The sequence below is a fragment of the Lampetra fluviatilis genome, chromosome 34 (genome assembly GCF_964198595.1).
Source record: "Lampetra fluviatilis chromosome 34, kcLamFluv1.1, whole genome shotgun sequence".
Lineage (NCBI taxonomy): Eukaryota > Metazoa > Chordata > Hyperoartia > Petromyzontiformes > Petromyzontidae > Lampetra > Lampetra fluviatilis.
In genome coordinates, this window is record NC_136308.1 from 17,838 (window position 1) to 89,421 (window position 71,584).

The 71,584-nt window shown below is 51.3% G+C and overlaps 3 protein-coding genes across 3 annotated transcripts in view; 1 reads left to right on the forward strand and 2 right to left on the reverse strand.

Moving 5' to 3' along the window:
- The first annotated feature begins 7,709 nt into the window (after nt 1-7,709).
- Nucleotides 7,710-21,061, forward strand: LOC144944417 (sialate O-acetylesterase-like). Its single transcript, XM_078872557.1, has 11 exons — nt 7,710-7,774; nt 9,358-9,479; nt 9,717-9,908; nt 12,226-12,416; nt 13,246-13,384; nt 13,908-14,094; nt 14,574-14,659; nt 15,508-15,641; nt 16,073-16,227; nt 20,203-20,398; nt 20,678-21,061. Exons 1-11 carry the CDS (start codon nt 7,710-7,712, stop codon nt 21,059-21,061), a joined length of 1,851 nt encoding a protein of 616 aa, XP_078728683.1.
- Nucleotides 21,062-25,168: 4,107 nt separating this feature from the next.
- On the reverse strand, nt 25,169-47,161 carry LOC144944418 (FYN-binding protein 1-like). The gene is made up of 19 exons (XM_078872558.1): nt 46,319-47,161; nt 45,415-45,577; nt 37,617-37,686; nt 37,239-37,366; nt 36,338-36,390; nt 35,873-35,913; nt 35,540-35,630; nt 34,750-34,912; nt 34,456-34,537; nt 34,268-34,281; nt 33,937-33,985; nt 33,435-33,521; nt 32,706-32,731; nt 32,361-32,409; nt 29,670-29,748; nt 27,898-28,054; nt 27,255-27,297; nt 26,341-26,372; nt 25,169-26,028 (listed from the first exon to the last, which is right to left on the reverse strand). Exons 1-19 carry the CDS (start codon nt 47,069-47,071, stop codon nt 26,021-26,023), a joined length of 2,088 nt encoding a protein of 695 aa, XP_078728684.1. The 5' UTR covers nt 47,072-47,161; the 3' UTR covers nt 25,169-26,020.
- A 20,540-nt stretch (nt 47,162-67,701) lies between these two features.
- Nucleotides 67,702-71,584, reverse strand: part of LOC144944401 (cyclic nucleotide-gated channel alpha-3-like) — a 4,534-nt gene continuing 651 nt past the window's right edge. Inside the window, exons 2-3 of the mRNA XM_078872539.1 lie at nt 70,745-70,851; nt 67,702-69,098 (exon numbers count right to left, since the gene is read on the reverse strand). Of these exons, the coding sequence (XP_078728665.1) occupies nt 67,702-69,098; nt 70,745-70,851 (1,504 nt within the window). The remainder of the gene's footprint in view (nt 69,099-70,744; nt 70,852-71,584) is intronic.

Genomic DNA, 71,584 nt, shown 5'->3' on the forward strand with positions numbered 1-71,584 from the left:
AACTTCGCCCCCGACAAGGCATCGAGAGAGTCGTCCATACGCGGCAGGGGATACGCATCTGCCACCGACACCTTATTTAGTTTACGAAAGTCTACACAAAATCGCAATTTGCCATCTTTTTTCTTGACCAAAACAAAAGGTGCGCCCCATGGGCTGTTAGATGGAGATATTATGTCCGCAGCCAACATGTCATCCACTGCCCCTCGAACATGCTCCCGCTCAGCCGGACTCATCCGATGCGAGTTCAACCGAATAGGGGCAGCGTCCCCTGTGTCAATATGATGGTAAAGTAACGAGGTGCGTCCTAAGTCCAAATCATCGGAGCTAAACACATCAGAATAGCTCGATAATAATTTACGAATCGCACAACGTTGTTCCCCGGAAAGAGCTGAATTCTCCCCACACAATTCAGCAATCCAGCGGTCATCTACAGCTCCGGGGCCCGAAACACCTCCAACAAACCCCCGGCCGGACAGATCAGCATGAGCTGTAAACGCAGTAGTGGCATGTGCCACAACGGTACCCGCCGGCACACACACGCTTTCGGCACTCGCGTTAAGCACCTGCAAAAACGGCTGCTGGTCTGGCCGAACAATAGTTTGTGCCCCAACCAGCGCCGATCCACCCGTGATGGTGGCGGACGGCGACAACAAAACCCCAATCGCTCCTTGACGACCAGGTACAGGCTTCCGATAACGCAACGGAATGAGAATCTGTGAGCCAGGTGGAATATCAACAGACACTTCGGACAACGCCTGCACCTGGGCGACAGGAGCAGGTCGCCCCCAGGGCGACGGCAAAAAGGCAATTTTACGGCCTTCCGGTAATTGAATGCAGTTCTCATTAATTCTAATTAGAATGGGCATTTTGGCCAGAAAATCGGTCCCTAATAAACAAGGAACCGCAAGAGACCTCGAAATTAACACAATTCCCGAGGCCGACACTCCCCCGATAGCGATTGTAGCGTACACCTGGCCCACAATGCCCATGCTACCCCCGTTCGCGGCGACGCAGGAAGCGTAAGCCGGACTCACGGCCTCTGGTGGGATGTTCAAGAGATGGAATATTACATCCGAAATAATGGTCGCGGACGCTCCGGAATCTACCAAAATCCATACGTCCACCCCTTGTATCGACCCAGGTACGGTGGACGAACCGGTAGCGGCCGCGACGACCCGCCGAGCCAACTTACGCCACTGTGTTACCGAACGACAAGGCGCAGTCAATGGTCTCCCGTTATTAAAAACACCCGGATCGCATGACAACGGTGATGAGTGAGGTGTCAAGCCTTGCCGGGTGTCTGGTGCGCACCGACTTGCCTGTGCTGGCGAATCCTTCCTTGGAGCGGCCGCTGTCGAGGCCTCCTGCTGGGGCGGACCCGGGACGCGGGCCCAGCAGTCCCTGGCATAATGGCCCTTACGCCCGCAGCGGAAACAGTCGATGTTGTTGCGCCTTGCTGCGGGCGCCCCGTCCCGACGCGGCCGTGTCGGCGGCGCAGCCCGCGGCTCCGGCCACGGAGCAGCGGCAGCCGACAGCTCCTGCGGGCTCCTGTCGTCCGGCACATAAACTGCTTTCTTGGGGTCCCAACCCATGGCTCCCCCTTCGACGATGGGCCCACCCGTCCACACCGTAACTTGCTTCCACCGGCGCAGGTTGAACTGTTGAACTGGGCGTCCAGACACTTAGCCACAGCCCGGGATGTGAGCTTCTCGTGACCGCACACCGGCATGGGAATGCCGAGATCCCGGGACAACTCCAACATTTTCCCCAGGATGAGAAGTTCCAACAGGTCAGGCTCCATCTCCGGGTATGCGGCCATTGCCAGCTCCAGTACCGCGCCCCTATACGCCACCGGAGACTCCTCGGGTGCGCGTTGTCGTTGCACAAACCGGCGATGAGCATCATCCGGCGGCTCATAAGCGTCTGCCATTTCGTCGAACACACCACGCAATGTTTTCTTCTTCGCGGCTTTTATAGAGCGAAAGAATCTAACGGACTCGTCATCAAGGAGAGTCGGAAGAACTTCTAATGCCTCGGCGTCAGTCCACCTTGCCGAGCGTACCGCTGCCAAAAATCTGCAGGCGAACGCACTCCAATCGCCCCCGATGGAGAATTCCTTGACAGTCGTTAGGTGACGACTGCGACGCCTTGGCGCGTTCCCTCCAGCCGCTGACTCTTCCGGTGGCATGTTCAACATGGCGTCGCAGCGTGGTGTCGACAAGATGGCGGCTTCCCGCCTTTCGTCGTGCGCCACGCCCAAGATGGCGTCTTCGTGCCGCGTGGCTGATGGCGTCGACATTGAAGACAAACCGGGCTCCTGCGGACCACCAACATCGCCTTCCGACGCCGTCCTCGGCGTAACGAGCTCACACAACTGTGCAAGTACGTTCTTGAGAGTTTCAAGTTGCTCCGCCATCTGACTCCATCTTAAATCCGCGTCCTTTGGTGCAGACTGGTCCGCCAACGCGGCGACATCTTGGACCCCTGGACCCGCACTCGTCCCAGCACGGATCTCCTCCTCTGCCGGAGTCGGGTCCACCGCAGGAGGAAGGTCATCGTCGTCGGAAGATGAAGCCGATGCCGGAGACGGAATATTCTTTTTTCTCAGTTGTTTAGCCATACCGTTACACTTCTGACACCAGTGTAATAAAAGACTCGGACGCTTCTCTCTGTCCTGTGTCCTTTATTTGGGTTCGATCTCTTTTCCCTCACGGTACTCCCCTATATACTCTCTGCTCTGCAGCCCCAGGCTGCTGTCGCTCACGTAGCCCAACTCCCTCCTAGCAGACCCGCTGCTGTCACATCGTGCAGACCCCTGCTGCCCGGCTCCTCCCTTGCAGACCCGCTGCTCTCTGCAGCCTCCTCGCTGCTCCTGCTGCCCGGGGGTCGGTCACCGTTGGCCGACGGTGCCGATCCTCGTGGCTCGGGTGTGTGGCGATCTCGCCACTCTCTCCTCACCCTTCGCCCTGCGTGGCCTCCCACTTTCCCAGTCCCCGATCACTCCCGACTGCTTCCGGTTACCCCCCTTATAGACCCTTACCCTCTCCCCCACGTGACGTAACTCCTCCCCCATGACGTCACTTCCGGGAGGTCGTTTACGCCCGCATTACACATATGTGTGAGTCGATATGTGTGTGTAACTCTACGTGTGTGTGTCAGTCGATTTGTGTGTGTAACTACATGTGTGTCTGCCTTTTTCGCCCGGGCAACGCCGGGTACTCACCGCTATTAAATTATATACTGTATTACTATACACCACCCTATTACCTTAGACTATACATTGTAATATTACACTATGTATTATTCTACCCACCCTACTGTATACCACACTGCTATATATTCACTATACAATTAGGATACTATATATTACCTTATACATTATATTAAACATTACACTTTTCTATTATATATTATTATACAATCTGCTATACACTATACCATTGCCCGTCGCGTGAAAGGTACTAAGAGGAAGCAACGAAATATGTCAATGGCAGAGTAGTGGTGTTCATTCAGACACTGTCTTTCCGACAGACCTGTTCTTCACCTGAGGACGGCTGCTTGCGTTGTGGCCGAAACGTCGTGAGAATTGTATTTTATGATATTTTATTTTTATTATTTTATTATTTCCCTTCTACGTGACTTTACCGAAAGACCCAAGAAGATCAACCATCATCAGGTAAGAATTATTGATAAAACACAGACACGAAAACAACATAGGCAGACACGTCTTTGTGTGTGTCTCTCTCTAAATGTTGTCTGCCTATGTTGATTCAGTGTCTGTGTTTTATCATTCATTCTTACCTGATGAAGGTTGCTTGTGTTGCAACCGAAACGTCGTATTTTATTATTTTATTTTATTTTCTACGTGACTTTACCGAGAGAACCAAAGAGTAATTCCTGCAGTCACGAAAGCTTCGAATCTAGTGATGTCATATAGGGCAGTCTGTGCACAAACGCCACCCTCTCTCAGCATTTTGCTTGGGAGATCATCTCTGCCCGGTGTCTTTCCTGGTCTCAGACTCCGGATCGCCTTCAGTACTTCCTCAACAGATGGCACCTCAGCCAGCCACTCACAGGGGGTGACCTCTTCCAATATTTGAGGCACCGCAGCCTCAGCAGGGTTATCCCCACTTTGTGCCATGATGTTTTCCTGGCTGAGGGATTTCCCCTCCCCCAGGACCTCACAGAAATGCTCAGCAAATCTGCAAACCTGTTCCTGGGGGTCGGAGATTGGATCACCGTTTTTTCCCCTAATGATGGTAATAGGTGTGGCGCTGCAGGTTACTTTTTTGATGGAGTTGAATAGTGTTTTGTGATCGCGGGCCACCGAGGCAGACTCTATCTCCTCAGCAACCCGCGACCACCACCCATCCTTGCAGCGCCTTACAGCTCTCCGGACCTCCGAGCAAAGGCTGCGGTAAACCTCATTCTCTCACGTGGGATGCTCTAGCCGATAAGAGTGGGCCTGTCGCTTTTTCTCAACTAACCTGAACACCTCCTCTGTCAGCCAGGGTTTCTGGGGAGGTCTGGACCGCGTACCCAAAGCAGCCATTGCAGCTGCATGAGGCACAGTCCTAAACCTCGCCCATTTACCCTCGACATCAGGAGGAGTGGGGGACGATGCCAACCCCAGCTGCAAGCGATGATGAAATTCTCGCTTGCAACTTTCATCAGCTGAGACCAGGCCACTTTTGGTTTGAATGGGGTCCTGGGTGTACACCCACCACCGGAGTAGAAGAATGGCAGGCGCAACTTACAGATGACTAGTCGATGGTCAGAGGGCAGATCAGCTCCACGGTAGGTCCTGGTGTCAAGGACATGGGCTCGCATCCGCTGGTCCGTCACTATGTAGTCCAGCAGATGTTCTTGCTTGGACCCGGCATGCATCCATGATGTTGTGTGGATGCGCCAATGCCGGAAGAGTGTGTTGGTAATTACAAGCCCATGGGCTGCACAAAAATCTAGCAGCCTCCTACCGTTGTTATTGAACTGATCTGGCCGATGCCTTCCAATCACTCCAGACCAGGTGCCAGCATCATGACCAACTCGGGCATTGAAGTCACCCAACAAGATGACTCTGTCCCGAGTGGCCACTTTAGCCAGCACCTGTCACAGGAGGTCATAGAAGGCATCTGACTCATAGGCATTTCCTGCATCCCTCCACGGATGTTCGTCTTCAGTGGGGGCATAAGTAACCACGACCACCACTCCTCGCCTCCGGTTGATGGGAAGGCGAGCCCAAAGTTTCCTGGGGCTTACATCTTCCCACAGCTCACCGCCACGCTCCCACGCCCCCTTCATTCTTTTGTTCAAAAGAAGAGCCACACCCTGTTGTTTGGCAGTCTCCTGCCCCGAGTAGAGGACTGTCCACCCCTCATGGTGGCAGGAGCCAGAACCGGTCCACCGGACCTCCTGAATGCCACAGAGATCCAGGCGGTACCGGTCCAGCTCCCGACAGAGGAGTGGCAGCCTCTCCTCCGCAGTGAGCGTTCGAACATTCCACGTGGCCATCCGTAATGGCTTTTCGTTGTTTCTGGAGGACCCTCACTAACACACACACACTAACACACACATTCATTAACACACACTCACTAACACACACACTCACTAACACACACACTCACTAACACACACTCACTAACACGCACACTCACTAACACGCGCTCACTAACGCGCACTCACTAACGCGCACTCACTACCGCGCACTCACTAACGCGCACTCACTAACGCGCACTCACTATCGCACACTCACTAACACACACTCACTATCGCACACTCACTAACGCACACTCACTAACACACACTGACTAACGCACACTCATTAACGCACTCTCACTAATGCACACTCACTAACATACACTCACTAACACACACTCACTAACACGCACACGCACACTCGCTAACACACACTCACTAACACGCACACTCACTAACACTCACACTCACTAACGCACACTCACTAACACACACTCACTAACACGTACACTCAGTAACAACAGAAAAAGACAAAGATCCCCCGTATAGCCTTAACAGACTGTAGGGCCAAGTGCTGTTAGCGAGCACCTATGAAGTCCAGAACGGTACACAAGGGGGTGGGTGGCCAGCACCACGCCCGACCGCCTTTGTTTCCATAGTGGCGATGTTTACACACCGCACCGGGTACTCATTTGAGGCTGAGTCGACCTAGGGGAGGCCCTGGACCGGTTCAGATAATTGTCACTGGTGGTGGCCGTGAGCGGGAATTGAACCATGGTCCCTAGGTCCGTAGCGCAGCGCGCTAACCGCTGCACTACCGCTCCCCACACACACTAACACGCACACTCACTAACACGCACACTCACTAACACACACTCACTAACACGCACACTCACTAACACACACTCACTAACACACACTCACTAACACACACTCACTAGGAAGCTCGTTCTTCACCAACTTCTCTAATCCAGCGCTCCTTCGTCCATTGCCTCACTCACCACCCCTCCTGGAAACATTCCACAAAAGCGCCGTCCCTTCTCCTCCTGGTTGCCCGCAGAATATCTTCTTTGGGTGTGGTCCCAAATAACCCCAGCGTCACCACCGTAACACCTGAACGAGGACAAAGATTCCCCATATAGCCTTAACAGACCGTTGGGGCAAGTGCTGTTAGCGAGCACCCATTAAGGCCGACACGGCACACGAGGTGGTGGAGTGGCCAGCACCACGGCCGATGGCTGCCGAGTGGCGATGTTTACAAATCACCACTCGATGATCATTTGAGACCACCTCGGGGAGGCCAAGGACCGATCCAGATAATCGCCACTGCTGTTGGCCGTGAGAGGGAATCGAACTCGGATCGCAGGGTTCGGAGCGCAGCGCGCTAACCGGTGCACCACCGCTCCCCGCGAGAGTAAGACCAAGTGCTGTGTGCTGTGTGCCCTGAACAGACTGCTGCTAGCAGAAGCGCCTGCGAAGAAGAGGCCGGAACGATCGACGAGCGCGTGGGTGCCTAGGACCACGCTCGACCGCCTTTGGGGCCATCCATAAATGACGTCACGCACCTGGGGGGGGGGTCAGACATTTGTGACGATGTGTGTCGAGGGGGGGTGTGAGAAATGTGACGTCACATCAAAATGCGCAACTTTAAATAAATATAGACAACATCAGAGTGCAGCGCCACATTAAATACGCACTGTAATAACAATAGTTTAAAGCGATTTGAAGCATGTTTCATTTTGGGGGGGGCAGAGCTTTGTGACGTTATATTTGAGGGTGCGTCTGACTTTATGACGCCGTGTGACGAATGGGGGGGGTCAAAAATCGGGTGACGTCATTTATGGACGGCCCCTAATTGTCTCCCTAATAGTGATGCTTATACGCCGCACCAGGCTGAGGTGATCTAGGGGAAGCCCAAGACCGTTTCACATATAATTGTCACTGGTCTTGGCCGTAGGTGGGAATCGAACTCGTGTGGCCAGGTTCGTAGGGCAGCGCGCTAACCGCTTCGCCACCGCTCCCCACGTCCCCACGTCCCCGTGTACCCGCCCACACCTGCATCCCCCCCCCCACCACCACCACATGCTGCACCTGCCTCCCATTCACACGTTCACTTTAACTCTCCCCGTGCCTCTCGCACTCTCCGTGAAGCTCTCTCCCCTCTATCTCGAGCCGGGTTTCTCTCTCCCTGTGTCTATCTACCCCCGCATCTCCCTAACCGTATCTCGCTCGGAATGGAAGACCTGTCCCCATCAAACGTCTTCGCTCCCGGTGTTTACGTCAGGATAAACCAAGAGAGGTGAGACACGAGGACACCCGGGAGACACGGGGGGTCACTCAGGGAGACACTCAAAGAGACGGGGATGTGCAGGGAGGCGCCGAGACACAGGGAGCGGCAGAGATATGGGGAAACATTCACACAGGGACACGGGGAGACAAGGTGATGTAGGTAGACGAGGTGATGTAGATAGACAGGGTGATGTAGGTAGACAAGGTGATGTAGGTAGACAAGGTGATGTAGGTAGACAGGGTGATGTAGGTAGACAAGGTGATGTAGGTAGACAGGGTGATGTAGGTAGACAAGGTGATGTAGGTAGACAAGGTGGTGTAGGTAGACAAGGTGATGTAGGTAGACAGGGTGATGTAGGTAGACAAGGTGATGTAGGTAGACAAGGTGATGTAGGTAGACAGGGTGATGTAGGTAGACAGGGTGATGTAGGTAGACAAGGTGATGTAGGTAGACAAGGTGATGTAGGTAGACGAGGTGGTGTAGGTAGACGAGGTGACGTGTGAATTCTAGATTTGAAGCTTTCGTGACTGCAATGATTCATATTCTTAGGTGTTTTCGGTAAAGTCACGTAGGTAAAACATCAAAATTAATTTAAAAAAATGACGTGTGAATGTTGTGCGTTTAAATACGGGGAGCGGTGGCGTTCAGGTTAGCGCGCTTCACTACGAATCCGGCGACCCGAGTTAGATTCGACTCAGGGCCAACACCAATGACGAGTAATGTGAGTTCACGGACATGGGCCTCCGCAAGGTCGACTCAGCCATATAAATGAGTAGTGTAGCTGGAACAGTGCATGAACATCTCTGCGGAGACAAAGGCAGCCAGGCTTGGTTCTTGCCACACCCACCCATTTGTGTACCGTCTCAGCCTTAATAGGTGCTCGCTAACATCACCTGCCCCAAGTATATTCAAGCCCATACAGGTACCAATGGGCCCATCCACACTTGGGGCGTTTCCCCCGAGCGAATCTTTGTTCGCGGAATCGAGTTTCGGCTCTCGCCTTGGCCGCGAAGAGAAGCCGCTTTTCCAGTTCTGTGAACGCGGCACGTGGCAGTGACGTCACGGGTGGAATCTGCGAGTCTCCGCGACTCCGATCATGCGGGTGGAGCGGTGTCAATTCAAGTCTTGACGTCGTACGACAATGGGCATTGAAAGCGATGTGTTTCTTAACACGAGACATTTTATCTCGAGTCTACTGATGTACTGAAATGTGGAACACATTTGGTGAAGAACAAGCTTTTCAATCCACACACTTTTTATTTGCACTCTAAAGTACAAAACCAATTACTTTGACCCCAGAATTAATCAAATTTGAAGTTCTGAATAAAAGTGGTGTCCTTTCGATATGTTTAATTTCCTTTTATTCAGTACTTCGAATGTGATTAATTCTGGGGTCAAAGTAATTATATTTTGTACTTTAGAGTGCAAATATAAGTGTGTGCATTGAAACTCGTGTTGTTTGCCTTGACGCACTTGCCAGTCATATGAAGCGCTTACGCACAAGTTCTAGAGGCGTTAACAGTGAACTGGAAGACGGCCTCGAGTCTTCTCTGTGAATCTATGCCCATGTCCCCCACCCTGCATGATGTCAGCAGGAAAAAACTCTGTGTGCCTGCGCTGGTGGTGCTGGTGGTGCTGGTCGTCGGGGTGACGACGGTGGCGTGCTTGGTGGTGCTGGTGGTGAATTGCACACGCGAGCCTCCTGACAACACCTGTGAGTGCTTGACACATGCCTGTACCTTCCAGTCACCTCCCCTCTGCCCTCCACTATCACCATCAGCTTCATCACCACCTTCACTACTACGGTACTATGACCACCACCACCAATACCTTCATCACTACCACCATCACCATCACCACTTATCACCACAACAATCATTTCCACAACCATCAGCACCAACATCACAACAATCACCACCGTCATAACCATTGGCACTCTGTACCTCCCCAGCCCCAGGTACCTCCACACGCTTGGTTGAAACGTTCCGCTTGGCCTCCTATTACGGGGACCACATGGTCCTGCAGAGGGGACCACGCGGCGCCTTCGTGTGGGGGTTCGGGAAAGCGGGAGCCAAGGTGGTCGTGAGACTCTACAACGCGGATGAGGACTTGCTACAGGAGCACGGGAGCAACGTGTCGGCAGGTCTCTGTCTCCGCCGAGCTGTTAACAGCTTTGTCCTGATTTGCTTTTTGCTTCATTGCTGGACCCCCCGCACCTACGACCTAATTGGTTCCTGGACGACGGTCGCAAGTGGAGCCGTCGTAAGCCGAATCCTCATCTCCCATAGGCGCAATGTTATACATTGGGGTTCCGTTCCTGGAAACCCATTACATACCATAAAATACCGAAATTGATCACGAAAATAAATAAAAATTACCCTAGCAAACATTTATTGAAACTTAACATTACTTTATATTCTTGGGTTTCTCGGTAAAGCCACGTAGATAACTTTTTTTTATTATTTATCGTATTATTATTTGATCTATCCACGTGGCTTTACCGAAAGACCCAAGCATATGAATTCCTGCAGTAACGAAAGCTTTAAGTCAAGATTTAACATTACTTTTACAAACATTTATTCAGAAATTACATTTAAAAATTCTGAAGTACTTTTCTGCACGTGCATCACATTTCCTCTTCTCAGACATAGCGAAAGGCGAACGTTTTTCAAAATTTGAAGAAAAGCATGAATGATAGACGATAGTCAAGAGTGATAATGGAGTGGCAGCCAAAGAATGGAACGTGTCCAAGAAGATGTTCATCGAACAGATGGACTAATTCAGCTCATGTGCAGGTGCTGGATGCATTGTTGCATTACAAGATCATGAGAGGTGGTGGTGGTGGTGGGGGCTTGGGATAGCCTTCATCCAGCAGTGGTGCGATCACGACTGATGGTGATGGTGATGATGAAAAAACAATTTATGTCAAGCGGCACATGTCCTGAGCAAAGTGGGTTATCAGTTCCCTCACGACTGGCCACAACCGGTTCTTTAGCCCACGAGTTGTCATAATTAAATCTTTGAGTTGATCAAAGGGCGAACCCTTTTTACAAAGCGACGAACGCAATAGCAGTGCTTCTTCATTCGTATGGCAACTGATGTAGATGCAGAGCAACAATTTCACACACACAGGTGGTCAAGCAGCAGAGTAGTGTATCACTTATGTCTCCTTCGTGTTTGTGGATTGGGCATTGCATCATTGTATGTTGCATTGTCTATTCTACATGGCCACAGCCGTACACTGGAGAGTTTTTAATTTTGCATTTGTGCATCCAATGTGAAATTAAATCCACAACAAACCAGCTGCCATGGTTTGTGTTGATGCGGTTTAGGGTGGACCATGAGCTTCGTGGAAGATCAATACAAGGGATCGTCTGCGTTGCGTCTTTCATAAGATGTTAGTTCTTTTGAACTCCAGCTTTCCAAGCAAGCGCCATCGGGGTTGAATTCGCATTGTTTCAGGTTAAATGCATGGGTCCAAATGGGCCTGCGGGACTTGAAGTGGTGACTAGGGGCGTTATTGAGGTCCTGATGAATGGGAAGGGGACTGTTTTCCTGGATTCCCAGGACTTCCCGGAGGGTTGCGGTGGATGGGTGGGAGAGAGATTTGTGACAGCATAGGCAGCCAGGGTGCTGGGGTTGACTTGAAGGTTCCAGTGATACACCGCATTGCATTGTTCAGTGAGACATCAACACGTTAAACAAGGGCAATGATTAATCAAGGACCCGAAGACTGTGTGTGTGTGTATGGTGAGAGGTTTTGTAGCAACGCACTGCAATACAAACCCGGCGAGTTAGATTCCCACTCACGGCCAACACCAGTGATAATGATCTCAACCAGTGTTGGGCCTTCCCTAGGTCGAATTAAGTCTCAAATGAGTATCTGGCGCGGTGTGTAAACAGCACTGGGAAGACAAACGCAACTGTGTGTGTGGTACTGGCCACTCACCCCCTCGTGTGCCGTGCTGGTGCTAGCTAAGAGAAATTGCCCAACTATCTCTTAAGTCTCGCCGGTTTGCTGTGCTGTATTGGCTCTGCAAGTAATCCAGCAGTGTGAATGGTTGGTGGATGACACAAATGTTGTGAAACGCCTTTCCCATGGGTGCTACTAAGATGCCGTACAGCAATTGTGTAGACTCCAGCTGTTCCGTCTGCATGAGGCAAAGTGTTTCCTCCTCCTCGCCCGTGTGCGTTTTCTCCAGGTGCTTCATTTTCCTGCAACTTGTAAGCGCTCGTTAATTGGCCGATCACACCTTCATATATAGAGGACCACGGAGCTTGGGCAATTGTTGGCTCCGGCTCATCACGTGGCTGCCTTCCTGGTTGTCGTTCCTCGTTCCCGAGTCGTTCTGTCTGTCTCTCTACACGAGTAGGCGAGTACTGTGTGGCGTGTTACTATTATTATAAGTTTATATGGTGGACATGTGTGTGTGTGCATGTGTGTGCATGTGTGTGTGTAGAGTCAACCAGGTGGTCCGTAACCCTAGACCCCATGGATGCTGGGGGGCCGTTCTCTCTCAATGCCACCCAGTGGAGCCCTGTCAGGAACGGCACTGGGGGGGAAGTGGCAGAGTTTGTGATCAGCGACGTCTGGTTCGGAGAAGTGTGGCTTTGCGGTGGGCAAAGCAACATGCAGATGACTGTAAAGCAGGTAAAGAGGTTTCGCTTCATCACAAACCACTTGTCCAGCACTTCCCCCCCAGCCAGGCCTCAGAACACGCTGCAGATAGAGCCCGCCCCAGCCACCATCACCCTTCATTCGCTGTGACAACATAATAGCTGTGTCTATTCTCCCCGTGTCTCTGTATCTGCATGTCCGCATGTCTCTGTGTCTGCGTGTCCTCATGTCTCTGTATCGGCGTGTCTCCGTGTCTGTGTCCCCATCTCCCTGTGTCTGCGTGTCCCCATGTCCCTGTGTCTGCGTGTCTCAGTGTCTCTGTGTCTGCGTGTTTCTGTGTTTCCGTGTCCCCATGTGTGTCCCCATCTCCCTGTGTCTGTGTGTCCGCATCTCCCTGTGTAACCCCGTGTCTGCGTGTCCCCATCTCCCTGTGTAACTCCGTGTCTCTGTGTCTGCGTGTCCCCATCTCCCTGTGTAACTCCGTGTCTCTGTGTAACTGCGTGTCCCCATCTCCCTGTGTAACTCCGTGTCTCTGTGTCTGCGTGTCCCCATCTCCCTGTGTAACTCCGTGTCTCTGTGTCTGCGTGTCCCCATCTCCCTGTGTAACTCCGTGTCTCTGTGTCTGCGTGTCCCCATCTCCCTGTGTAACTCCGTGTCTCTGTGTCTGCGTGTCCCCATCTCCCTGTGTAACTCCGTGTCTCTGTGTCTGCGTGTCCCCATCTCCCTGTGTAACTCCGTGTCTCTGTGTCTGCGTGTCCCCATCTCCCTGTGTAACTCCATGTCTCTGTGTCTGCGTGTCCCCATCTCCCTGTGTAACTGCGTGTCTCCGTGTCTCTGTGTAACTGCGTGTCCCCGTGTCCAGGTCGTGAATGCAAGTTGGGAGCTGGCTCAAGCCGCCAACTTTTCTCTCGTCCGCCTGTTCGCTGTCTCCTTGAATGGTTCGCTGCAGCCCCTAGCCGACTTCACGTCGGTCGCACTCCCTTGGAGTCTCCCCACAGCTGGTGAGCGCTCATCACCTCTCTGAGTTTGACACGGACAGTCCAATGATTGGCACGTGTGTGGCAAGAATTTTATTATATTGAGATATGGTACCAGTATTGTGTTGAAATCTATCGCTCAGTGGTGCGGACGGTGAACTTGTTCGTTGTGTCTATGGGACCCTTTGTGCCGATATCAAGGTGATAAAAACAAATCGAATACTTTACTTGAAGGCACATCCACTCACAGGCCATCAATTGTGCAACCAATTTGCTCTCAAAAATGTGCAATGCATTCGCACCAACAGCCAACGTTGGTCGTGAATACCTTTCCCAGGTAGACGAGCCCCAGAATGAGTGCTTGGGGCAGTGTACAAATGTCACTATGAGGCAAAGGCGTAGCTGAGTGTGGTACTGGCCAACCACATCATGTGCCGTGTCAGCCTTAATAGGTGCTCGCTAATGGCACTTGCACAACCAGTCTGTTAGAGGTTACACGGGGAATCTTTGTCTAAACCTGTGTGTGTCTGTCTCTCTGTGTTTCTAGACCGTCTGGGCATGGGAGAATACACCGTCTTCTCAGCCGTCTGTTGGTTCTTTGGTAGGAACCTACACCGCACTCTGGGGGTCCCCGTGGGGTTGGTGCAGTCCTGCTGGGGTGGCACCTTCATCGAATCCTGGTCCTCACCCCGAGCCCTCGCACACTGCGGACTCAACGCACAGCCTCAAAGCAAGTACGTGTAATGGGGAAATGCGTGGTCTCACACGGAAACCCATTGACTTGCACAGAGACCCATAGACCCTCATAGGGGACATACAGACCCACAAAGTCTATGGGTGATTGTTTAAAGGCTATTTGCCATGTCGCTCCAGAGCCAAGCCACGATACTCTGGCCTCACAACACATCTGCGTCCGACTCAGGGCCAAGCATCACCTCCACGTGTCTCCACTCATTCACTGCGTGTGACGTCGGCAATACAGCTCAGTTTTGCAGTGGAAAATAGTTATCAGAGGCAACTGAATCACTCGTGGCAACTTCAGTGCACTCACTATAAGCCTTTTCTAGTCTAATTATGTTTGTAATCTTATCAGCATGGCACTGGCAGACGCCACCTCATTGGATGCTGTAACGGCATTCATAGGAGCTCGCTGACAGCATTTATCCCAAAAGTCTGTGTAGGCTATACCAGGGATCTCTGTCTTTTAATGTAGTGATCGACTGGAACCAACAGTGCTGTGGAACGCAATGATTAACCCTCTGCTCAATATGAGCCTCAAAGGGGTCATCTGGTACCAAGGTCAGTGACATACATTAACACATAAACGTAAATTAAACAACAGCTGCCATTCGCCACTTAGTGGTGGTGAAGTCACCACGGCGCTTGTGCTAGGCCAGGTGCACTTTGAGGCTATCACAATAAGTGTAATGAGGCTCAGTGGCAGGAGGTCATTGGACAGACGCAGGTGCCATGGGTTGATTGAGATGACTGGCAGATGCACCACCTGTGCCCCCGAATGTGCCAACTCGCTGCATTTTATCCATCCAGTATTTTGCTCATTGTTGTGAGCATCACTTTTCCTCCCTCTGTTGTTGGAAGGTGACTGCATTCAACTACTCATGAGTATCATTGATAATCATGTGCAAAATATAAACTCACTACTCTACAGGACGTCTGGAAAAAATCTTAGCAAGATGCAGCACGTGTCGTGATGGGTACTGCAAGATCCGACCGTGTCCGCCCGCTACTCACCGAGCTGCATTTGTTTACGGTTGCTGAATACATTCCACAAATGAACCACAATACCTTGCTGATCTCAACAAGGGGCATAAACCATCATGCTAACTCCGGTCATCCTCGCAGTAACTTTTGGCTTGCCATCGAACAAAGATGGTTACCGCATCGCGTACTTCAGATGTGCTTCTGCGGTCGTCTGGACCGACCTTTCAATATTAGGAAGCCGCTGGAGCTATGATGCACTTTTAAATCTCGATTGGAAACAAATATTTTAGAACTGATTTTTGCGTTTAGTTTGTTGTCCTTCCCCACACCTCCGATGAGCATGGTTGGCTATGTACGGTGTGAAAGAAGTTCAACATACATGTGCCACTCTAGATGCACATCTCTCTTCCTTGTTCCTTGAGCAGGTGAAGCCAACACTGGGTACAACACTGACCTCTACAACTGCAGCTTCCCGGCCATGATTAACGACTGGCGTCAGGGATTCTCCATAGCCACCAATGGCAACACAGACCCGCTTCTGCCATTTGGATTTGCGCAGGTGAGAAGTTAAACCATCCAGCAGTGTATTCGTCATGGCTGCAAATAACAACCGGCATGACTGGGATGTCTGACTTAATTACCATGGCATGGCTGAAAAAGCTTATCCTTTTAGTGCTTGTTTTTTTTTACCAACTTTTGGGAAACTCTTTGATTAATGTGTTTAGATTTGTCAAGGGTGAGTCCCTAATAGCAATACAACTTTACACTAAAGTTTGTATCATATTGGACCATCTTTATCAGAATTATCTCTCTCTGCCCATGTTTATCTCCCATGTCTCATTCAACATCTTTCTCCCCTGGTCTCTCTCCTCGAATCTCTCCCTGTCTTTTCCTGTCTCTCGCCCCTATATCGCTCAACATCTCTCTCCTTTCTCTTTCTGCGTAACTCCTCGTATCTTTCTCCCGGCGTCTCTCTACCATTGTCTTTAGATCTCCACCAGTAACCCAGACGACAAGACAGACTCGTATCCACGCGTTCGCTGGCACCAGTCTGCAGACTACGGTTTCTCCCCTAACTTGCGAATGCCCAAAACCTTCATGGCCGTGACCATTGACTTGTGTGACCGCAACTCCAACTACGGGTGGTGAGTGGCTGACTTAAGCATCGTGCTCCCTGACTCCTCTCCCTTTACTCTCCCCTATCCAGTCAGTTGAATTACTTGGGCAGTTTCAATGCCCGTGTTATTTGATTTGGTTTTGGCATTCAATGCCCTGTTGATTTGTGCATCATTGTAACCGTTCATTTGAGGCGCTTCTTTAACGTGTTTAATTTCACTTCTCAGACTATCACCATCTGACACTTTCTTAGCGCGATGAATGAGCGTCTTGATAAGAGCAGATTTCTGTGCGGGGCGATGGTGTGACTCTGCATTCAGATAGGCGTCAGTGTGCATTTTCTTTCCGTAAATGCTGTGTTAAATCTTGACTTAAAGCTCTCGTGACTGCAGGAATTCATATTCTTTGGGTCTTTCGGTAAAGTCACGTAGACAGGTTCATTGAAATAACAAACCTCCTTTTCCTGATGACGACCGCTTGTGTTGCGATCGAAATGTCGCAGTTTTTTGTTATTTTTGTTATTCCTTTGAACTTATCTATGTGACTTCACCGAAAGACCCAAAGAATATGAAATGCTGTGTTATTTTGCCATTTCCACTACGTCCAAGCAGAATATCCAGAAATGGTAGAGTTCTGTCAGCTTCCACTTCCATGGTGAACTGGGTGGATGGGTTTTGCGAGTTGAGATGATTGAGAAGTTAGTTAAGTGCATCTTTGCCATGTGGCCAGATCACCAATGTGTCATCCACATATCTAAACCAAGTAGAGGGTTTTAGTGTGCTTGAAGCTATTGCTTTTGTTTCAAAATTTCCACGTACAAATTCGCTATCATAGGAGAGCCCATTGCTGCTCCTCCCTTTTGTTTTTAGAAGTCATCTTTCCAAAAGAATAGGTGTTCTTTAGACAGTGTTCAGCTAGTCTTGGTATATCTTTGGCTAAACCTATGTTTATTACCAAAGTGTCGAGTAATTTAATTTAATTATTGACCGGAACCCTCGTGAACAGAGAAGCCCCATCAAAACATATGTAGGGGTGTTACAGAGAGCCCGTTATGCATGGCAGCCTATGGTAAACAAGCACAGTGGGCGGGGCTACATGAGTGCACGGGCAGGTGCCCTCTACGACGTCCGCGCTTCGGACGTTACGATCCCCCGAGGCCCCACCCCTCAGGGAGGGGGGTGTATAAAAGGGGAATGTATCGGGGGGCTCGAGAGTGATGTGTTAGCTAAGAAGAGAAGACGGAAGACGTCCTAGATAGAGCCCTGGTCTCCCCCTGGTACGCCGTCCTTGTCAGGACCGCACAGGCTCGAGCCAGTGGCGTGGTACCAGAGCCAGAGCCAGTGCTGGTCTGGACTCTGAGTACCGGGCCCGACTGACCAGTGTCGGGCCAAGATAGCCTCCCCTAGTCCACGAGAGGAGGACTCTGAGGCAGGCTAGGGTTAGCTAGGAGGTGTGTCCTCAGATAGACGGGTTAGGGGGCCGATACCCCCTCAAGTGTGTATGTCACAACGTATGGTGTTAAATAAACCAGTGTGCCTCCAACTATCCGGTGTGAACGAGTCGTGAGAGTTACTACACATACGAGAATACCATTAGGATTAAGCTTAATATCTTTATACTCATACTCTTTGGTTCTTTTGGTAAAGTCACGTAGGTAGAAAATAATAGATCACAACGTTTCTATCGCAACAGAAGCGACCGTCACCATGTGAGACAATCACAGCAGGGAAACTGCTGAAGCAGGCGAGGGCGTTGCCGTGACACGAGGCTATATAGGGGAGGGTAAGGGGCGGGGCTAGAGGTGGGGGAGAGGGGGGCGGGGCTATATAGGTAGGGTAAATGGGTGGGACTAGAAGTGGGGGAGAGGGGGGCGGGGCTAGAGTTGGGAGAGGGGGGCGGGGCTAGAGGTGGGGGAGAGAGGGGGCGGGGCTAGAGATGGAAGAGAGGGGGCGGGGCTAGAGATGGGAGAGAGGGGGCGGGGCTAGAGATGGGGGAGATGGGGGCGGGGCTAGAGATGGGAGAGAGGGGGCGGGGCTAGAGGTGGGAGAGAGGGGGGCGGGGCTAGAGATGGGAGAGAGGGGGCGGGGCTAGAGATGGGAGAGAGGGGGGGCGGGGCTAGAGATGGGAGAGAGGGGGGGGGTCGGAGAGGTCGCCAGATAGAAAAATAATCAAAAAAATCACGACGTTTATCTTTAATTATGTTTACGAGATGATGAATGTATGTGGCAGAGTCTATTGTACTATGGGTCTTAATGGTACATCGGGTTTGTGAATTTTTGGTAGCCCATAAAGTCTTGGTGGTTTTACGCCCTTGATTTGATCAGGTATTGCTCTTCCTTGGGAATTGATGACTTGGCAATGATTGCTGTTGTTTTACGTTCCAAAGTGTTGGTTGGGTCTCGTCTAATTGTAAGGTGGGTACCTTCATCAAGTAAATCTTTGATTTATTATCGTAATCCTCACGGGGCATCACAACAGTTGATTGGCCCTTATAAGCAGCAAGAATTTGGATATCTGTATTTGCTCTCAATTCTCTTAAAGTTTTTGTCTCACTGAAACTAATATTTGTTCTTGTAAATGTACTGTTCTCAATCATTTTGGCAACCTCATGCCTAATAATCTCAGCTTGATTGTGGGAGCTGTCTAACTGCTGATTCCACTTCAGCAGTTATCTCTGATCGCGGAATTATCCGATCTCAAAAAATATCTTAAAATCTGCGATTTTTCTGCAGATAGTTTGATCTCTGTCCCCGCAGGCAACAGGAGTTGCCGAGAACTACGCCGTGTGCCATGTGAAATCCCGTTCACCCGCAAATTTGCTTGTGTTATTTGAAAGTGTCCATCATTTTTCAATTGCGTCAACACAAAATTTCGTAAACCAAACGTTAATAAATCTAGGGATACTTGAATATAATGTAGTGTATAGTAGTGTAGTATATAGTGTAGTGTAGTATATAGTGTAGTGCATAGTAGTGTAGTATATGGTGTAGTGTGTAGTAGTGTAGTATATAGTGTAGTATATGGTGTAGTGTATAGTAGTGTAGTGTATAGTGTAGTATATAATGTAGTGTATAGTAGTGTAGTATATAATGTAGTGTATAGTAGTGTAGTATATAATGAAGTGTATAGTAGTGTAGTATATAATGTAGTGTATAGTAGTGTAGTATACAATGTAGTGTAGTGTATGGCGCAGTGTATAGTAGAAGCAGTATATAGTGTAGTGTATAGTAGTGTAGTATATGGTGCAGTGTAGAGTAGTGCAGTATATAATCTAGTGTAGAGTAGTGCAGTATATGGTGCAGTGTAGAGTAGTGCAGAATATAATCTAGTGTAGAGTAGTGCAGTATATGGTGCAGTGTATAGTAGTGCAGTATATAATCTAGTGTAGAGTAGTGCAGTATATAGTGTAGTGTATAGTAGTGTAGTATATGGTGCAGTGTAGAGTAGTGTAGTATATAGTGTAGTGTAGAGTAGTGTAGTATATGGTGCAGTGTAGAGTAGTGTAGTATATGGTGCAGTGTAGAGTAGTGTAGTATACAATGTAGTGCTAGTAGTGTAGTATATGGTGCAGTGTATAGTAGAAGCAGTATATAGTGTAGTGTATAGTGGTGTAGTATATGGTGCAGTGTAGAGTAGTGCAGTATATAGTGTAGTGTATAGTAGTGCAGTATATAGTGTAGTGTATAGTAGTGCAGTATATAGTGTAGTGTAGAGTAGTGCAGTATATAATGTAGTGTATAGTAGTGCAGTATATGGTGCAGTGTAGAGTAGTGCAGTATATAATGTAGTGGAGTGTACAGTAATGTAGAATATAATGTCGTGCAGGATATAGTTGTGTAGTATAAAATATAGTGTAGTGTAGGAGATCATGTGTTGTTGTGTATTGTTATATAGAGTATAACGTAGTGTAGTATATAATATAGTTTACTGTACAGAAATGTAGAATATAATGTTGTGTAGTGTATAGTTGTGTAGAGTAGTGTATAATATATCTCTCTGTACAGGATCCACCCACGCTACAAGAAGGAGGTTGCCTCCCGTCTGCTGCTGGGTGCGATGGCCGTTGCCTACAATGACAGTTCCTCCATATTCCAGGGGCCCTTCCCAGAATTGGCCACTGTGAACCTCACAACCCAGATGCTTGTCATCAGATATGGACAGACGCTGAGCCACCGCAATGACGGACGGGGCGAATTTCAGGTCAGAGGTCATGTTCCATGATACCATACGATACAATATCAATTAACGCGTTATCAGTACTTTTCTCTACTTCCAGTACGAATACAGATTGTCTATTGTTCAACTGCAGTTCACTCCACATTATCCTGCTACACGTTTTCTCATCATTGTATAATCATAATCTCTCCTCTTTCTCTCTCCTCTACTCTCCCTCCTCCCATCTCCTCTCTGAACCACTACCCTCTTTTCCCCTCCCCTTCCCTCCTCTCCCCCTTCTCTGTCATCTCTTCTTCATCGCAGATCTGCTGTTCCCAAGTCCTCGGTCAGTGTCTCGACCCAGATTGGCACCAAGCCCCAATCCTCTCTGTACAAGCCCAGAATGTCTTCCTCAACATCTCCACCTGCATCACCACCAGCAGGGCCGTGACGTCCGTCCGTTACGCTTGGTCCAACTGGCCGTGCGAACTCCACGCTTGTGCTCTCTATGGAGTGGGGCCCACCGCACTACCAGCACCCCCCTTCATAAAGGCCGTGCCGTTGGAGGGGGTTTACATTGGCAGTACCGCGGGGGTTCCTAACGGCCGTGTTGATGGGGCCCATAATGGCCGTGTTGGGGGGATAATAATGGCCGCGTTGGTGGGGTTCACAATGGTCATGTCGGTGGGTTTGTGCCATGGCCTCTAAGCTGTCCCTCCTCATGTGGAGTTTGCGGGACCTTGGCTTGGGTCACCACCTTTCTCAGAGACCAAGACTGTAATATATATTGCGAGGTCAACACTACAGAGTATACCACAATTAAATTCCACATAATACCTGGACCAAATGTCAGTTTAAATAAATTCTTGTCACGCGAACACAGATGCCAATATCCAGACATGTGGCAACTCTGTTAGGTGCATGAGTGGGCAAGCAGTTTGTGGTGTACTGATTTGCTAAATACAGTGAGGGAAAAAAGTATTTGATCCCCTGCTGATTTTGTACGTTTGGCCACTGACAAAGAAATGATCAGTCTATAATTTTAATGGTAGGTTTATTTGAACAGTGAGAGACAGAATAACAACAAAAAAATCCAGAAAAACGAATGTCAAAAATGTTATAAATTGATTTGACCCCTCTGCAAAACATGACTTAGTACTTGGTGGCAAAACCCTTGTTGGCAATCACAGAGGTCAGACGTTTCTTGTAGTTGGCCACCAACCTAAAGATGATCCAAATAACTACCGACCTATCTCAATTTTGTCCCCGTTGATGAAAATTTGTGAAAAAATTATTGAACAACCAAATTAGCAGTTTCCTGTCCGACAACAATCTATTACATCGAAAACAATCTGGGTTCCGAAAAAATACAGCACCACATCTGCTGCATTAGACTCTCTGAATCACATTTACAGTAGCCTTGATAATAAGCAGTACTGCGCCAGTCTTTTTCTTGACTTGTCCAAAGCCTTTGATACAGTCGACCGCAACACCCTGCTTAGTAAACTAAGTTGCCTCCGTTTCTCCAAACACAGTAGAATGGTTAAAAAATTACCTCTCTTTTCGCACTCAAACTGTACTAACCGATGGTTGGAAGTCAAACAGTGTTAAGATAACAAAAGGGGTTCCACAGGGTTCAATCCTCGGCCCCCTCTTGTTCTCTTTTTATGTCAATGAATTGGGCACTGACCTGGATCATTCCAGAGTAAATCTTTTTGCAGATGACACAAGACTGATTACTGCTGGCCACTCTCTGGATGACGTGATTGCTAAGCTCCAGGGTGATTTCAACAAACTACAACATCAGCTAGTTGCTCTTAAACTAGTCCTGAATACCTCCAAAACCAAGGTGCTATGCTTCTCACCAGGACTAAAGCAGGAAGTTATTTTTCCCCAATTACATTCCTTAAATAATTATCAAATAGAGCAAGTCAAGATCTATAAGTATATTTGGGTCATTCTTAATTCAAAACTGAATTTTGAAGATCACATTGATGATATTGGTAAAAAGACAAAAATAAAAATTGGTTTTCTGTATCGACACAAGCACTGCTTCCCCCCTATGTTCCGTTTGGAATTGATAAAAGCTACCATACCTCCTCTACTTGATTACTGTGACATCGTGTATACATCAGCCCCCAGTACTGTACTGAAGAAGCTTGACTCAATGTATCACTCGGCCTTAAGATTTGCATTGAACTGCCCATATAGGACTCACCACTGCGATCTCTACATTGGGTCAAACTTAACATCTCTCAATGTTCGACGGCTTGTGCATCAGATCTTATTTATTCATGATGTACTTACAAAAAAAAACGCAGATTACCTGCTGGATCTACTCTCTTTATCAAATAACAAATTTGACCTAAGGTCTTCGCTCATTTACCAGCTTCACATTCCCTATTGCCGAACAAATACTGGAGGAAGGGCCTTGTTATTGATGCCCCCAGGGTCTGGAATGCTATTGCCAATAAACTGCAACTTGAATCACTACTTATGAGATCTTCACTCAAAACTGCTCTAGAGGACTTGTACACCCCTAGCTGCCACTGCAATTCAGTGGCCTAAAATAAAATGTTTCGCTCCGGATGATCGCTGCAAAGTATGATCTGTGTTTTGATTTAGTGTGCTGATCTTAAAGGTGCATTGAAAAATGTTGACACTCCGACTGATGCTCCTGCTGTTGTGGAGTGACTCATGCAGCCAGCGATGGCTGCAGAGTTTGGTAGTACATGTTGTTTACATCGTTTATTGTGAAAATTCGGTCACAGTTCCTATGATCACTGTTTCATTGCTTTTATGGCTTTATTTTGGTGATTTCGAAAAGTTTTTCGGTTTGGCCATGTTTGTTTGTTGTAGTACAGAGTTAGACTGATGGCCTTAATCTAAGTTGTCTTGTGGTTGTTGTTGTTTGACTTGCATCCCACTGGGATTTTTGCACAGTGTTGGTGTACAGTGCTTTTTCTGCAATATTTTGCTGTCTTTTCTTGGATTTTCTGTTTGCACATAGTCACTTTAAGATGTTTTCTTGTTCATGTTTTTGTTTTTTGTTTGTTGCGGTTGCACCCGATTCAAGAGCCGAATGGCTCACAGGGCTATACCTAATAAATGAAACTTGAAAACTTGAAACTTGAAACCAGGTTTGCACACATCTCAGGAGGGGTTTTGTCCCACTCCTCTTTGCAGATCTTCTCCAAGTCATTAAGGTTTCGAGGTTGACGTTTGGCAACTCGAACCTTGAGCTCCCTCCACAGATTTTCTATGGGATTAAGGTCTGGAGACTGGCTAGACCACTCCAGGACCTTAATGTGCTTCTTCTTGAGCCACTCCTTTGTTGCCTTGGCCGTTTGTTTTGGGTCATTGTCATGCTGGAATACCCATCCACGACCCATTTTCAATGCCCTGGCTGAGGGAAGGAGGTTCTCACCCAAGATTTTACTGTAAATGACCCCGTCCATCGTCCATTTGATGCGGTGAAGTTGTCCTGTCCCCTTAGCAGAAAAACACCCCCAAAGCATAATGTTTCCACCTCCATGTTTGACGGTGGGGATGGTGTTCTTGGGGTCATAGGCAGCATTCCTCCTCCTCCAAACATGGCGAGTTGAGTTCATGCCAAAGAACTCCATTTTTGTCTCATCTGACCACAACACTTTCACCCAGTTGTCCTCCGAATCATTCAGATGTTCATTGGCAAACTTCAGACGGGCATGTATATGTGCTTTCTTGAGCAGGGGGACCTTGCAGGCGCTGCAGGATTTCAGTCCTTCACGGCGTAGTGTGTTACCAACTGTTTTCTTGGTGACTATGGTCCCAGCTGCCTTGAGATCATTGACAAGATCCTCCCGTGTAGTTCTGGGCTGATTCCTCACCGTTCTCATGATCATTGCAATTCCACGAGGTGAGATCTTGCATGGAGCCCCAGGCCGAGGGAGATTGACAGTTCTTTTGTGTTTCTTCCATTTGCGAATAATCACACCAACTGTTGTCACCTTCTCACCAAGCTGCTTGGCGATGGTCTTGTAGCCCATTCCAGCCTTGTGTAGATCTACAATCTTGTCCCTGACATCCTTGGAGAGCTCTTTGGTCTTGGCCATTGTGGAGAGTTTGGAATCTGATTGATTGCTTCTGTGAACAGGTGTCTTTTATACAGGTAACAAGCTGAGATTAGGAGCACTCCCTTTAAGAGTGTGCTCCTAATCTCAGCTCGTTACCTGTATAAAAGACACCTGGGAGCCAGAAATATTTCTGATTGAGAGGGGGTCAAATACTTATTTCCCTCATTAAAATGTAAATCAATTTATAACATTTTTGACATAGGTTTTTCTGGATTTTTTGTTGTTATTCTGTCTCTCACTGTTCAAATAAACCTACCATTAAAATTATAGACTGATCATTTCTTTGTTAGTGGGCAAACGTACAAAATCATCAGGGAATCAAATACTTTTTTCCCGCACTGTAAATGAGTAGATGGATGGGTGAGTGTGTAGCAGGTTTCATCCCCTTCCACAGATCACAACCAGAAATATTTATAACCAATTTCCATAATCTTAAACCCTAACCCTCTAACCCAACCCATCCCTAACCTTAAGTGCTAACTCTAAAACGCTCCAACCTTAACACTAAACACAACACCTTACCCATAACCACAAACCACTAAACTTCAACCACTAAACCTCAAACTTAACCATACACTCTAACGCAAACTCATGAAACCGAAATTAAGAGTACATAGTCCAACCTTATAATAAAAATGAAACAATATTACGCGGCTTAAAGACACTGACGCAATTATTAGTAAAGAATTTACTACAGAGTTCACAGTAAATTCCATAAAACATTTGGATAAATTAGATTGTCAAAGTTAGTTTCACAGCGATGTCACATTCATAATCGTCAGAAAGGCGAGAAGTGTTAATGAATGGCTGGGTTCACATGGAGGGGTCATCCTTGGTTCTGGGACATCTCCAAGAGCTGGGTGAATGCACCCTGCCCGTCTCTCCCACACAACGAGGCAATGCCGAGAGAAGATGGATTTCAATTGTTACACATTACCCACTATGACGCACGGATCAAAAACATGGACACTGGTATAGAAAATGGAACAAAAACTGAAGAGTGCACAGACGTATGGAGAGGTGTGCCTCCTCAGAATTACACTGAGAAAAAGGAGAGAGGAACACGTGGATTAGAGAAAACGCCAAAGGTTAGAGACATCACGTCAACTGTTATGAGAAGCAAATGGGCTTGGGCAGGATTCGTCACAGCCGGAAGGGAAGATGTTCTGTGGTCGAGGCGGGTAAAGAAATGCAGCCAAAGGAGGAACACCTATCTTGGAGATGGAGCATTTTAAATTGACATGTATACTAGGAGCTAGATGGGTCGTTGCATTACCAGGCAGTGGCAAATGGCACTGGATTGGGGAGCCCTTCATCCAGCAGTGGACTGACAATGCCTGATGATATGTTTTGTGTGTCCGCACCTAGCCTCGTACAAGCATCGGAGTGTGTATATAGTATGTATGTCATGTATAGTAGCTTCTCGGTTTGATTGAGTCGACCGAGAAGTTGCCCAGTCCCACACATCAGTCAGAGAGCAGTGGTGAGGATCCAGTGACGCGATCATTAGAGAAGCTGTCCATGATGGACCTCGATGACATCAAAGCAAAGATCAAGGATCTGCAAAGGAAACGCCATCAAAAAGTGAGAGTGAGGGTGGAGGTGATATTGGTATTGGTGATGATGATGGTCTATGTATGTTGACCTTTTTTGCACTGTATGTAGCCAACCGTGCAAATCGGTGGTCATGATGGCGATTATGGTGATGACGATGGTGGTGTTAGTGGTGGTGAATGTGATAGTTATGGTGGTGATGATGCTGATAATGATGGTGGTGTTGGTTATGGTGGTAGTAGTGATGGAGGTGGTAATAGTAATGGTGGTTGATGGTAGTGATGGTTTTATTGATGATGATCATGATGATAATTTTACCTTCATCCAAATTGTCGTAGATGTCAGAGTCCCTGCAATAAAAACAGGAAGGCCAGTTTTTACGTGTCCATAACGCCCAATCCCACAGAGAGTTTCCTTGTCTGACTCCCCTTCAATCCCAGTGAGAGTGTCTCCTCGTATCAAGTGAAACTGAGCAGCCTCGGAGGTTGTGTTTGTTTGTGATTGTTGTGGTCGTATTCACATTGGTTGTAGTTATTGTATCCATGGTTGTAGTTATTGTATCCAGTGGCGGCTCCTGCAAAATCTCTCAGGGGGGGCAAATGTCTGGATGATTTATAAGGATAAGGTCCACCCATGCAAAGGATAAATTAACAGCTTAAGCATGTAAAGGCAACTTCACTTATTTAATATTAATGAAAAATAAAGTGACTCTTAGAATACATCTTGTTTGTTTCTATACTCACTATCAATACAATCCACTCAAGTCTCTTTTATTAAAGATTCCACTAGGTGGCGACAAATAATATTGTTGGATGAAACGTGCTTACGTATGATGACGTAAGCACGTTAGTGCGAGCCCTCCCGGAAGCCATAGAGAATGCATTGCAGCGCCCCCCATTCGAAAAAAAACATCTTTGAATGTAAGTCTATGGGAACACTCGGGGCGATTTTCAGCCGGAGTGAAATCGCCCAAAAAGAGGCGGTACTCCACAGAACGTGACATGACGCTGATTGGACTATATCCAGAGGCACAGTGACGGCTAGCATGACTCTGTGGTTGAATGACATTGGTGGTGCGTCGCCCAATCGCCCTAATGAAAAAACCGCCCCTGATTGTATCGATGGTGGTTGTGATAGTGCTTTTGGTTGTTGCTGCGCTTATGTCTGGCCATTGTGGATGTGCTGCTTGTAGCGATTGTGGTTGCTTTGGTTGTGATTGTTGTGCTTCTCACTCTTGGTCCGGTTGAGATAAGTGCTCTCTGGGAATATACCCATCTGAAGACACAGAAACACAGGGTCAACGTTGAGGTACTGCCTCTGATTGATTGCTTGTGACTACTTGTAGTTGCGCATGATTTATCGTGGCTGCATGCACTTAAACGTGATTTGTGTCACACTTCATCCCTCATTTCCGCACTTCGGGAAACTCCGCTGTGGTTCAACCGCAACTGCCAAACAGCAGCCTTTTCTGAAGATTTTTGCCTGTGCTGAATAAATGCTGCCAAATTAATTCAATCCCAGAAGGCCATGCGGCTGACGAGGTGTATAAAGAACGCCCCTTGTTTTTAACATGCGGAGCGACGGACATGGAAAGCGGACTCAGCCCTGTCTGCACATCGGTCTTGGTGCGTATATTCTCCACAGCGACGCTACTTAGGGCCACTTTGACTCTCTCAGTGACAGAGAGTTGGTGTCACTGTCTCTTCCTTTGCCGAATACAAATCACTCGCATCGACCGCAAGTGTGCCCTCAAGCAAGCAACACTTGTGTTGTTGTTCAAGTGTTGGTCGTGGTTACGTGTGGTTACTCGCGATTCTTTGTGATTGCTTGTGGTGGCGTGCGTTTGTTCGTGGTTGCGTGTGATTACATGCTCACATTTTCCCAGGCGGTTGCGGCACAGTGCCCGCATCTCATCCGTGTTTTGTACGAGGTCAAAGGTGTCGCCCTTTGACCCCGAGAGGTCAAGGCGCCCCAAGGGTCGGAAGTCACGGAGCAGCGAGACCACAGAGAGTGTGGGGAGGTCACCAGAAAGCTGCAACCACCACAACAACTATTATAATCACCACACCATCCACTATAACCACAACAATCACTGTAATCACCAGCATCACAACAATTACTATAACTACCACCACAACAAACGCCGATCACCACTAAGTGGTGGGTCCTGATGTCACCATGGCGCTTGTGCCACGCCAGGTGCACTCCAAGGCCACGTGAAGTGTAAAAGGCTCGCTGACAGGTCACGGGTCAGACCCAGTTGCTACGGGTTGACTGAGATGTCTGACAGATGTACCACCTGTGCCCCCTACTTTTCAAACATGCTGCACTGCACTCCAATCATTGTTGTGAGTGTCACTCCTCTGCCCTCCACTGTAGCTGGAGGGGCGACTGCCTCCGATTTCCCAGAAGCGTCCGTCACACCCCTCCTCCATAGAGGCCAATCTTGTCACCGTTTGGTTACCTGTCTTCGGCAAGTCCGCTCAGCTCCACATCCTCTCAGTCCATCTCTTCTCCAGCCCATGCCATGCCTGTTCAGCCCCTCTATCTGGCCAAACACAAGTTGCTTGAGCATGTGGTGGCTCGGCATGTGGGCTACATGATCCAGCCAGTGCAACCTCACCTGCCGGAGCTCAATGACGGGAATTTGTTCAGATCTTTCAAGAATTTGTGAGCTCCTCACACTGCAGCCTGGTTAAACCCAAGATGGATCATGTGCAGGCCACCCTCCGTTTCTCACTGCCGCAGCTGTTCCATTAGAGGTTTCTACGTTGTGCAAGCAGAGCGAAGGGAGGGCATAACTGTCCGAGAAGACCTGGAGCTTCGTGTGGAGTGACATACTTGGTAAATTCCACACAGCGTTACACAGCTGATGAAAGATAATGCTGCTCTGCTGATTCAGAGTGACACCTCTGTTGCCAAAGTGGAGTTGGTCATAAACACACTGCCCAGGTAATGAAAAAATTATCCACTCTTCGCAACTGCCCCATCACTCATTGGGAGTTGAGGGGATGGAGTATTGGATGTCACAAAATACCCAAGCAGGTACTTCGTTTTGGTGCGACTGATGGTAAGGCCCCACCTTTTAGTGGAACACTCCAGGTTCAGCAGCAGAACCTCCAACTCCTTCTCAGAGTGGCAGTAATTACCAGATGATCAGCATACAAAACATGGTATGCTGATGAACATGGTATGCCCAGGTGGGGCCATCCCTTGATCCCACCCGGGCATCGATCAGCCTCCCATTGTGTCTCTTCCAGATGGAAATTCGACTAGTACAGCCATGGGAAGTTTCTCGAACTACGTGGTCGAAGATGTTTCATAATGTGGGAGCCAGAGTAGATCTATGTCGCGCCCCAAGGTGAACAAGGAATGGCTCTGACTCCTGGCCATGCGGCTTTTAATAACTCGCAACCACATCTGGTATGCGGGGATGGTCGTGGTGAGGATGGTGGTGATGGTGGTAAGGAATTATTTTAAGAACTTACGAATAGTTTCATGCTCTTTAAATGGAATTTTTTTAATGTTATGCTTTCTAAAATATTGTTTGCTGTATGATTTTGTGTGTTTGATATAATTGTGCCTGGGATGGCAGATTTATGCCAGAAAGATACCAATAAAAAAAATGAATTGTACTTGACTATCACCTTAAACTTTTTCCGGGCCTCCCTCTCTTCCCGCTCTCTTATTTTTCTCATCTTCTCTTCTGCCTTCTTGTCTTCCTTCCTGCAGCACCAGCAACGTCATCGCATCTCATTATCTCACAGTGGTGACACTCGCACCTCGCAGCAAGAACAGCCTGGGTTCGATTCCCAACTCAGGTGTCTGTATGTGTGGCCTGTCCTGCAGTGTGTGTGGCAGTGGGGAGCGGTGGTGCAGCAATTAGCGCGCTGCACTATGAACCCGGCGACACGAATTCGATACCCACCTCACGGCAAACACCAGCGGCGATAATCTGAACCGCTCCTCGGCCTGCCCTAGGTCGACAAAGGTGGCCAGATATGGTGCTGGTCACCCCCCCCCCCCTCGTGTGCCGTGCCAGCCTTCATCGGTGCTACTTGCGAACGGCACTTGCCCCAACAGTCTGTTAAGAGACTACATGGGGGATCTTTGTCTTTGTTATGAATTCTAGATTTGAAGTTTTCGTGACTGCAAAGATCCATACTCTTTGGTTCTTTCGGTAAAGTCACGTCGGTAAAAATAAAAATAAGAAATAAAAATAAAAGTTAATTAAATCACGACGTTTCGATTGCAACACAAGCAATCATCATCAGGTGTGAAAATCACAGCTAGAAAGTTTTTACTAAAGTGGGAGAAATGCCGGGGCTAAGGAGTTTAAATAAGTGTGGACGTCAGGCACTGGGACGTGAGACTGTGTGGGGGGGGGAGTGGGCGGGGCTAGAAGCGAGAGGTTGAGGGAGAGAAGCGCGGCGGGGAGAAATGGGCGGGGCTAAAAGCGAGAGGTTGAGAAGCGCGGGGGGGGGGGGAAGTGGGCGGGGCTAGAAGCGAGAGGTTGAGGGAGAGAAGCGCGGGGGGGGGGGAAAGTGGGCGGGGCTAGAAGCGAGAGGTTGAGGGAGAAAAGCGCGGGGGGGGAAATGGGCGGGGCTAGAAGTGAGAGGTTGAGGGAGAGAAGCGCGGGGGGGGGGAAGTGGGCGGGGCTAGAAGCGAGAGGTTGAGGGAGAGAAGCGCGGGGGGGGGGGAAGTGGGCGGGGCTAGAAGCGAGAGGTTGAGGGAGAGAAGCGCGGGGGGGGAAATGGGCGGCGCTAGAAGTGAGAGGTTGAGGGAGAGAAGCGCGGGGGGGAAGTGGGCGGGGCTAGAAGTGAGAGGTTGAGGGAGAGAAGCGCGGGGGGGGGAAGTGGGCGGGGCTAGAAGCGAGAAGTTGAGGGAGAGAAGCGCGGGGGTGGGGAAATGGGCGGGGCTAGAAGCGAGAGGTTGAGGGAGAGAAGCGCGGGGGGGGGGAAGTGGGCGGGGCTAGAAGCGAGAGGTTGAGGGAGAGAAGCGCGGGGGGGGAAATGGGCGGGGCTAGAAGTGAGATGTTGAGGGAGAGAAGCGCGGGGGGGGGAAGTGGGCGGGGCTAGAAGCGAGAGGTTGAGAAGCGCGGGGGGGGGAAGTGGGCGGGGCTAAAAGTGAGATGTTGAGGGAGAGAAGCGCGGGGGGGGGAAGTGGGCGGGGCTAGAAGCGAGAGGTTGAGGGAGAGAAGCGCGGGGGGGGGGAAAGTGGGCGGGGCTAGAAGTGAGAGGTTGAGGGAGAGAAGCGCGGGGGGGAAGTGGGCGGGGCTAGAAGTGAGAGGTTAAGGGAGAGAAGCGCGGGGGGGGGGAAGTGAGCGGGGCTAGAAGCGAGAGGTTAAGGGAGAGAAGCGCGGGGGGGAAGTGGGCGGGGCTAGAAGCGAGAGGTCGAGGGAGAGAAGCGCGGGGGGGGGGGGAAGTGGGCGGGGCTAGAAGTGAGAGGTTGAGGGAGAGAAGCGGGGGGGGGGAAGTGGGCGGGGCTAGAAGTGAGAGGTTAAGGGAGAGAAGCGCGGGGGGGGGGAAGTGAGCGGGGCTAGAAGCGAGAGGTTAAGGGAGAGAAGCGCGGGGGGGAAGTGGGCGGGGCTAGAAGCGAGAGGTCGAGGGAGAGAAGCGCGGGGGGGGGGGGAAGTGGGCGGGGCTAGAAGCGAGAGGTTGAGGGAGAGAAGCGGGGGGGGGGCGACGCAGCGACGACTGCAGTTACAGTCGATGTTGGCACCCAAAGCAAAATGTCAGCGCTGCTAAACGCTGGGGATGCAATTGACTCGGTAAATAGCAGAGGTGGGACAAAGTCATTGTTATGCAAGTCCAAGTCGAGTCGCAAGTCATCAAATTCATGACTCGAGTCTGACTCGAGTCCAAGTCACATGACTCGAGTCCACATCTCATAGGTGGGACAAAGTCATTGTTATGCAAGTCCAAGTCGAGTCGCAAGTCATCAAATTCATGACTCGAGTCTGACTCGAGTCCAAGTCACATGACTCGAGTCCACACCTCTGGTAAATAGACTAGTACCTGTTAAATAAGATGGGACAACTATGCGCAGTTAAATATTTTTTTACCTGGTTAATAACATCTTTCCAATGATTGCTCAATGTGTACCCATCTTCACGGTTGAAGGTACGTCTGTGTTTGTATATCTGGATGGCTTCATGAACAAACCTTTGATGGTAGCCAAACGGTTTGCAGAGCACCTTGGTCTCGGAAAAAAACAATATCATGAGAGCCCACAGCGTTGTAACAATGATCAGCAACGGCGAAAGAAATAGCTTTGCCGTGTTTCAGGGCAAGGACAACTAAACACAAGAAGCAGTAATGAGTAATGAGTGGCATCACCTGACTGAGAGACGCAAATCCTGAGACTCCACGTCATCATACACCTCATCTACATGGAGACACGCGGAGACACAGCCAGCACAACGTGAACCTCGTCCACTATGATACATGGAGACACACGGAGATACACGGGGACACAAAGATTCATGGAGACACGAAGAAAAACAGAAACACGGGGATATGGAGAAATTAAAGCATGGAATCTAATCTTGATAATCACAGAGACAAAGAGAGATTAGGATCATAGACACATACACAGAGAGACACTTTGAGACAAAGACACATCGAGACACGGAGACAGAGGGACCTGGAGACACGGGGACAAGGAGACCCAGAGACACTCACCGTCTCCTGGAGGGACGTCTTGATCTCTGCGAGGAGACGAAACACAAAGACACATTGAGGCACAGGAACACAGGGAGGCAAGTGGACACATAAAGAAATGGAGACAGAAACACATGGAGACACAGGGACATATTGAGACACAAGACAAGACAAAGATCCCCCATATAGCCTGAACAGAGTTTTGGGGCAAGTGTTGCTAGCGAGCACCTGTGAAGGCCAACACGGCACACGAGGGAGTGGGTGGCCAGCACCACGTCCAGACATCTTTGTCTCCCCACACACCGCACCAGGTACTCATTGAAGCTGAGTCAACCTAGGGGAGGCCCAGGACCAGTTTAGATAATCGGAGAATTGAACCCGTGTCGCCAGGTTTGTAGCTATCACTCCCAATATTGGAACACAGCTACAGACTGGGACACACTGAGACATCCAGAAGCACATTGAGACACAGGGACACACAGGGACACATTGAGTGGTATGCGAGTGGTGTGTTAGTGGAGAGTGGTGTGTGTGTGGTGATTGATTGATTAGTTAGCAGTAAGTGGTGAGTGAGCAGTGATTCAACAGTGAGCAATGTGTGAGTGGTGAACGAGTCGTGTGCGAGTGGTGAGTGAGTGGCATGTTAGTGGTGATTGGGTGGTGGGTGGTGTGGTGAGTTAGTGATGAGTGGTGAGTCAGTGGTGAGCAGTGAGTGGGTGGGTGGAGAAGGAGTGGGTGAGTGAGTCTCACTCCTCTTCCTGTTTCTTTACGCTTCTCTTCTTATCACGTCTCAGGTTGATGCCTTTGAAGATTTTCCAGGTCTTCCCCTTTCCACCACTCACAATCACAACCACCACCAGCAATGCTACCACAACTACCACAACTGCCTTCACTCAAAATCACCAACACAACAACCACCACCACTACTACCACGACTATTACCACAACAACCAGTCCATTTATCCGTGTCCCCATGTCCCCGTGTCCCCATGTCCCCATATCCACATTTCTCTGCATTGCCGCTCGTCTGCATGACTCCCGTGATGCTGTGTCTCCATGTGTCCTAATGTCGCCACAGCCCCGTGTCCTTTTGTCCCCTTGTCTGCATTTATCTGCATATCCGCGTCCCCATGTCAGTATGTTTTCTTTGTGTCCGTGTCCACATAACCCCGTGTCCCCACGTACGCCTGTTTCTTTATCACCATGTCTGCATGTACCCGTATCTTAGTGTCTCCGTGTCTTCATGTCTCACCTGCTGCCTGATTCTGTCTCGTCATCGTCGGGGGATGGAAACTGATCACCTATATCGTAATCATCAACAACATCATCATCAGACACCATTAAGTCATCAACACCAACAGCAGCATCAGCATCAATGCAACTGGCCTCCCGGTTACAACTCTGGGACCCATTTTCCAATTACAGGGTCTCATGTCTCGCATTTGATGTATAATTGGTGTTTGAACATCTTAACACCTGTATTCATGCCAAAAAGTGTGAAGCCTTTTTATCATTCAATGTCTCCCTGTGTCTCCCCGTGACTCTTAATGCCTCCATGTCTTCCCGTGTCTCACTTTGCTTACCGGAAGCATTTGCTCTGAAAAACAAAAACAAAAAACATTCAGTGATCATGGCGATGGTGGTGATGATGGTAATGATGGTGTTGGTTATGATGGTGGTGGAGGTCGTAATGATGGTGATAATGATGGTATAGTGATGGTGGTTGTGGTGGTGGTAGTGATGGTGGTGGTGATGATGATGTTCGTCTCACTTCGTCTCCTCTGCCACGTCATCATAGATATCTTGGCTTGAGTCCATCTCAAGATCCAGCAGAGAAGTCTCCACCAGCCCCACTACAACCACCACCACCAGTAGTACAACCATTACCACCACAACCACCACATCCACCAGGCCCACTTTAACCACCATCACAACTAGACAAGTGAGTGTTGCTTATGAGTGGTGAATAAGTGGGAAATTATGTGTTTGTGTGTGCGTGTTTCCTTGGCAGTGGTGAGAGTGGGTGGCTGTGCGAGTGGGTGGCTATGGGTGCTGAACGCCTCACCGCTCCCCATCTCGTTCCTCACCACCCACGTGCCCTCGGGGGTGCCCGTGAGCAGCAGCACGGCGACGCGCTCGCCCTGGCGCACGCCCAGGTCGAGGCGGCCGGACGGGGCGGAGCCGCGGCTCGCCACGGCCACGTGCAGCGCCGGCGTGTCGATGCCAACCTGCAGCCGCAGCCACAGCAGCCACAGCAACATAAAGTGTCAAGTTGATGTTGGGTAACCCGGTGAGAACTCAATAGGCCAAGATAGACGAGTCTCATTGGAAAAGAGACTTGGGTTACCAAGACGACAAAAACTAAACAAATGAAGAGTCACAACAATGAGGCAAATTGAAATCAAGACAAAAATAACTGCCCGTTGAAATAGAATTAATTTAATGTGAAAAAAATTGTCTCATAAATTACTTTTAAAAAGCATTCACTGCAAAAATACTCAACATAACCTTCGTCATTCTCATGAGGCTGCTGTTGATGATGATACGTGATTCTATATCTTCATCATCAGCATCATAATCATCGCTATCAGCATCAACATCACGTAGATTATAATCATGATGATGAGGCAGCTGCTGATGATCATGCTGCTGACGAGGCTGCTGCTGATGATGACACTGACGATGATGAGACACCATCATCAGTGCCATTATCAATGAGGCATCATCAACATGAACATCAACAGTCTCATCATCAGCAAGAGCAGCAGATTATTTAGAATCATGACCATCATCATAAACATCAACTACCACCATCATGCTGATGCTGCTGCTGCTGATAATTCTGTTAGTCTCACCTTGTATTTCTTCTTCATCTCCGTGTCTCTCCGTTCCCTCTCCTTGGCCTCCTTCTTCTCTCTCTCCGTGCGTTCACGCACCGTCTCCTCACTCAGCACACACACAACTTTACTCATCACCCGGCTATATGCACACCCGTACACTCGCACACTCACCCGTGAACTCACTCTTGTACACAAATTGGTACTATTTTACAGACCCCAGAGGGGAGGGATGATGGGCGTGGTGCTGGCCACCCATCCCCTCGTGTTCTTTGTTAGCCATCACGTGTCCCTGCTCATAGCACTTGCTTCAACAGTCGACTGAAAACTACACTGGGGATCTTTGCGTACCTTTTCTCCTCTAAGTCTTCATAAAAGTCTTCATACACGTCCTGCGGGAGAGAGAGGACACAAGGCGAGTCCGAGTGAGAGTACGCGCACACACGTACGTGCACATACGTGTATGTGAGAGTTGTTTTGTATATGCATACGTGTGTGCACATGAGTTTATATGTACACGCATGTGCGATTCAACTGCCGCCCCGGGAGATGGAAACGGCAACCTCTGGATCGCAAGTCCAGTTCAGATGCCCACCACCACCACCGCCACCGCTGTGGTAGCAGTGGTGGTGATGGCTGCCTTCTTGTCTCCACTAAATTCCAAACTCACCATGTTTGCTGCGAGAGACAGTTGTGCAGCTAACCGGTTTGGTCATCGCAGTTACCGGCAACACAACAAACACTGGTGTCATTAACCCAGTGAGGGTGCGCGAGAGCGAGGGTGTAGGGAAGGGGGCGCAGAGCCCCCTGTGTTACCTGCTGCTGCTCCTCGACTTCGGCGGCCGGGGCTTTGCCTCTGGTGGAACTGGCTGCAAGTGTGGGGGGTATGGGGAGACACAGGGAGACACGGCGAGACAGAGAGACACGAGGATAAGGGGAGACATGGCGTGATAGGGACCCAACGAGACACGGGGAGATACGGGGACATGCGGGGAATCACAGGGAAACACCATTAATTAGCAGAGAGGAAACCCAGATGACATCAGGTGGGATATGTCTGACCAGCTCAGGGAAGCTCAGCAGGTGTGAGCCTGGAGAATCTCAGATGGGCAACCACCATGTATAACAGGTACTATAGGCTGCTACTGTTACTGCGGAACTACGTGTGGAATAGTGGCGCAGCAGTTAGCGTGATGCGCTACAAACCCAGCGACCCCAGTTTGATTCCTGCTCACGACTCAGCCTCAAAATGAGTACCTGGTGTGGTGTGTAAACATCGCCACTGGGGAGACAAAGGCAGCCAGGCATGGTGCTGGCCACCCACCTCTTCGAGTTCCGTGCCGGCTTTCATAGGTGCTCACGAAAGCACTTGCCCCAACAGACTGTTAAAGGCTATATGGGGAGCTTTGTATTTGTATGTGCAAGTGGGGAGCAGTGGTGCAGTCGTTAGCACGCTGCGCTACAAACTCAGAGACCCGAGTTCAATTTCCCCCCACGTCCAACATCAGAGGCAATATTTTGCTTGATTCAGTAACTGGTGCGATGTGTACGCATCACCACTGGGGAGACAAAGGCGGCAGGGGTGGTTCCGGCCACACCACCCCCTCGTGTGGCATGCCAGCTTTCATAGGTGCTCACTAACAGCACTTGACCCAAGAGTCAATTCAGCCAATACGGGGGATCTTTGTCTTTATGCACACGCATGCCCCCCACGTACCAGGCACCTCCGGTCTCGGTGTGGGCAGAGGGGGTGCGGTGCCCCTGCCGGGCAGAGCTGGCCCCATCATCCAGGTTGGGGGGCCAGGCAGCTCCACGTCATCATAGTTCTCCTCCACCAGTTGCGCCCTGAGCACACAAAACACACACACACACAAAGGTCCCCGTATAGCCTCAAAAGACTGTTGGGGAGTGTCACACTGAGACCCACAGATGCACATAGAGACCCATAGAGTCCCACATATTCTAACCCTAATCTGTCGTGACTCAAACACTCCATTGCCCTGACTGGCGAGATAAAGCATACTCTACCCTCACGTCGTCGAGCGACCCTCACCCCGCAGTGGATTGACAAATGGGCTGTGTGTACGGTACTCACGTTGGGACCGTTGCCTTGGTTATGAGTGTCATGGTGGCCGGGAGAGAAGGGGGAGTGGCTCCCATTGCTCCTAGCAATGAGGGGGGGGGGGTGTTACCCACAATGCTGTGCTGGAGAAAGAACGGCCATTTTGCATGCTTAACATAAGCAGCATTATCCATACAATTCATCAGCAGCAATATGAATAGTAGTAGCAGCAGCATCTCCACCATCAGCAGCAGAATCAACAGCAGCAGCATAAGAATCATCAAAATCACCAGCATCATCAGCATTGATAATTATCATGAGCACCATCATCATTAGCAGAAGCAGCAGTACCACCACCATTACCACCATCACCACCCCCATCACCACCCCCATCACCACCACCATAAACCACAACAACAACAAATAAGGGAGGGCATAACTGGCCAAGAATACCCAAAGCTTTGTGTGGAGTCATAGGCCAGGTAGCTTCCACACAGCGTCACGAAGCAGGTCATTAACGATTGTGAGTAGAGGGTCAGGGACCCCAAAAGCATGAATAATAACCCAGAGCCCTAGTCTATTGATTGTATCAGACTTTGACCAGGTAAATAAGGCAGAGAAGTCCTGTTTAAATTCTCTACACCTCTGCTGTAGTAGACGGATGGAGAATATGGCATCCATGTGTAGTGTAGTAACTCGGCGGGAGACGACTTCACGGGTAACACACTCTTTATTTTATCAAACTTGGTTACAGGTGACTAACACCTACTGAGCTACTCGGATGACCAACATCCACTTAGCTACTCGGCGACTAACGCCACTGAGCTACTCGGATGACCAACATCCACTTAGCTACTCGGCGACTAACGCCACTGAGCTACTCGGCTTCACTAGGTCTTCAGCTCCGTCTTCGGGTCTTCAACTGGGTAACTCTCCCCGAGTGCTCTCGCGCGTCCCCCTTTATACCCCACCTGCCGACGTCGCTGCGAGCACCCACTCACTCGACCAATCGCCGGGCGCCACGCCGCGCCGCACCGTCATCTGTCACTCCCGGCGCGCGCGTCCACACCACGCCCACAACGCGTGCCCAACCCCGCACCCCGCGCCGCCCCGTGATCTATCACTGTCACAGTCGGCGCACGTCAATACCACCACTACATCACCCCCTACCACATAGCTCGCAGCCGACCCGGCTGCTATAAAAATATACAAACCGCCCTGTGTGCCCCGTAACACAACACCACAACAAGAACAACAACTAACGTAACAACACAACACGACGCGAACACTACCATCAGCAACCATCAACCAATGCCACCGCGACAATAGAACAATATATACAAACCGGCGAGTGACAATAGCAATGTGTATGCAGAAAGGAAAATAAATAGACAAAATTTTTTTTTTTTTTTCCACGACTCGTGCGGTGTCCCCCTCTTTCCGAGCGTCCCTACAACGGGACAATACCCCGGCAGAGGGGAACACCGGGCGAGCTCGGTATAGAGAAAAAAACGTCTTCATGAAAATTGTCGAGCCCTAGCCCGAGTCCGCCTTGCCGGTCCGTCGTACGGCACCAGACGCGGTTGAACGTCCGGTGGTGCCGGCGGTTCAGAAAGACATCGGCCAGGCACCGAGGACCCGTGCGTGCCGCAGGGTTCAGGCTCCCGACGGTCAGCAGCCGTCAAGCCCGAGGCACCTGGGGGTGGGTCAGGTGGAAACACGTGAGGAGCAGCCTGCGACACCTCCCTCCCCGAGTCGACGGTCACATCACACGCCCGGTCGTTACGGCACAGAACGGGGTCACACGGTGCCGCATAGGGCTTCAGTCGGGAGGGGTGCACATACCAACGGCGTTTCCCCCATTTTATCTGTATACTCTGGGGTCGTGCAACCCGCACAATTTCCACCGGTCCCCTCCAAGGTCTCAACAACTTGGGGGACGTAGCCAACGGTGCATGTGGACAATGCAGCCAGGCCTTATCGCCTGGTTTCCAATCATGCGTATGCACCCTCCGCTCATGCAATTTCTCGTTTGCAATTTGCCGCGACCGCGAATTCAACCTTGCCGCCTCCCGCGCTTCAGTCAATTTGGCGATATTAAATTTGATGTGGTCTGCCAATTTAGATTTTGCACGTGGCTGGGAAATCCCCAGTTGGACGTCCATGGCCGGATCGGCCTCCCGCCCATACATAAGAAAAAATGGGGAAAACCCCGTCGCCGCATGAGGGGCCATTCGATAGGCCGCGAGTACCCCCGGCACCTGTAAGTCCCAATCATCCTGATCGTCGCAGACCTGTTGGCACAACATAGACGTAATCGTCCTGTTCAGACGCTCAACCATCCCGTCAGTCTGCGGGTGGTAGGGGGAAGTACGCACTTTCTTTGTACCCAACAGGTCGCACACCTCGCGCAACAAAACGCTCGAAAAATTCTGCCCTTGATCCGTCAGCAAGCGTTCGGGGGCGCCCTTGTCCAACACATAACCCTGGACAAAGGCGTCCGCCACCGCCGCAGCCGACTGGTTGGCGAGCGGCCATGCCATAGGCCATCGGGTGAAATATTCCACGCCAACCAGCAGGAACCTATTTCCCCTTGGTGTAACCGGAAAGGGCCCCAAGATGTCCAACGCCACCAATTCGTTTATACGCGAAACCTGAATGGATTGCAGCGGTGGATTAGCTGCAAATGGTGGCGGTTTCCTTTTGGCGCACCCTACGCATCCCTTAAGAATATTCGCCACGTCGTTACCCATCCCCGGCCAATAATAGTCTCGCTGGATTAGGGCGAGCGTTTTGTGAAAACCCAGATGCATGAGCCGTTCATGAGCTGCCAGAACAACCCTACCCCGCATAGCAACAGGCACAACGAGCACGTGACGCCGGGACATGTTGTCCCACCTCATCAAAAGGCCCTGTCTGCACACCCAGGAACCGACCCGCGCCTCCCCTTCTTCGGGAGCGCCAACTTTCCGACGCAGCGTAAGTAGGGAGCTGTCGGACATCTGGAGGCGGCCCCACTCAATGAGGGGCAACGACAACAGCAAATCCCTCCCCGTGGGGGCGTCCTCTCCCGGGGTGTCAGTGGCGGCGAGCGCAACTCCCGGGGTGCCGGCAACCGGGGGTTTGCACCGCGCTGATCCTAACAAACATGTGCAGTCCGTGCACGGCGGCAACCGCGACAAGGCGTCCGCGTTTGAGTGCCGCAACCCCTTGCGGTAAATCGTCGTGAATTGGTAGTCTTGAAGGACCTCCAACCATCGGGACAATTGGCCCGATGGCTGTGCCACGCGCATAGCGTATTGTAGAGCCGCATGGTCCGTCCGGACCGTAAAATGACGGCCGTAAAGATATGGCCTGAATTGCTGTGTAAAAAACACAATGGCTAACAATTCACGACGAGTTACGCAATAGCGTTGTTCTGCGGGGGAAAGAACCCTACTACCGTAGGCGACCACCCGTTCAACCCCCCCGACCACCTGTGAGAGCACCCCCCCGATACCCGTATTGCTGGCGTCCGTGTCAAGCAAAAACGGTTGTGTGAAATCGGGGTAATACAAGGGGGGAGCCTGCACCAAAGCGTCACGGAGGGAGCAGAACGCAGCCTCCTCTTCCGCCCCCCAGCGAAACCTCACCCCCTTAGCCGTCAAAGCGTGCAGGGGCTTGGCTATGGTGGCAAATTGCTTGACAAAACGACGGTAATAGGAAGCAAAACCAATGAAACTACGAACCTCCGCGACCGAGGTTGGCGTTGACCATGAGCTGACACAATGCGTCTTAGCAGGGTCCGTCGAGATCCCTGAACGACTCACGATATGGCCCAAATACCTGACCGATTCCCGAAGCAGAAAACATTTAGCCGGTTTAAATTTAAGCTTAGCGGAACGCATCCTGAGGAACACCGCTCTCAGCCGCTGGAGGTGCTCCTCGAAAGTCCGACTAAAGACGATAATATCGTCAAGATAAATCAAACTGGTATCCCATTGGAGCCCCGACAAAACCAATTCCATGAGTCTCTGGAACGTGGCGGGAGCGGAATGTAAGCCCATGGGCAAACGGTTGAATTCAAATAGGCCCCCAGGTGTTCGGAAAGCAGTTTTAGGTTTAGACTCGTTATCGAGTGGCAATTGCCAAAATCCAGAAAGCAGATCGAGTGTGGAAAAAAACTGCGCTCCCGCCAAGGCATCCAGCGACTCATCCATCCTGGGGAGCGGATACGCATCCGCCATCGAGATTTTGTTTAAGCGGCGGAAATCGACACAAAACCGCAAGGACCCGTCCTGTTTCTTTACTAGGACAATAGGAGCACCCCACGGACTAGAAGAGGGCGAAATGATATCTGCCGCCAACATATCATTAACCGCCGATTGCACATGTTCCTTCTCGGCCGGGCTGAGCCGGAAGGGATTCTGACGAATAGGGGCCGCGTCCCCTGTAGCTATGTGGTGGCGCAACAGGTCAGTGCAGCCGATATCGTACTTATGTTTGCTGAACACGTCAGCAAACTCGATGAGCAAACCCCTCAATGCTCCCAATTGCACCCCGGACAAGTTATCTGAACCCGCACACAGCGAGTCCAACCACTCAGTCCCCTCATCACTCAGAGGATGCGACTCGACAGTGAAATCTGCTTGAGCCACGAGCCGTTCCTCAACGGGTAGCGGCGCGGCGTGAGCCAGCACCATTCCCTGCGCAATTACGGCCGGCCGCGACCCCGTATTCAGGACCATTACGAACGGCTCACTGTCCCCTCTCACCATGGTTTGAGCAACCGCTAAGTCGAGGCCCTTACTGGCTCTGTTTGACGGCCCCAACAGCACCCCCTGTGCCTCCGCACCCACCTCGAGTGGCTTCCTGAACCGAAGGGGTACTAACATTTGCGATCCCGGGGGCACCCGTACAGTGTGAGTCGCCAGCGCCTGCACCGTCGCACAAACCGTGCGCACTTTGGTAGGGCTCGACAAGAAGGCAACCCGCCGACCTGACGGAAGCTCTATGCAGGCCTGATCTATAAGAATTTTGATGGGCATTTTTGACAAAAAGTCCGTACCTAGCAAACAGGGAACGGCCAGCGATGATGATACAAAAATAGGGCCCGCTAATTTAATGTCACCAATGCAAATAGTCGCCCGAATCTGGCCGATGATCCCCAGGGATCCCCCATTCGCCGCATAAAATGGCACGTCTACCGGCAGAAGGGGTCTACTTTGGACGGGAAGAATGTTATAAATAAGGTCCGAGATGATGGTGGCCGACGCACCCGTGTCAACAAGCACCCGGACCTCAACCCCGTCAATGAACCCCGTTACCACGGACGACCCGGCCGACGCAGCCACGATCCTGTGAGCCAATTCGGACCACTCGACTGCTTGCGGGCCGCGTACGGACCCCCCTCGCCGAATTGAACCCCCGGCACCCAGCCGCGAACCCCCCACCGCGAAGCGGCGACCCGAATGTGCCGTGTTTGTGGACCAAACGTGTGAGGTGCCGCGACTTGCCGGGTTTTGTTGGGATGACTTGTGGCCCTGGTCGTCGTCCCGACGTGGTCCAGCGGCGCGCGGACGCGGGGCCCGGCACCCGGCTGCAACGTGACCCCGAAGGCCGCAGTTGTAGCAGACGACGGACGTCGTAGGTTTCGGTTGCTCCAGCTTGCGGGGCGAACGTGCGGGCGAACGACCTCCCGTTCTCCACTCCCCCGGACACGATGCAGCGAAGCCCCGCTCCTGCACCGCAGCTGGCTGAGGTTCGGCGATCGTGGCGGCCAGTGCCGCATTCCCCGGCCATTTGCAGACGACCCCCGGCCTGCGTTTGAGGACCTCGTACGCGTGAATGCTCGTGGCGATCGCCAGGGAGCAGATCTCCATCTCGTCTGCCACGTTGATGGGGACCCCCAACTCGTGGGCCAACACCAGCAGCTGCTCCGTCACCATGGCGTCCTTCCCCTCCTTATCCATGCGGGGAAAAGCCGCGTCCGCCAAGGCGAGTAGTGCCGTGCGGTAGGCTAGCGTCGTTTCCCCATCCACCTTCCGCCGATCGTAGAACTGGTGGCGACACGTGGAGGGCGGCCCGAACACCTTCGCCATCAGGTGTAGTGCGGCCTGGAGCGTAGAGCGGGACGACCTTGCAGCAGATGTGAAGGCTGCAAGCGCGTCGTCGTCAAGCATCGCTGGCAACGCACGCAGGGCAGTGGTGTCGGACCACCCCGACATCTCCTGATGAGCGAGGAACCTTCGTTTGAAGGCTCCCCAGTCGCCCCCATCCGCCTTGAACGCCGACAGCGCGGGCAATCTTTGCTGGAGGACCCGATCGTCGTCGACGTCGGAGAGATTTTCCCGCGCTCCGCTGGAGTTGTGTAATATGTCGGCTCGGTTGTCAGGCGCAAAATGGAGGGCTCCGGCGCGCGCTGATGACGTGGACTGCGCTGCGCGGAGGTGTCCGGCCACGTGGCGTCCGTCTTTCCCGCCAATCAATGGCGGCCCCTCAAAAACGGCGGGAACTTCCAGACTTTCGGCGCGAAGCGCCGTTTGGCGGGATCCCGCCAGCCTCGCTCCTTCCTCCAACCCCGCAGCCGTTTTCCCGCCCGCTGGAACGGAAATCTCGGCCAAGACCGCAACGGCGGCGAGCAGCAACTCCGCCAACCGGGAGTGCGCGTCCTGGAGGCTGGTGTCGGAGGCAAGCGGAGCGTCGGCCATCACCGCGAAGTGCTGCATCGGCGGCAACTCCTCGTCCTCTACTACCGAGGTCGGTGTCCCCGGTACGCCGTCGTCATCCCGACCTCGCTCGTGGGTACGGGTAGTCTTCCTTGTGTCCATACTTCTTGAAGACAGGTTCACTTCTGACGCCAGTTGTAGTGTAGTAACTCGGCGGGAGACGACTTCACGGGTAACACACTCTTTATTTTATCAAACTTGGTTACAGGTGACTAACACCTACTGAGCTACTCGGATGACCAACATCCACTTAGCTACTCGGCGACTAACGCCACTGAGCTACTCGGATGACCAACATCCACTTAGCTACTCGGCGACTAACGCCACTGAGCTACTCGGCTTCACTAGGTCTTCAGCTCCGTCTTCGGGTCTTCAACTGGGTAACTCTCCCCGAGTGCTCTCGCGCGTCCCCCTTTATACCCCACCTGCCGACGTCGCTGCGAGCACCCACTCACTCGACCAATCGCCGGGCGCCACGCCGCGCCGCACCGTCATCTGTCACTCCCGGCGCGCGCGTCCACACCACGCCCACAACGCGTGCCCAACCCCGCACCCCGCGCCGCCCCGTGATCTATCACTGTCACAGTCGGCGCACGTCAATACCACCACTACACATGCAGGAACGCCCCAGCCTGAAACCATATTGGGGCTTTGCAAGCCTCTCCTTAGCTTGCCTGGGCCACAAGGGCATCATTCCAATCCTGCAGAATCCGTCCTGTGTCCAGACAATTGTAATGATGTCAAACAGAGCAGCCTGGAGACCAATACGACCCTCCCTCAGCAGTTTGCTTGGGAGATCATCTCTGCCCGACGCTTATCCTGAATCGCCTTTTTGCACTTGTTCAACAGATGGCACCTCAGACTGCCACTCACAGGGGGTCGCTACTTCTTCAAATATTTGAGGCATAGCAGCTCCAACAGGGTCAACCCCACCTTGCCCCATGATATTATCTGAACTGAGGAGTTTTTCTTCCCCCAATACCTCACATCACCACCATCGGCACCACCACCACCACTATCATCAACACCACTATCATTACCACCACCACTATCAACACCACTATCATCATCCACAACAACATTTCCACTACCCTCACCATCACCACCTCCACCGCTGTTCTTACCTCGCGTGGCCACTTGAGCCCGGAATCGGCTCAGCTCCACACTTGGAGGTCGCGCCGGTTTCTTTGGCGCCTGGCCAAGCAGTAACGGCTTTGGCAGCATCTTGCGAGGGGGTGCAGGCCCCCTCAAGAATCCCGCGGGACCTCCATTGGCCTCCTGTGTGAGCTGAGCAGGGGAGAAGGTGTCAGCGGTGGATCTTTTTCCGGGTCCTCCGGTTTTTCCCTCAACATTTAGAATTATGCGCCTAGATGGTTTGGCTGATATACATTTCCACATGATAAGCCACTTCATTGAGCTATAATTTGTGGCCAAGTCGCTCATATTGGCGCATTCCCTGTCCCAAACTCATTAAAATGCAAATCAATTTATAACATTTTTGACATGAGTTTTTCTGCATTTTTTGTTGTTCTGTCTCTCACTGTTCAAATAAACCTACCATTAAAATTATAGACTGATCATTTCTTTGTCAGTGGGCAAACGTACAAAATCTGCAGGGGATCAAATACTTTTTTCCCTCACTGTAACTAGTTTTGCACAGCACTCAAAATCAATTGAGTGTCCTTGTTGGAACGCGTGTTCTGCCACTGCAAACAGTTTTATTTGTATTTAATATTCCTTTGGTGTTATTTTAGTCTCGTGCTGATCATTCATCCTGTCTGACCCACATAGCATTTTCCACAAGAGCAATTAATCCGGTATTGGCAAGTTCTGTTTACGTGACAAACCTTACTTATTGGCTGTGTCGGTTGGTGGCGGGTTTAACGACACATTTATATTTACGCGATCTCACCGAAAAAAAACCCCTCTATTGTTGATATTGGTTGCAAAAGCCTACATGTTAAACGCGCTACCTAAATGTACAAGGAATGCTGATGATATATACCGCTGATGATGTTAATCTCTCACCGTTCCTCCCGAGGTCCCTGCTCCTCCCCTCTTCCACCTCTTCTCCCCTCCCTCCTCCTCCTCCTTCCCGGCGGTCCTCCCTCCACTCTTCACACTCGCGATTTGAGCCCTCAGCTTTGCTGCCAGTGGAGACACTGCCGGCGGAGCCCCGCCCACTCCCAGCATAGTCCCGCCCACCCCCGATGTTGCCCCGCTCACCGCGCTGCCAAACCTGCCGACACCCACCCCAACGCTGGCCCCTCCCACTGCGGGCCTAGCTCCGCCCGTATCATCCGAGGCCACGCCCACCCGGTTGCCGCCAAACTTGGCTCCACCCCCTCCAAATTTGACCCCGCCCCCGACGCCGTCGCCGCTGCTGCAGGCGGAGGCCGCGTTGTCGCCCTCTTTGGCCCCACCTACTCCATCCGTAGCCCCGCCTGTCATAATTTTAGCTCCGCCTACTCCTTCAAATTTGGCCCCGCCCCTTCCTCCAAATGAGCCACCTCCATCTGCCTCATTAGAGGCACCGCTCCCCCCGGGTTTGGCTCTGCCTGCAACGTCCATTGGCACGCCCACTCCAAACTTCGCTCCACCAACACCCCAAACTTTGGCCACGCTCACTCCTCCGAATTTGGCCACGCCCCTTCCCATGCCTCCTGCCCCATCCGAGGGGCCGCTCACTTCGTACGGCGTCTCCCCCACACCTGATTTGGCCCCTCCCACGCCTTCAGTGGCCCTTCCCACTTCTGGCTTAGCTCCGCCCATACCCCACATTTTGGCTCCGCCCACCGCTTCAGAGGCCCCGCCTACTCCAAACTTTGCTCCGCCTCTTCCGAACTTGGCCCCGCTGACAACTTCTGAGCCCCCTCCCCCATCTGTAGCCCCGCCCACCTCGAATGAAGCCCCGCCCACCCCTCCAAACCTGGCCCCGCCCCTTCCGGTGAAGCCAACCCCCACACCACCCCCTCGTGCAGAAGCCCCGCCCCTTCCAGGGAAGAAGGGGGAGGAACCGGAGAGTTTGGGTCCCGCGGAGAGGAGAGGCTGGGGCACGGAGGTGGCCCCGCCCCCCGCCTCCTCATTGTTGAAGCACGCCATGAGCTTCTTGATGTCAGGGGCCGCCTGAGAAACACGCACACCACACACACCATGAACACCCCACACACGCCATGGACACCACATGCCCCACGCATGCCACGCACACACCACACGCGTCATGCACGAGGTGCGTTGCACGCTTACTGGTATAATCGGCTGTCAGTTCCCAGTCACCGGTAATCGTTTCCAGTATAATGTCAGAAACGAATACACCGATGGGCACTACGCATGGACGTACAACCCGCATGGTAGCCCAAGTCACCGCTGGTTACATTTCTCCCCGGTTCTCCGTTAAAAGGTACAGGTGTGTCCCTGTAACGGCCTTGTGTGATGCCGCAGCCGCGAAGCCGCTCTGCGGGCGGCCCACCTACGACCCCCTTCACCAACCCGCCACACAAACACTCGCACACCCCCACATACAGCCTCGCGGGGAAGTCGCCTGACCCACAGGTTTTCACCCAGGAGCCCCCCCCCCCCTCGTAGGGGGGGACATTCTCCACGGTTTTCCCTGAGGCCAGGGAATTGACTGAGGCTTTCCCCAGGCTGAATTACACTGCGGCGCCGTGGATCAACGTGGAAGCACAGGATCACGACGAGGCTACGCAGCCACCGCGGATAGAAAACACACACGACACACACGGATCAGCGGGCAGAGAGGGGGCGGAGCCACGTACGGCGAGAAAACGGGTCGCCCCTTTAATGTAGAAGGCAAAATGTGGACGTCGCTGAGATCAACGGTCCGAGTAGAACTAGAGTACAGGTGAGCGATCTGATTGGCGGAAAAGCCCAGCGATCTCATTGGCCAGCGGGTCGGCGCCAAGTTATCTTTGATGTAGGTGACAATAAAAGGGCCGTAGAAAGGGCAAGAGGCTCTCTTCTGCTCAAGTGGAGATCGGGGTAGTCACCTAGCCGGCCACTGGAACGTCCGTGAGACGTGTCTCAGCGCAGCCAGGCCCCAGGAGGACTCTGTGCAACCTCACCCGTCCGCGGCTCCCCACACATCCGAGGAGAACCATGAGTAAGAGAGAGAGTTGGGATTTAGCTTAAAAGCCAAAAGGAGTTTAAGTCCTAACAGACTAGGTAAACCGGGTTCAGACCATCGGGAGATAGGTTAGTCCTGCCTTGCTGATTCCCACTGATTCGGTGAGAGTGACTCGCAGACGCGCCGAGAATAAATCGTTAGTAATTGATCACAGCCTCGTGTGAATTCTACGAGTGTGAGGGAAGTGCATGGTGGTGTGTGTGCGCTCGCCGTAACGTGTATGGCTCGGCGCACAGCGTCCCGGTGGAAGAAACGCTGTGCCCGCAGGACTCCGCGAGTGCGCGTCTCGTCCTGTGGCCCCTGACCTCCGCGCTGCGTGTGTGTGCATAGGCGTGAACGACGGGATAATGCGCGGATCTGACCCTCTATTCGGTCATCATTACGCTTGCGCTTCGTTAACTGTTTAGCGTGTGCCCACGGTGAGCGACGGCAGACTCGCACGGGTACACGTGTAATTATTCATACGGCTTTGGTTTAGTGTGTGCCCACGGGGGGTGTTGAAAGTGCGTGGTGGTGCGTGTGTGTGCTCGCCGTCACGTGAGGTCGGTGCTTCCGCGGGTGCACGCTTCGTTCTGTGGCTGCGGACACCCGTGCTGCGTGCGGGCTCACACCCACCGCGATCACCCGCCCCCACGGCCCTTTAAACGAGCGCTATCAACCGCCCATGGCGGCCGCGCGTGTACGAGCGACGTCACTGCCCTCCGACCTCTGACCCCCCATTCAGCGCGTGTGATTGGTGTGCGGGGTAGTGAGAGCGGAGACATCGCGTTTGAGTGGCGGTGCGTACACGTGCGAGGGCCGTGGTGTGCCAAGGGAGTCTCCTACTAATGTTTGAGGGGATGCACGTGGAGAGTGGGGGTGAATGGCCCGAGGTGGCCCAGGGTCAGCCAGGGGGGAAACGGCAGCAGCGAGGGAAGGAGAGGAGGAGAAAGGGGGAGAGGAATCGGGGGCCAACAGCCCTGACACTTGCTCACGTCACAGCTGGCGGAAGGTCACCCACTCGGCGGAGCTAAAACTATTCCACACCTACCAGACGACTTGGAAGAGGTAGGCATACCCACATTTTACCCCACCACATGCGACCTGCCGATCGACGTGATGTTTCTGTCGTGACCAACCAGTCGATCGTACGGGGCATGTGTTTACTGCGAGGAAGAGCGGGGCAATGGCAGTGGGTCGCCAGGTGGAGCGAGGAGGAGGACTTTGCTGGGCTGCGGGGGGGGGGGGTGCTGCTGCACGTGGTCGCCTGTAAACCAGCACTGTAGCGGCAGCAGCGAGGGTTGGTGGATTGCAAAACGTTATTCCTGTCGGCGTCGAGGAGGGACCATACCTTGGCTCTGCTAAGAGGAGGCAGTACAGGAGACCCTTGAATATCTTGGGGGTTACGTTCTTGGAAAGTGACGCGAAAGCCAAAACCGTGATATTCAATACTTAAGAAGCCTTACCTAAATAATGTGGTTCGGTACACGACTATACAAATTAAAATAAGAACTGTATTAAATCTTCTTCTTCTTATATATAAAAGTCTCCGCGCGTTCGCGCTTGCGGGGGATTTGGCTCTCGGACGGTGGGGTTTAAGACCGAAATAATTTGCCAGCCGGCATGCCCTAAGCCCCATGGTGGGAATAGGCTATTCCGTTTTCCCATCCGTAAACTTTAAAGTAGTTGAATTAACACATTTGTGCCGTTTCTATTATTCATTATTTACTTATTGCACGACATCGACCATACCAACTGACGACAATTGCGTGGGGGGGACGGACCCTACCAAGTGCTGCGAGTTCACTCGAGCTCACGGGGGACATTTTCTTTTACGCGTTTTACAGCCAACACATACACACATAACGCTGCGGACATTTCTTCACAGTGTCATGTCCTCTTCGCCCCCCCCCCCCCCAACACGATGCGTCCAGTTTATACTACAGACTCCGTAGATAATATTTTACTGCTTACATACCATTATTTTTGCACGGGCAGGGGATGCTGGGGAGGGGGGGTAGCGGCCCAGCCCCTAGCCTGGCAACGTGCCAACTCCGCGGCCTCGCCAATGTAGGCCAGGACGGGGGCTACGCATGGCACAAGGCCTCAACACGCCTATGATAAGTACAAATTTCCTTGCTTCTTACGCTAACAACTCAAGCCCATTGTTTACTATTGTTAAACACATTAGTTGACAAACATTACAATAATAATGTTTGTGTGCAGATAGCAACTCAGGTTCATTGTTTACCATCATAAAACAAATTGACATGTTACAATAATTATGTTTGTGTACACAAAACTCTTTTTGGATTTTTGGGTTGCTCAATTTCCCCTTTTTTGCTGCGCTTTTATGACGCTGCCACGGTCTACTGCCAGTCTGTGATTTCTGCTTATTTCTTCAATGCATTTCTATTGTTTCCATCGCTTGCGTCACGCTATTTACTCATACGTAGTACTGCGATACTGATAGCTGTACCATCATCGGGGATTGCTGTGTCCGTCGATGTGTGTGTGCGAGTCCATGTGTGTGTCTTTGAGTCCATATGTGTGTGTGAGTCCATGTGTGTGTCTTTGAGTCCATATGTGTGTGTGTGAGTCCATGTGTGTGTCTTTGAGTCCATGTGTGTGTGTGTGCGTGTAGAGCCATGCGTGTCTTTAACTCCATGTGGGTGTCTTTTTCGAACGGACGTCAAAGTGTTTATGTGTGTGTGTTATCCCATGTGTGTGTGTCAGTCGATTTGTGTGCGTGTACCTCGATGTGTATGTCAGTCCATATGTGTGTGTGTTAGTCCACATGTGTGTGTAAGTCTATACATGTGTGTGTCACTCGATGTGTGTGTGTAAGTCAATGCGTCTGTGTGTGAGTCCATATGTGTGTTAATCCATGTCTGTGTATCTAAAGTAGATATCTGTGTGTCACAGTCCATATGTGTATGCGTGTGTAGGGCTATGTGTGTGTCAGTCTATGTATGTGTAAGTTCATGTGTGTGTTTCTTAGTCCATATGTGTGTGTGAGTACATATGTGTGTTTACGTCAATGTGTGTTTTAGTCCACGTATTGCTGTGTGCGAGTCGGTGTGTGTGTGAGTCGCTGTATGTGTGTATGTCCATATATGTGCGTGCAACTCCATGTGTGTATATCTCAAGTGGATGTCTGTGTGACAGTCCACATGTGTATGTGTGTGTACGGCAATGTGTGTGTCACTCTATGTATGTGTGTGTGTCGCTGTATGTGTGTACGTCGATATGTGTGTGTAACTCCATGTGTGCGTATCTCAAGTGCATGTCTATGTGTGTGTGAGTCCATATGTGTGTGTGTCTGTAAGTCGATGTGTTTGTGTGTGTCAGTCCATATGTGTGTGTCTCAGTCCATGTGCGTGAGTTTTAGTCGCTGTGTGTGCATGCCTCCATGTTAGCCAGTGTAACTCCATTTCTTTGCGTGTCTGTAGGTCCATGTGTGCATCTTAGTCCATGCGTGTGCTTTATTGACCTGCTCAAGGCCTATGATATCATCAGTAGGCCTGGCCTCGGGGTTGCTCTTCGTGCTTTCCGAGCCCCGAACCCACTCATCACCATCCTTAAGGACCTTCATGATGGTGAGCGGCCCCGCGTCTTAACTACGTGGCCGTGAGTCAGAGCCATTCCCTTTACACCTTGGGGTGCAACAGGGATGTCCTCTGGCTCCCACATTGGACCACGTAGTTCGTCGAGCCTTCAATGACTGTACCGGAAGAATTCCCATCTGCTACAGATACAATGGGAGGCTGATCGATGCCCGAGTGCGGTCAAGGGATGGCTCCCTATTGCTCAACCACGTTATGTATGCCGATGATCTGCTAATGGCTGCTCACTCGGAGGAGGAGTTCGAGGTGCTGCTGCTGAACCTGGAGCTTGCCACCAACAGGTGGGGCCTTACCATCAGCCCAACCAAAGCTAAGCACCTGCCTGGCTATTTTGTACCATCGGACACTCCACCCCCACAACTCCCAATTGGTGATGGGGCAGTTGTGGAGACAGTGGAGAGTTTCCCTGGGCAGTGTGCTAATGACCGGCTCCGGTTTAACAGCAGAGTTCTCACTCAGAATCAGTCGAGCTGCAGTATCTTTTCATTGGCTGCGTAACGCTGTGTGGAAGCTACCTGGTCTATTACTCCGTACGAAGCTTCAGGTCTTCTCGGCCACGGTCATTCCCTCCCTTCTCTACGCTTGCGAAACTTGGACCCCCCTAATGGAACATCTTCGCCGGTTAGAAACATTTAGGCTGGCCTGCCTACGATCCATCCTGGGTTTAACCAGGCTGCATTGTGTGAGGAGCTCACAAAACCTTCAAAGATGTGGGGGGTAGAGATAGGTGGTGGCGTTCACCCTCGCTGGATAGAGGGCAGGTGCACACCAGCTGGCATGACGGGAGAGTGGCGTGGGGGTCTTCAGCGCAAAGTCGGCAGGCGACTGACCATCAGAGTGTAAGTACGGCAAATGTAAATATGTGGATAAGCAAGCTACATAGGTTATGCGAAGGAGAATGGTATTTTAAAGTGCACTCTACCCCTATCACGACTCCATTCTGAGACATTCCACTATCACTACCTCCAACCCTATCACTACCCCCACTCCAATCACTATTTGCACCCCGATCACTATTTGCACCCCGATCAATACTCCACCTGTTTCAGTAGCTCTACAGTCTACCCCTATCAGGAGCCCTTCCCCGATCACTACCCCGATCACTCACTCTCCAAACCTCCGATTAGCACAATTGGTTATGTACGGTGCAAATGTTCATTACCCCTATCACTTGTCATACGTTATCACTACCCCAATCACTACCCATACCCCGATCACTATCCCGACTCCTATCACGACTCCCCACTTCTATCGCGAGTCTTAAACTTATCAATAGCCCTACCCCTCCCCCGGCTCCCATAGCTGTAGCCCTCGCTCTTCTCACCGCGGTTTCTGCCGTTTCCCTGTTCTACAGGAAACTTGCCCTTCCTCTCCCGACCCCCACACACGAGGGCGCCAGGGGGTGTGTGTCTCCGTAAGATCCACTGAGCCTGAAACGAGTGCTGTACTACCTGCTGCGGAGTAAATCATCGGCGCAGGGATACAAAGGCGGCTGGCCTTCATAGTTGCTCGCTAACCGTACTTTCCCCAACAGTTTGTGTAGGCTAGACGGGGGATTTTTGTCTTTTTGTGTACGTACACTGAGTAAGTACTGTCCTGTTGTCTCTCCCGGTACTCGCCAGGGCGTCTGTCTCCGACTGCTGCCGAGTCGTTCCACCTTCTCGGCGTCGTTCCACCTTCTCGGAGTTGTTCCACCTTCTCGGTGTTGTTCCACCTTCTCGGCGTTGTTCCAAGAACGCAACTTCTCTCTGCCTCTTTACGAACGTTTCAGTTTCATTTGCTCCGTCGTCGGGCGGCAGCGCGGTGGTGACACTCGCACCTCACAGCCACAATCACCTGGGTTCGATTTCCAACTCGGGCACCTCCCTGTGTGGAGTTTGCATGTCCTCACCTTGTTCTGCATGGGTTTCCTCCCATAGCTAAAAACAACACGCACAATGTAACTGGTATTGGCCAAACATCGTAATGCTGAACAATTGCCTGCAATTTACTCAATTGGGATCACACAGAACAATATCAACATCACCCTGCGGAAACTTGACAGGACCCTCCTGAAAGGGAGTGTCGAGAGTTATGGGAGGAAATGATAGAACCCGGAGGAGAACCACGCAGAACTGGGGGAGAAATTACAAACTCCACAGAGACGGGCGCCCGAGTCGGGAGTTGAGCCCTGGGGCTTGTGGCTGTGTGGCGCACGTGTCACCCTCTGCGCCACCCCTCTGTCGCCCATATCATGAGATTGATCCTCGTGTCTCCCTTCAACAATCGCCCTCGGTGTATCTGCCGAGTGTTCTAGTCGTGTCTCCCTCCAATCGCCGCCGCCAGTGTTGAGCGAACTCACTGGCACCGTACTCGAACACTGCTCTTCTCTATCCTGAGCCGCATTTTGCAAGCATGAAATGTTAAGTTCCCCTCTCGTTTCCTGCTGTTAAATTCTATCGCTTGCAATAAGGACCCGGACTGTTAGAAGAGTTCCTTTTTACGTTACCGATAACCGCATGGAAAACACCTCGAAAAACCCCGGCTATCGCCACACATCTACAATGTCGATAGCGACAACGCACTCGGCTTTGAACTGAGAAATAAGAGCAGCTGCCACCGCGGTGGTGGTAGAGGTAGTGGGCAGAAGAAATTGACTCGCAATCCAGAGGTCGCCGGGACCACCGCATCTCGGCGCGGCGGTTGTGACCCACTGGGGCCGCTTCCTCAACCCGCCACCGCTCGTGTGCCCCAGGCAGTGTCCGTTGGTGCAGTCGATCGGCAGGGCGCATGTGCTGGGGGGTAAGATGTGGGTACGTCCACCTCTTTCTACTCAAATCACACTGTAAACGGATTCCTGACTTTAGGAAACAGTTATCGATTCTCAAAACGGTTATCGATTCCCGTTGAACCAGCCTCGTCAATTCCGATTGTTATAACATTCTGTCGAGATTTATACTTAATCTACAGCCTTTGATTAATCCACTGCTGCCTGAAGGCCTCCCCGCACCATGTTTGACAATTCTTCCTGATGCTGGTCATTGTGAGCTCATGGTGAAGGGAAACCGTTCAGATATCACTCGCCACTGATGTTAGCCGTGGCCAGGCATCAAACGCAGGTAACTTCCTCGTCTTTATATGTCTATACATAAATGGCAACGTACTGTACTGCTCAACGAGCAATGAAGCATCGGTGCTCCTCTGTTTACAACCCTGCAGCAGCCCCAGTGGTGGAAGTTCCACATTCCTCTGGCGGGGGGCGCGTCTATCCATAGGACAACCGCGTTTTACTTCCCCACAAAGTGGTACTCAACCACGGTTCTAACTCCCGCAACCTTCCGATTGCAAGCTGCTCGCTCTGCCACTGAGCACGGTGTGTTTAAGAGGAACAAACCCTGACCACCACCATCACCACCACCACCACGATCACCACCACCGCCACCACCATCACCACCACCATCACCAGCAGCACCACCACCGCCACCACCATCAGCAGCAGCACTGCGCAGCAACAGGCAGCGGCGAGGTGACCGCTGCCGTCATGCGCGTGATGGCAGCAGTCATGAGTTCAATATCGAGGTCTGCTGCTGCTCGCCACGGGGAGAGGGCTTCGGCGGAGAGAGCTCGTTGGGCGCTGCCGCCCGTCCACACGCGTCACTCAGCGGACACCTCCTGACATGCACGTGGACCTTGGTGTCTCCACACCAAGGTCCACGTGTAGCCTTCACAGGCTGTTGGGACAAGTGCTGTTAACAAGCACCTATGAAAGCCGACACGGCACACGAAGGGGTGGGTGGCCAGCACCCCACGCCCGGCCGCCTTTGTCTCCCGAGTGGCGATGTTTACACACCGCACCAGGTACTTATTTGCGGCCGAGTCGACCTAGGGGTTCGTAGCGCGACGCGCGACCCGCGAGACACGAACACTTCACATCTTCAAACGGAGTTCCTGCTCGGACGCGCATCGAGACGTCCAAACTAATCTCCCACAGCCCTGAGCCGTGGTGGAAATTCCGCATTCCCAGGGCGGGGACGAGTCTACCCGTAAAACAACCGTTATTGACTTCCCCACACGTGTTTACATTGTGTACACACAGACACAACAACCACATGTGTTTACATTGTGTACACACAGACACAACAACCACATGTGTTTACATTGTGTACACACAGACACAACAACCACACGTGTTTACATTGTGTACACACAGACACAACAACCACATGTGTTTACATTGTGTACACACAGACACAACAACCACATGTGTTTACTAAGTCGCGGTGACATCACCACTACGCTTGTGCCAGGCTAGATGCACACACATACGCTTCCACACATAGTCTACTTATATATACACACACACATATATATACTTACATATGCACTTATACATACACTCGTACACATACACACAAGGTGCACATGCACATTGCTACACAAATACACTAATTAGAGCATGGGCAACAGTTGTGACTGTAAGAGCTGTTAGTAGCGGAGACCGCTACACTCACCATGATCTTCACTTCCTAAGCGACTCGCATCTGAGGGGCGGGGCCATATCTAGAGGGGGCAGGGTGGGCGTGAGGGGCGGGGCTAGTGAAGTGAGTGCGGGAGGGGAATGAGGGGCGGGGCTAGTAAAGTGGAGGGTGGACGTGAGGGGCGGGGCTAGTAAAGTGGGGGGGGTGGACGTGAGGGGCGGGGCTAGTAAAGTGGGGGGGGTGGACGTGAGGGGCGGGGCTAGTAAAGTGAGGTGGAAGTGGACGTGAGGGGCGGGGCTCGTAAAGTGGGGGTGGACATGAGGGGCGGGGCTAGTAAGTGGGGGAGTGGACATGAGGGGTGGGGCTAGTAAAGTGGGGGGTGAACGTGAGGGGTGGGGCTAGTAATGTAGGGGGGTGGAAATGAGGGGCGGGGCTAGTAAGGAATCGGGATCTGTATTTAGACTGCAGGAGGAATCCGATGAGCTGTGAAGCTCGTTTTACAGTTCTCCAGTACTGGCGGGTCAGAACATTACAACGATAGGAGTGCAAAGTATAGGAAAGGTAAACAAATCACTTAAAAAATATATATATATATATTTTCATGTGACCAGGTAAAGCCCACTGACTGAGCGATTAGCTTGTTTTTTTATCAGAAGCGGCCTGGCCACAAATGATAGCTCAACAAAGTTGCCGTATTACGTGGAGATTTATAGCATAAAAATACTCTAAATAATCTAGACGCATGATGCCAAATGCGGAGGGAAAACTGAAGGACCTGGAGAAAAATCCACGCGACCACGAGAAGAACATACAAACTTCAAATACACAGGCGTTCCGGTTGGGATCGAACCTCCGATTCTCCTCCATACCTGGCTGAGGAAGATAACGTCACACCACCGTGGCGCCCCTTGACTAAACAAAGTATTGACGTTACAATTGCATCGTCAATTCCCAAGCTTGGCGAAGGCAGTTAAAACAGCAGCAAACACAGTCCCAGACCACACCAAGACAACGTACAGTCCCTCAATAAAAGTGGACATTAAAATTTTACTATCGATACATTAAGAATCTAATGTACAAATCACATTTGGTAATGTGGCTGTATCCAGATGGGAAAAGGAATGGGCGGGGCTATGTGAGTGGGTGTGAAGATAATATTGGTACAGTACAGTAATACGAATCAAGATTACGGTAATAACATTGATGCTTACTTAAAGGTCACACGGAGTCTGATTACTCATTGTGAGGAGGGTCCCCGCTTTGGGTTTTTGTCATGAATTATTTCAGCAAATCAATGATAAGTGTGTATTGTACGTGGGCGGAAACCGCAGTGCTCGTACAGGAAACCCACGCGTGCGAGGGGGCAACCCTCGATCCCCAGAGAGGCGGCTGCTCCCCACGGGGCGGAGTGAAGCCTGGACCGCAGGAGGCTGGCGAGATGCTCCCATCTCAGGCTGGCCCTTCTCCTCACTGCATCATTCATCATCATCGCCGCTCCAGAGGAGAGTGGTGCGGTGTGTTTTACACCTTGACCGATTGGACAGGACGGGTCCGTCATCATTTGGCGATAATTACCAACCATAAAACGTAACTATCAAGGAGTTTAGAGATGTTTCAGGAAAGGAAATGCTGCTCTGCAATCCAAATGTAGCGATATGCAGGTAATTTGGAGGTACATTTTCAGCATTGGGATACTTGGCCAATACGAGTTACACTGTGTGTGTTCTTTTTAGCCCTGGGAAGAAACCGCAGAAGCCATGCCCAGCAGAGGGAGGGAGAGAACAACCCACACACACGAGCCCATGCCCAGCAGAGAGAGAGAACAACCCACACACACGAGCCCATGCCCAGCAGAGGGAGGGAGAGAACAACCCACACACACGAGCCCATGCCCAGCAGAGGGAGAGAGAGAACAACCCACACACACGAGCCCATGCCCAGCAGAGGGAGGGAGAGAACAACCCACACACACGAGCCCATGCCCAGCAGAGGGAGGGAGAGAACAACCCACACACACGAGCCCATGCCCAGCAGAGGGAGGGAGAGAACAACCCACACACACGAGCCCATGCCCAGCAGAGGGAGAGAGAGAACAACCCACACACACGAGCCCATGCCCAGCAGAGGGAGGGAGAGAACAACCCACACACACGAGCCCATGCCCAGCAGAGGGAGGGAGAGAACAACCCACACACACGAGCCCATGCCCAGCAGAGGGAGGGAGAGAACAACCCACACACTGCGCGCTGAGAGGCGCCCTGGTCAGGAGCCCAGCCCAGGCGCTTGTGGGGCAAAGTTCCACTTCCCCCTTCCCCACAAAGACATCCCGTGTAGCCTTCACATTACAGTGTGTGTGTGTGCAGTATGTGTGTGCAGTGTGTGTGTGCAGTGTGTGTGTGCATTGTGTGTGTGTGCAGTGTGTGTGTGCAGTGTGTGTGTGCAGTGTGTGTGTGCAGTGTGTGTGTGCAGTATGTGTGTGCAGTGTGTGTGTGCATTGTGTGTGTGTGCAGTGTGTGTGTGCAGTGTGTGTGTGCAGTGTGTGTGTGCAGTGTGTGTGTGCAGTGTGTGTGTGCAGTGTGTGTGTGCAGTGTGTGTGTGCAGTGTGTGTGTGCAGTGTGTGTGTGCAGTGTGTGCGTGCAGTGTGTGTGTGCAGTGTCTGTGTGTGTGCAGCGTGTATGTGCAGTGTGTGTGTGCAGTGTGTGTGCAGTGTGTGTGCAGTGTGTGTGTGCAGTATGTGTGTGCAGTGTGTGTGTGCATTGTGTGTGTGTGCAGTGTGTGTGTGCAGTGTGTGTGTGCATTGTGTGTGTGTGCAGTGTGTGTGTGCAGTGTGTGTGTGCAGTGTGTGTGTGCAGTGTGTGTGTGTGCAGTGTGTGTGTGCAGTGTGTGTGTGCAGTGTGTGTGTGCAGTGTGTGTGTGCAGCGTGTGTGTGCAGCGTGTGTGTGCAGTGTGTGTGTGCAGTGTGTGTGTGCAGTGTGTGTGCAGTGTGTGTGTGCAGTATGTGTGTGCAGTGTGTGTGTGCAGTGTGTGTGTGCGGTGTGTGTGTGCAGTATGTGTGTGTGCAGTATGTGTGTGCAGTATGTGTGTGCAGTGTGTGTGTGCATTGTGTGTGTGTGCAGTGTGTGTGTGCAGTGTGTGTGTGCAGTGTGCAGTGTCTGTGTGTGTGCAGCGTGTGTGTGCAGTGTGTGTGCAGTGTGTGTGCAGTATGTGTGTGCAGTGTGTGTGTGCAGTATGTGTGTGCAGTGTGTGTGTGCGGTGTGTGTGCAGTATGTGTGTGTGCAGTATGTGTGTGCAGTGTGTGTGTGTGCAGTATGTGTGTGTGCAGTATGTTCGTGCAGTGTGTGTGTGCAGTATGCGTGTGCAGTGTGTATGTGCAGTGTGTGCAGTGTGTGTGTGCAGTATGTGTGTGCAGTGTGTGTGTGCAGGTGTGCAGTGTGTGCAGTGTGTGTGTGTGCAGGTGTGCAGTGTGTGTGTGCAGTGTGTGTGTGTGCAGTGTGTGTGTGCAGTATATACTGTCAGAGCATGTTTTGATTCCTTGCAAAAGGTTTAAGTTTGGTCTTTTAACATCTTAACAGCTGTTTTGTTGCCAGCAAAAAGTGGGAAACCTATTCTCCTATTCTTACATTTTGACACCGGAAAAGGAGGCCCCATGACGTAGCCGTGACATTGTTGGGGCAAGTGCAGCTGTCCGTGAGCACCTCTGAAGGGGGTTGGGGGGGGGGCCCGGCACGCGGCGGAGTGGGCGACCAGAAGCACGCACAGCCGCCGAGCGCCGTCTCCCGAGTGGCGATGTTAAGTTGTTTACACAGCGCACCAGGTGCTCGTCTTTTGAGGCTGGGTCGACCTAGGGGAGCCCCAGGACCAGTTAAAATAATCACCATTTGTACCGCATTGACCGTGAGCGGGAATTGAACTCGGATCGCGGGGCTCTCACCACGACACACGCACCTCCTGCCCGCGATCCCAACACCAACACCCATGGACCGAGTAATTCACCAACACCCATGAGCCGAGTTATTCACCAACACCCATGAGCCGAGTAATTCACCAACACCCATGGACCGAGTAATTCACCAACACCCATGGACCGAGTAATTCACCAACACCCATGGACCGAGTAATTCACCAACACCCATGGACCGAGTAATTCACCAACACCCATGAGCCGAGTAATTCACCAACACCCATGGACCGAGTAATTCACCAACACCCATGGACCGAGTTATTCACCAACACCCATGGACCGAGTAATTCACCAACACCCATGGACCGAGTAATTCACCAACACCCATGGACCGAGTAATTCACCAACACCCATGAGCCGAGTAATTCACCAACACCCATGGACCGAGTAATTCACCAACACCCATGAGCCGAGTAATTCACCAACACCCATGGACCGAGTAATTCACCAACACCCATGAGCCGAGTAATTCACCAACACCCATGGACCGAGTAATTCACCAACACCCATGGACCGAGTTATTCACCAACACCCATGGACCGAGTAATTCACCAACACCCATGAGCCGAGTAATTCACCAACACCCATGGACCGAGTAATTCACCAACACCCATGGACCGAGTAATTCACCAACACCCATGGACCGAGTAATTCACCAACACCCATGAGCCGAGTAATTCACCAACACCCATGGACCGAGTAATTCACCAACACCCATGGACCGAGTAATTCACCAACACCCATGGACCGAGTAATTCACCAACACCCATGGACCGAGTAATTCACCAACACCCATGGACCGAGTAATTCACCAACACCCATGAGCCGAGTAATTCACCAACACCCATGGACCGAGTAATTCACCAACACCCATGGACCGAGTTATTCACCAACACCCATGGACCGAGTAATTCACCAACACCCATGGACCGAGTAATTCACCAACACCCATGAGCCGAGTAATTCACCAACACCCATGGACCGAGTAATTCACCAACACCCATGAGCCGAGTAATTCACCAACACCCATGGACCGAGTAATTCACCAACACCCATGAGCCGAGTAATTCACCAACACCCATGGACCGAGTAATTCACCAACACCCATGGACCGAGTTATTCACCAACACCCATGAGCCGAGTAATTCACCAACACCCATGGACCGAGTAATTCACCAACACCCATGGACCGAGTAATTCACCAACACCCATGGACCGAGTAATTCACCAACACCCATGGACCGAGTAATTCACCAACACCCATGAGCCGAGTAATTCACCAACACCCATGGACCGAGTAATTCACCAACACCCATGGACCGAGTAATTCACCAACACCCATGGACCGAGTAATTCACCAACACCCATGGACCGAGTAATTCACCAACACCCATGGACCGAGTAATTCACCAACACCCATGGACCGAGTAATTCACCAACACCCATGGACCGAGTAATTCACCAACACCCATGGACCGAGTTATTCACCAACACCCATGAGCCGAGTAATTCACCAACACCCATGGACCGAGTAATTCACCAACACCCATGGACCGAGTAATTCACCAACACCCATGAGCCGAGTAATTCACCAACACCCATGAGCCGAGTAATTCACCAACACCCATGGACCGAGTTATTCACCAACACCCATGAGCCGAGTAATTCACCAACACCCATGGACCGAGTAATTCACCAACACCCATGGACCGAGTAATTCACCAACACCCATGGACCGAGTAATTCACCAACACCCATGAGCCGAGTAATTCACCAACACCCATGGACCGAGTAATTCACCAACACCCATGAGCCGAGTTATTCACCAACACCCATGGACCGAGTTATTCACCAACACCCATGGACCGAGTTATTCACCAACACCCATGAGCCGAGTAATTCACCAACACCCATGGACCGAGTTATTCACCAACACCCATGAGCCGAGTTATTCACCAACACCCATGGACCGAGTTATTCACCAACACCCATGGACCGAGTTATTCACCAACACCCATGGACCGAGTTATTCACCAACACCCATGGACCGAGTTATTCACCAACACCCATGGACCGAGTTATTCACCAACACCCATGGACCGAGTAATTCACCAACACCCATGAGCCGAGTAATTCACCAACACCCATGAGCCGAGTAATTCACCAACACCCATGGACCGAGTTATTCACCAACACCCATTGACCGAGTAATTCACCAACACCCATGAGCCGAGTTATTCACCAACACCCATGAGCCGAGTAATTCACCAACACCCATGGACCGAGTTATTCACCAACACCCATGGACCGAGTAATTCACCAACACCCATGAGCCGAGTTATTCACCAACACCCATGGACCGAGTAATTCACCAACACCCATGAGCCGAGTAATTCACCGAAACCCATGGACCGAGTTATTCACCAACACCCATGGACCGAGTAATTCAACAACACCCATGGACCGAGTTATTCACCAACACCCATGGACCGAGTTATTCACCAACACCCATGAGCCGCGTTATTCACCAACATCCATGAGCCGAGTAATTCACCAACACCCATGGACCGAGTTATTCACCAACACCCATGGACCGAGTAATTCACCAACACCCATGAGCCGAGTTATTCACCAACACCCATGGACCGAGTTATTCACCAACACCCATGAGCCGAGTAATTCACCAACACCCATGGACCGAGTAATTCACCAACACCCATGGACCGAGTAATTCACCAACACCCATGGACCGAGTTATTCACCAACACCCATGGACCGAGTTATTCACCAACACCCATGAGCCGCGTTATTCACCAACATCCATGAGCCGAGTAATTCACCAACACCCATGGACCGAGTAATTCACCAACACCCATGGACCGAGTAATTCACCAACACCCATGAGCCGAGTTATTCACCAACACCCATGGACCGAGTTATTCACCAACACCCATGAGCCGAGTAATTCACCAACACCCATGGACCGAGTTATTCACCAACACCCATGAGCCGAGTTATTCACCAACACCCATGAGCCGAGTAATTCACCGAAACCCATGGACCGAGTTATTCACCAACACCCATGGACCGAGTAATTCACCAACACCCATGGACCGAGTAATTCACCAACACCCATGAGCCGCGTTATTCACCAACACCCATGGACCGAGTAATTCACCAACACCCATGGACCGAGTAATTCAACAACACCCATGGACCGAGTTATTCACCAACACCCATGGACCGAGTTATTCACCAACACCCATGGACCGAGTTATTCACCAACACCCATGAGCCGCGTTATTCACCAACACCCATGAGCCGAGTAATTCACCAACACCCATGAGCCGAGTAATTCACCTCTCGTGGCGTGCGGCCCCATCTCCAAATAAATACGAGGGTGTTGCCCAAAGGCAATAAGCGACAGGCAATTAGAAATCGGCAATAGTTAATGCACCATCGGTAATGCGCGATCTGCAATATGCAATACACAACACGGAATAAGCAACAATAGACGATCCACAAGGGGCAATACGGAAATTACAATCCGCAATGGGCTAAAGCTTGCGTCCAGATTCTTTGTAAATGTTCTCGTGTTTGATCAGTAAAACTTGAACCAAAGGTTGGCATTACAATGGAAATGAGGAGTGCGTGGATTGGAGGGCATACAAAGGCGGAATACAGAATCAAGCCGAGACACTTTAGATATGCAGACAAACGCCCTGACACGGTGAGACACAAGGAGACACACGCAGACACACGCGGTGTCTTCACTTTCTTGCGTTGATGTTGTGCTGTTCACTTGACATGAATAACACCGCTCCTTCGTGTTGAGTTAATCCCCCTTTTCCCCCCTTTAATGTAAAATCATCTTTTGGAAGGTCCCAGAAGGGACGGGGATGTACCAGCAACACGACTCCCGCCATGAGTGCGTGGCGGGAGTCGTGCTGCTGGAACAATAAGGTTCCCTTACCAGTCCTCGTGTGGACTCCATCCACTTACATGCAGAGACACGGTGAGACATGGAGACACGTGGGGACACGGAGATACGTGGACACATACACGAGGAGACACGGAGCCATGCACCTGGTCGCGAGAGTAGTCCGGTTGTCTCGGATCCTGTGAAAAAGTTTCCACTTCGATTCAGCTGGACACGTTTCCATAGTGTACCCCAATCAAGTGTGTTTATCCATAGTGTACCCCACCATCAAGTGTTGGTGTTTATCCATAGCGTACCCCACCGTCAAGTGTGTTTATCCATAGTGTACCCCACCATCAGTCAAGTGTGGGTGTTTATCCATAGGGTACCCCACCGTCAAGTGTGTTTATCCATAGTGTACCCCACCATCAGTCAAGTGTGGGTGTTTATCCATAGTGTACCCCACCGTCAAGTGTGTTTATCCATAGTGTACCCCAGTAAAGTGTGCGTGTTTATCCATAGTGTACCCCACCATCAAGTGTGCGTGTTTAAATCTTGACTTAAAGCTTTCGTGACTACAGGAATGCATACTCTTTAGGTCTTTCGGTAAAATCACGTAGATTGAAAAATAGTAATAATAATACATAAAACACACCGTTTCGATCGCAACACGAGCAATCGTCTTCCGGTGGAAAAACACAGCAGGCGGACTGCTGAGTCCACACGAGGACTGAGGCAGTCCGCCTGCTGTATTTTTTCACCTGAAGACGATTGTGTTGCGATCAAAACGTCGTGATTTTTATTTATTTTTCTATCTACGTGGCTTTACCGAAAGACCCAAAGAGTATGTGCGTGTTTATTCATTAAAAATCATCCAAATTCAGTGGGCGGATCTTAAAAATGTGGAGGAATTAGCCACCGGAGAAGGGACTGGCTAAAATGTCACCTCCCCAAGAAGCCAGTGTGTGTTTATTCATCGTGCACCCAAGAAGTCAGTGAGTGTTTATTCATCGTGCACCCAAGAAGTCAGTGTGTGTTTATTCATCGTGCACCCAAGAAGTCAGTGAGTCTTTATTCATCGTGCACCCAAGAAGTCAGTGAGTGTTTATTCATCGGGCACCCAAGAAGTCAGTGTGTGTTTATTCATCGTGCACCCAAGAAGTCAGTGAGTATTTATTCATTGTGCACCCAAAAAGTCAGTGTGTGTTCATTCATCGTGCACCCAATAAGTCAGTGTGTGTTTATTCATCGTGCACCCAAGAAGTCAGTGTGTGTTTATTCATCATGCACCCAAGAAGTCAGTGTTTATTCATCGTGCACCCAAGAAGTCAGTGTGTGTTTATTCATCGTGCACCCAAGAAGTCAGTGAGTCTTTATTCATCGTGCACCCAAGAAGTCAGTGAGTGTTTATTCATCGGGCACCCAAGAAGTCAGTGTTTATTCATCGTGCACCCAAGAAGTCAGTGTGTGTTTATTCATCGTGCACCCAAGAAGTCAGTGTGTGTTTATTCATCGTGCACCCAAGACGTCAGTGTGTGTTTATTCATCGTGCACCCAAGAAGTCAGTGTGTGTTTATTCATCGTGCACACAAGAAGTCAGTGTGTGTTTATGCATCGTGCACCCAATAAGTCAGTGTGTGTTTATTCATCGTGCACCCAAGAAGTCAGTGTGTGTTTATTCATCGTGCACCCAAGAAGTCAGTGTGTTTATTCATCATGCACCCAAGAAGTCAGTGTTTATTCATCGTGCACCCAAGAAGTCAGTGTGTGTTTATTCATCGTGCACCCAAGAAGTCAGTGTGTGTTTATTCATCATGCACCCAAGAAGTCAGTGTGTGTTTATTCATCGTGCACCCAATAAGTCAGTGTGTGTTTATTTATCATGCACCCAAGAAGTCAGTGTGTGTTTATTCATCGTGCACCCAAGAAGTCAGTGTGTGTGTTATTCATCGTGCACCCAAGAAGTCAGTGTGTGTTTATTCATCATGCACCCAAGAAGTCAGCGAGTGTTTATTCATCGTGCACCCAAGAAGTCAATGTGTGTTTATTCATCGTGCACCCAAGAAGTCAGTGTGTGTTTATTCATCTTGCACCAGGGGCGGTTTCTTCATTAGGGCGATTGGGCGACGCACCATCAATGTCATTCAACCACAGAGTCACGCTAGCCGTCACTGTGCCTCTGGATATAGTCCAATCAGCGTCATGCTACGTTCTGTGGAGTACCGCCTCTTTTTGGGCGATTTCCCTCCAGCTGAGAATCGCCCAGAGTGGTCCCATAGACTTACATTCAAAGATGTTTTTTTTCGAACGGGGGCGCTGCAATGCATTCTCTATGGCTTCCGGGAGGGCTCGCCCTAACGTGCTTACGTCATCATACGTGCCTACGTCATCATACGTGCTTACGTCATCATACGTGCTTACGTCATCATACGTAAGCACGTTTCATCCAACAATATAATTTGTTTCGATTTAAAGCTTTCGTGACTGCAGGGAATCATCTTCTTGGTTCTTTCGGTAAAGTCACGTAGAAGGGAAGTGGAATCTTTAATAAAAGAAACTTGAGTGGTTTGTTTTAATAGTGAGTATAGAAACAAACAAGATGTATTGTAAGAGTCACTTTATTTTTCATTAATATTAAAGAAGTGAAGTTGCCTTTACATGCTTAAGCTGTTAATTTATCCATTGCATGGGTGGACCTTATCCTTATCAATCATCCAGACATTTGCCCCCCCTGAGAGATTTTGCAGGAGCCGCCACTGTCTTGCACCCAAGAAGTAAGTGCGCGAAGCCTCTGGAGGAAGCAGCCACCCCCAACAATGAATTTTAATTAACACATCAACGTATTCAACACTTAAGAGTGGTGCAAGTGATACATGATATATATATAACCAAAGTTACAGTATTGAGCGGTAGCGCATTGACCACTCGTTGCAGAGGTTCACGGTTTGGTTCTGGCAGTCCGCCCTGGTTATAACTGCGGGTGTCGTCATTACAAATGCGTGCGGTCTGCTTCACAGATGTTAAAGATCCTGTGATTTCGTTCGTGAAAAGTAGGCCATTGCGTGCTGGCTTCATGGTCCAAATTTGTCAAAATTACACCGCTAATTACTCAATTGTGATAAGACACAGGAGCAACATCCTCCCCTATTGCGAAACTACTGCAGACTTTATCTGCGAAACAATGGTGACTCCCTTTGTGATGATTGCCCTGCACGATAAGAACGATCGCGCCAATACCCAACGTGCTCGATTATTATTATTATTATTTTATTCTGATGCAAGAAGTATATTCAGTGTCCTGCGTGTTGATGTCAGAGCCCACAAATTAATCGGTCCCACTGCTACCCTCGTGGGAATCCGCTTCGCCCCAGATGTGTTCCAGCTCGCAGAGCCGCGCGTTCATCCTCCTTTGCATGGAGCGGTGCTCCGCGAGCAATCGCGCCACCTGCACCTGCAGGGCCCCCACGGAGCGCTCCACGTCGCCCAGGGCTGCCCCAGGGATCGCGCAGCAACCGCCGCCGCCGCCGGGAGGCGCGGCGACGTCGTCGCTCAGAAGGGCCATGCCCGCCAAGATCTGCCTGCCCTTCTCCTCCATGATGTCGCGTGCCGCCGGGTATTCGCACAGCACCTCTTCTAGGTCGCCCTTCGAGAGACAAAATAGGTCCGAGTAACCGATGCTCCTGATGTTTGCCGTGCGCCGATTGCCCGCTCTGCTGCCGGTGATGTTCAGGAGGCTGATCTCACCAAAGTAGCTGCCCTCCGCCAAGACGGCGTGCAGCGTGACGCCGTCGTCCGCGACCACCGCCAGGTTCCCATCCTTGACAAAGTACATCTCCCTGCCGACGTCGCCCTTGCGGCACACGTAGTCTCCCGCGCTGTAGAGCTTGGGCCGCAGCTTCAGCACCAGCTCCTCCAGCAGCCCCATCTCGCAGTTGCGAAACAGCTCCACTTTGCGCAGCGTGTGCATGTGCACGTCGATGGCGATGGCGGCCCTGAGCGTGATGGGCAGCCGCCGCAGCGCCGCCTCCTCCTCCTCCCCGCCGCCGAGCGCCTTCTTGCCGAAGTGCAGGAACTCGAGCCAGGCCACCACCCTGCGCTCCGTCTCCCGCCCAATGCCGTGACGCTCGACGTACTTTCTCACCTCGCAGAAGTTTGCTATGAACCGCACGTCGGCTTTGTCCCGTAAGACGATGCCCGAGATGTACTCGACGATGGTGGCGAACGCGAATACGGTGATCAGCAAGTCGACGATCGTGAAGGCGAACTCCGCGTCCCGCTCGGCCCGGGGCATGTTGCCCACGGTGAAGAGGACGAGCGACGAGAAGAAGAGGGAGTGCAGGTACTGGTGCGCCGTGGGCGCGAGCGTGCCCGTCGAGGTGTTGGGGTAGACCCAGCCGTCGGTGCCAAAACCGATGTGGGCGGAGAGCAGGAAGTAGACGCACGCGTTCCAGTGGACCATGACGAAGATGTACACGACCAGCTTGAAGATGCGGAAGCTCTTCGGGTATTTCGTCCGCGTCTCGATTTGGTCGAAACAGTCGAACACGCACGAGACTCGCAGGAGGCGGTTGAACCGCAACTCGGGGCGGTTTGTGCCGACCCACAGGTAGAGGATGTCCGTCGGGAGGACGGACAAGACGTCGAGTTTGAACCGTGATGACTGCAAGTAGCGGTCACGGATCCTGGCCGTGTCCGTTACCAGAAACCCACGCTCCATAAAACCTGCAAACACCACATGGATGACGAGTTCATGGTGCAACCGCACACATTTAACTTTGTTTTTTTAAACCCAAACAAACATCCCAATACCTATAAATTACTCAATTTGGATCAGACTCGGCACATGCATATGAATATACTGCGCATGGCTCACAATTTCATGTCGGAACAATCCTTGCCACTGTGACGTTGGTGTCGGACGCATCTCACGCGACTCCTAAACCCCGTCAATCCGGTTGCATTCGATTGTTGTGGCCAACAATCGAAAGCCCAGAGAGAAGACTGGGGATGGACACCAGACCGGATGAAGTAGTGGCTGTCGCCAGACTCCGCAATGCCTGTGACGAGTTTGGGCTTCTCTCATCTGTGTGGCCCAGTTGATTTGCTGATGTCACTGTTTCCTAACTTTTATTCTCTTTTCCAGAAGGGTTGCAGCTGTTGGAAATAGTCAGGGTTTGTGGGTTTTTTGGGCATTGGGTTGTTCGTTCAATGCACGTGTCACGGGGTTCGTGAATGGCTGATCTATTAACATCTACACCTAGCAATATTGGAAACGTGACATTGAATGTGTTGATAATGAATTATATTATCAGCCATGCTGCAGTGCTACGCCGGGAATAGATCAACTTGTGTTGAGAAAGGTGGAAGGAGCGGTCCTGGAGCGATTGGTTACTCGGTGGCTGAAGTAGGAATAGTGTCTGATTGATATCGCATGCAAAATGCGGTGGGCATGAGGCCACGGGGTGGCAGAAACCCCGTTGGCTTGGCCACTACGGGGAGGAGAGGTGTTGTTGTGCCGTCGGTCTCGAGTTTGACTCTTTCTGAAATAAAGAGTTTGCGCTGGATGCCAGTGACCTGTGTCTCTCCTGCGTGCGTTTGTATCGCGCCATGCACAACGCTCGCGGTTGGATCTGAGGTGAGAATTTTGTTTTTCCACACACCATTGTAGAGCACATGGACACCTAAATGCCACACTAATGTCACGGAGCGAAAGCTCACTACTCCGTGTAACCACTCGACTTGGACAGCACGTACACAGCTTGAGCTGCGCTCACGGCCAACTGGACAACTGCCTTATGGTTGCCTGGATCGACTCGTCCCCACCAAAGGAATGTGGGATTTGTACCACTGCCTCAGACTGGAAACAGGAGAGCAGCACCACCTCAATGCTCATTTTAGCGAGGAATCACTTTTACTCTGCAGGTGTGAAATGTGTGTCAATGGCATAGTGAGAAGCGGTGGCACAGTGGTTAGCGGACAGCACTAATAAATAGGCGATCTAAGTTCAATTCACTTGCAACCAACACGAGTGAATATCTGATCCATTCGTGCACCACCCCTAGGTCGACCCAGCCTGAAATGAGTGCCTGCCACACCATCACGCCTAGGTGCGCCGTGCCAGTCTCCATAGCTGCTCGCTATGAGCACGCGAACCACACAACCTGTGGGCCATGCTGACGCGGTGCCGGTACCAGTGTGGCTCGCAAGGGTCACGTGGGAGTGGGGCTATGTGCTGACACGGTGCCGGTACCAGTGCGGCTCGCAAGGGTCACGTGGGAGTGGGGCTCTGTGCTGACACGGTGCCGGTACCAGTGCGGCTCGCAAGGGTCACGTGGGAGTGGGGCTCTGTGCTGACACGGTGCCGGTACCAGTGCGGCTCGCAAGCGCCATGTGGGCGAGGTAGACGGCGTCGCAGAGGAAGTCCACGGGGAGCAGCAGCGCGCCGTGCTGCCTCTGGATGTCTGGGAAGCTCGCCCTGCGACCCAGCAACAGCAACAACACAACAAGCACGCCATAGGCCTCAGACCTGTCCCTCCACATTCAAAACAACGTTTGTTTTAACACGTAGGCTTTCGCGACCAATATCACCCATAATAGATGTTATTTGGGTTAGATCGCGTAAATATATAAATGTGTCGTTAAAACCCGCCATCACCCGACACAACCAACTAGCAGGGGTTGTCACGTAAACAGAACGTGGCCAATTCGTCACTAGTGTAGGGGTGTTACAGAGGGGCTGTATACATAGGATCACACGGGAAACAAACACAGTGGGCGGGGCTTCGTGAGTGCACGGGGAGGTGCTCTCAACGACGTCCGCACAGGGCAGCCTGGGGGGGCTGGCCCCACCCCTCAGGGAGGGGTTTTGGTATAAAAGGGGATGAGCCGGAGAGCTCGGGGGAGAATGTTAAAGCTAAACCAGTGAAGACCGAAGATCGTCTAGCTAGAGCCCTGGACTCCCCTGGGTCGCCGCCCTTGTCAGGGCCGCGCAGGACCCTGCCAGCGGCGTGGTCCCGAGAACCAGAGCTAGTGCTCTGGGACTCCGGGTACCGTAGCCCGACTTACCAGTGTCGGGCCAGACAGCCTCCCCTAGCCCGTTAGTGGAGGACTAGGAGGTAGGTCAGAGATAGCAAGCAGTGTATTCCCAGCTAGCGGGTGAGGGGGCCGATACCCCCTCCAGTGTTGTACGTCCGCGGTTGTGACAACTG

Excerpts from the sequence above, each read along its gene's own strand:
- LOC144944417 (XM_078872557.1), top strand. The coding sequence starts at position 7,710 with ATGGAAGACCTGTCCCCATCAAACGTCTTCGCTCCCGGTGTTTACGTC. Across the intron at positions 13,385-13,907 it reads TTGGAGTCTCCCCACAGCTG|ACCGTCTGGGCATGGGAGAA; the intron begins GTGAGCGCTCAT and ends CTGTGTTTCTAG. Across the intron at positions 20,399-20,677 it reads ACGGACGGGGCGAATTTCAG|ATCTGCTGTTCCCAAGTCCT; the intron begins GTCAGAGGTCAT and ends TCTTCATCGCAG.
- LOC144944418 (XM_078872558.1), bottom strand. The coding sequence starts at position 47,071 with ATGTGGGGTATGGGCGGAGCTAAGCCAGAAGTGGGAAGGGCCACTGAA. Across the intron at positions 33,522-33,936 it reads GAGACAGAATCAGGCAGCAG|TGGTGGAAAGGGGAAGACCT; the intron begins GTGAGACATGAA and ends TGTGATTGTGAG. Across the intron at positions 32,732-33,434 it reads GTAAAGAAACAGGAAGAGGA|AGATCAAGACGTCCCTCCAG; the intron begins GTGAGACTCACT and ends GTCTCCTCGCAG.